At 42.4% G+C, this 69,992-nt stretch overlaps 5 protein-coding genes and 2 long non-coding RNA genes across 10 annotated transcripts; 3 read left to right on the top strand and 4 right to left on the bottom strand.

The window, feature by feature from the left end:
- Positions 1–25,977: 25,977 nt before the first annotated feature.
- Positions 25,978–27,073, bottom strand: LOC139070182 (5'-3' exonuclease PLD4-like). The gene is made up of 5 exons (XM_070551918.1): positions 27,052–27,073; positions 26,677–26,896; positions 26,436–26,601; positions 26,267–26,363; positions 25,978–26,180 (listed from the first exon to the last, which is right to left on the bottom strand). The coding sequence occupies exons 1-5, from the start codon at positions 27,071–27,073 to the stop codon at positions 25,978–25,980; spliced, it is 708 nt and encodes a 235-aa protein (XP_070408019.1).
- A 10,743-nt stretch (positions 27,074–37,816) lies between these two features.
- Positions 37,817–43,372, top strand: LOC139070181 (uncharacterized). Its single transcript, XM_070551917.1, has 5 exons — positions 37,817–37,889; positions 38,058–38,083; positions 41,389–41,448; positions 41,569–41,643; positions 42,305–43,372. The coding sequence occupies exons 1-5, from the start codon at positions 37,817–37,819 to the stop codon at positions 43,370–43,372; spliced, it is 1,302 nt and encodes a 433-aa protein (XP_070408018.1).
- A 214-nt stretch (positions 43,373–43,586) lies between these two features.
- Positions 43,587–45,525, bottom strand: LOC139061466 (uncharacterized). Its single transcript, XM_070551651.1, has 3 exons — positions 44,983–45,525; positions 44,085–44,282; positions 43,587–43,963 (listed from the first exon to the last, which is right to left on the bottom strand). Exons 1-3 carry the CDS (start codon positions 45,410–45,412, stop codon positions 43,698–43,700), a joined length of 894 nt encoding a protein of 297 aa, XP_070407752.1. The 5' UTR covers positions 45,413–45,525; the 3' UTR covers positions 43,587–43,697.
- Positions 45,526–45,784: 259 nt separating this feature from the next.
- Positions 45,785–46,815, top strand: LOC139070056 (uncharacterized). The gene is made up of 2 exons (XR_011520708.1): positions 45,785–45,923; positions 46,632–46,815. It is a non-coding gene; the product is annotated as an uncharacterized lncRNA (long non-coding RNA).
- Positions 46,816–47,077: 262 nt separating this feature from the next.
- Positions 47,078–49,460, bottom strand: LOC139070051 (spectrin alpha chain, non-erythrocytic 1-like). The gene is made up of 6 exons (XM_070551669.1): positions 48,777–49,460; positions 48,489–48,706; positions 47,973–48,065; positions 47,758–47,862; positions 47,533–47,682; positions 47,078–47,324 (listed from the first exon to the last, which is right to left on the bottom strand). The coding sequence occupies exons 3-6, from the start codon at positions 48,036–48,038 to the stop codon at positions 47,247–47,249; spliced, it is 399 nt and encodes a 132-aa protein (XP_070407770.1). The 5' UTR covers positions 48,039–48,065; positions 48,489–48,706; positions 48,777–49,460; the 3' UTR covers positions 47,078–47,246.
- Positions 49,461–56,127: 6,667 nt separating this feature from the next.
- On the top strand, positions 56,128–57,668 carry LOC139070058 (uncharacterized). The gene is made up of 2 exons (XR_011520710.1): positions 56,128–56,451; positions 57,152–57,668. It is a non-coding gene; the product is annotated as an uncharacterized lncRNA (long non-coding RNA).
- Positions 57,669–57,747: 79 nt separating this feature from the next.
- On the bottom strand, positions 57,748–62,104 carry LOC139070050 (spectrin alpha chain, non-erythrocytic 1-like). 4 transcript variants are annotated; one of them, XM_070551668.1, is made up of 8 exons: positions 61,908–62,097; positions 59,447–59,569; positions 59,159–59,376; positions 58,644–58,736; positions 58,429–58,533; positions 58,324–58,356; positions 58,204–58,239; positions 57,748–57,995 (listed from the first exon to the last, which is right to left on the bottom strand). In XM_070551668.1, exons 4-8 carry the CDS (start codon positions 58,707–58,709, stop codon positions 57,918–57,920), a joined length of 318 nt encoding a protein of 105 aa, XP_070407769.1. In that variant the 5' UTR covers positions 58,710–58,736; positions 59,159–59,376; positions 59,447–59,569; positions 61,908–62,097; the 3' UTR covers positions 57,748–57,917. The 4 variants fall into 4 exon arrangements, with proteins under 4 accessions (XP_070407769.1, XP_070407766.1, XP_070407768.1 ...); XM_070551665.1 differs by having other exon boundaries at positions 58,204–58,356; positions 61,908–62,104; XM_070551667.1 differs by having other exon boundaries at positions 58,204–58,356; positions 59,447–59,564; positions 61,908–62,104.
- Positions 62,105–69,992: the final 7,888 nt, after the last annotated feature.

Below are 69,992 nucleotides of genomic sequence, written 5' to 3'. Positions count from 1 at the left end.
TTATCCGCGGGCGGCAGAGGACGTTGTCGCCCTCTGCTGCCCCCTCTCCCCTCTTTACGAAATCCCGTGCAAACGCTGCAATAAAACATACGTAGGAGAAACCGGACACCAACTCAACACACGAACAATAGAATATAGAAAGGAGTGTGAGAAAGAAACAAGTCGAAAACACACAAGAGCAGCAAAAGAAGAAGCAGAAAGCACAATAAAGAAGTCAGCCGTAACAGATCACTGCACAAGAGAAAACCATGTAATGGACTGGGACAACACAAGGATCATAAACACCGAACAACAGAAATACAAAAGATGAATAAAAGAAGCTAACGAGATAAGGAGACGTGGATGTGGGACCATGAACAGAGATGATGGGGTTTACTCGTTTGATCGCGCATGGGACTGCATCGTCGGAGAGGGGAGAGCGGGCAGCAGGGGGCAACAACGTCCTCTGCTGCCCGCGGATAAACGGAGTAGGAAGTGACACCACCATCAGCGTCAGCTCTGAAGATGTTAGCAGCCGCAAACGAAACCGTCAGCAAGGTAAAGAAAAACCTTATCTGTGTTTAAAAAAAAAAAAAAAATGGAATCAGTCTAGCTCATGGGTGTCAAACTCATTTTAGCTCAGGGGCCACGTTGAGGAAAATCTAGTCCGAAGTGGGCCGGACCGGTAAATTAAAAACAACTTCACATTGTTTTCTTTGTTTTAATACTATCAATATAAAACAAAGCTGGAGCCTGAGGACAGTGTATCCAAAATAGTACAAGTACAACACCTGAAGTGTACTTGAAAAATTGAAAAATAAATAAATAAATAAACCATTCCTTAGCGATTCAAAGAGCTTACACATCACATGGCTAGATCAGTTTCATGCAGCACTTAAAGTATATTTGACTCATTTTACTTAACATCTTTTAGCTTTCACCAGCACATCAATATCAGAATTCACATCCTGAGTGGCAGCCAACTTCAGGATGTGACTCAAGTTCTTGTGTGAGCCTTGAGCGCAGCTTTGTTTTATTTATACTCATTACAGAGAAAACTTGCTCACAAAGATAAGTTCATTTTCACTCTACATTGTAAAGTATGAAAATAAAGTTTACACAACCATCTCGCGGGCTGAATTCAACCCGTTTGCGGGCCGGATTCGGCCCGCGGGCCGTATATTTGACACCCCTGGTCAAACCAGTTCTGCCCACTTTTGTAGGTTCCATCACATGTAGTTAGTCCCATTCTGTTTATTGTTTACCTTCCCTGTTGTGTCCCATTGCATTTTCCTCTTAGCTGTTTCATTTAGATTCTGCTGCCTTTGGTTTGTATCTCTAGTTCAATATCTCAGCTGTCATTACTGTAGTTCAGGTAATTATTTTCCCCCAGCCATCCAGTTCCTTGAGCTCTGTGGTTTTTGTTCTTCAGTTGTTCTTGTTTACTTTCATTCAGCCTTCTAGTTTTATCTTCCAGTTTCATCTTAGTTTACTGAATTCCAGTTTTGTCCCGTTTATATCAAGTGTAGTTAGTGGCCTCACCTGCCTCCCATTCGGTAACCACACTGCCACTTACCTGCTCCCGGTTCCCTGATTGCTCCCTTCTGTGTATTTAAACCGGTCTTGTCTCTCTGTCAGTTTGTTCTGTGTAACTTCCTGTCAGTGGTATTTGTTATCCCCTGTGCCTCTTGCTGAGGAACCCTGAAATTAGTTTGCTGTGAGTTTTTGATTCTGAGGTGGCTCTCTTAGGTATCCCGAGCCTTTTTGGTATTTTCCTAATCGTTTCCTAATAAAGGACCATTTCTTTTTCAACTGCTCAATCCCTGTGCTGTTACTGGATTGCTGCACTTGGATCCTTACCTCCTCCCAAACCGTGACGCCCTCCTGATGGATGAGCTGCTACTGGTTAAGGGGACCCATGAGCTGACTGGAAAGAAAGGCTTCCTATCAGCTATCACTAACTAGCTAAAATATAACTTACTTTAATTAAACTCAGAAAAAAACTGAATGCCTGATTGTTCACCCAAAATGTGCACCTAAAAATTGTTTTTGTTTCTTTAATCAAAAGAATAATCAGTTAAATATTACATTCATTTGGTTTAACTATTAATTGTATGATGTTATTTATATAAAAGCAAAGTAAATTTAAATTACCATAAACTATTGTTTGAGTTTAATTTTAATTCAAATATACAATTTTCTATTAAATACTAAATCATGTCAGTCATTACATCAGTCTGAGGGGGAAAAAAGACAAAGTACTTTGCACTTTCAGAATTGAGTAACAGCACATTTGAGGTATTCTTTAAACCCTTAAGCTCCAACTGTTTGGTGTGAAATTCAGGTTTAGCAATCAAAACCACTCATCCAATCCCAAATTTACCTTGGTAACTTGCAGGACTGTAAATATTCAGCAACACATTCAGGATTTATGTGGCTTATAGAGAAGTCTAATTTAGTTCAGTGCAAGTTAAGAGGAAAAAAACATGTTTTAAGAGGAACTGCAATTGTTCCCTTTATGCATGTGCATCAACAATGGAACAATTTTTTTTAGATATCACAACCGTTATTTCATTCATGTATACGCACACAAAAGAAACATAAATTAAAAGTAACACACACAAACATGCAAATTGATCAGAACAACAATGACATTTCCATCATGGCTCTTTTCTGACGGATACTCATTGGAGGAACTAATGCTGTTTTTCAGTTACTTTCTGCCCACAAACATGAAAGAACTTTTATGCTTATGTTTAAACCTTTGTTCAACAGGGACCATTTTAAAGAACGAAGTTCCATACCAGTCATTTGTAAAGCTTGTTTACAGCGTGAAAAAAGTACACACAAACCGGTTTCATACACTGACATTCCCTAGTCAGACAGAAAATCTTGCAAGATCATACATTACTTTTTGGTGGATGAGCATCCGATGTCATAATCCCGTTGGTCACAGGTGTCTGTTATAGATTCTAACACCAGTTTTAAGACAAAGATAATTTTCCACAGACATAATTATTTATTAGGTTAAAATAATTTTTGGGTGAGGAACATGCATGTCAGAATGAGACTTTCAGTATTGCAGTTCCCCTATTATCCCACTAGATGTTATGCATACGCATGGTCAGAGCTGTTCTTATATTTAGGAACTTTTTTATGCTAGGGTTCTTGCAGGTTTCACTAAGTTAAATTTAAGACCTTTTAAAGACCGTTTAAGACATTTATGTATGGAATTTATGACCACCACGTCGTATAAATAGCAACAGTCAAATAGCCCCAAAAATTCAAGACCTTTTATTTTTATTAACTTTGTAATCAAAGATTACATTTTTTTAAAATAAAACCAATTAAAGATTAAAGTCCCATCAATTGTCACACACACTAGAAGAGTGACCTTCTCAACTCAACATTACAGTATGTACTGTCAAAATCAGTGTTGGGAAAATTTGTTGTAAAAATTAACTAGTTCAAAGTTCAGTTTGTACAATTTAAAACGAACTAGTTCATTTCTTAGTTCATAATATTAAACTTTTGGAACTAAGGTCACTGTTTCAAAAAGGAGCTAGTTCATATATGTATGTTTGTTTGTTTGTTTGTTTATATACATAGACCTAAATATTTAGTTTGCAAAATAAATATTTAACTATAAATAAAATATTTAGCTTACTTACTAAATATTTATTTGGAAACTTTAACATTTATAAATGCATGAATAACATGGTGAAAATATGACTTCAAAAAAGTGAACTTCCAATTTTTTCTCTTATGATATGCTAAATAACCAAAAATATTGCTGTTAGATTATGACTGTTTGACTTTACAAATGGCACCCCATACATACATACATACATATATATATATACATACATACATATATATATATATATATATATATATATATATATATATATATATATATATGTAGCGTAGTTAATCTACATAACTAGAATTTAACGCTGTGCTATTCAGCTTTGTTAGATTCTGAGAAAGGTCAAACGAACTGGCAAATGAAACTTATATTATATATAAACATATCCACATATATTTATAAAATCAATAGGAGTTCATACACCAACTGGCTTGGTCTATATTTAATCAAAAGAGTAATATTTAATTTAAGAGATTTAAATTAATAGCAAAAGTTTATTTATTAAATCAGAAGATTTAAAGAAATCTTTGTTCCTTCAATGACCAAATATACACCATTCTGTGTTTCATTTAAAAGAGTCAGGTTTAAAAAGTTAAGAAAATGTATTACTAACTATTTAAAGATGACAATTTAAAAGACAATTCATAAATGACAATTTATAAAAGCTTTGATATTAAAACTTGGTATTAAAGCAACCTGTGTCTGGGTGAAAACTAAAAATGAAACGTGTGTGTGTGTGTTGGATGTGTGAATGTAGTCTCAGAAGGTTTCTATCAGAGAGTGTCAGGTTCGGTGGCAGAGCTGAAGCGTGGCTGAGAAAGTCTGTTGCCCAGACGCGGAGTGATGGAGATAACCAGCGTGGTTATATCCTTTAGGTCAGGTTTGAAGGTTTGAGGGCTGGTAAGCCTGGGAACTCGATACAAAGTCTGGTGAGAACGATGACAGAGTAATGAATGAAAGCCGGCACTTCCTTTTATAGCGTCGGCGTGATGACGTCGGCGGCCACGTTGGTGGTGGGAATGTTGGGAAGTGGTGGCAAGAATGCTGGGAAATGGAGTCAGCTGGAGGAGTTCGTGACAGGACCCCCCCCCCCTCGAGGGACGGCTCCCGAAGTCCCAGGACGCCAGGCCCAGAAGTCAGAAAGCAGGGTAGGGTCGTCAAACGAGCTCATGGGCTCCCAAGAGCTTTCCTCCGGGCCGTACCCCTCCCAGTCCACCAGGTACTGCCAACCACGTCCCCGGCGGCGAGCGTCCAGAACCCTGCGGACCGTGTAGATGCGATCCTCCTCCACACAGCGAGGCGGAGGCACCCGGGTCGTCGGAGGGTGGAGAGGAGAGGAGACCACCGGCTTCAGCTGGGAGACGTGAAAGACCGGGTGGATCCGAAGAGCAGCCAGGAGGCGCAGACGGTAAGTGACTGGGTTGATGACCCTGAGGACAGGGAACGGACCCAGGAAGCGAGGAGTGAGCTTCCTGGAGCCAGCTGGCATCCTCAGATTAGCGGAGGAGAGCCACACCTGGTCGCCAGACCGGAAGACGGGGCCAGGCCGGTGGCGGCGGCGATGTTGACGGGCATACTCTGTGTTGGTCCGGGTGATGGCCGCACGGGCCCAGATCCAGGCGAGCCGACAGTGGCGGACCAGCGTCTGGGCAGCAGGGACCTCCACCTCAGGCACCTGATGGTCGAACAGAGGGGGCTGGTACCCATAACAGGTCTCGAAGGGAGACATACTCATGGCAGAGGAGGTCTGGAGGTTGTGGGACAGTTCCGCCCACAGGAGGAAGCGGGGCCAGGTGGTCGGCTGGGACGAAGCGAAGCAGAGCAAGCAGCGTCCAAGCTGCTGGTTAGCTCTCTCCGTCTGGCCGTTTGTCTGCGGATGGTACCCAGAGGACAGGCTGGTGGAAGCACCGACCAGGCGACAGAACTCTTTCCAGAAGCGTGAGACGAACTGGGGTCCTCGGTCGGAAACCACGTCCTGAGGGAAACCATGGAGCCGCACCACCTGTTCTAGGAGCAGTTCGGCCGTTCTCTTGGCATTGGGGAGGCCGGCCAGGGCCACTAAGTGCACAGCCTTGGAGAACGGTCCGTGATAGTCAATATGGTGTCCAGGTGGTCGACAGCAGTCCCGTGACAAAATCCAGCCCGATGTGTGACCACGGCCACTTGGGCACAGGGAGAGGCTGTAACTCTCCAGCGCCGGGTCGGTTAGAGGACTTGGAGCGAGCACACACATCACATGCAGCAGTGAACTCGCGGACGTCCTTCCTCATGGACGGCCACCAGAGAGCCAGACGGAGGAACTGGAAGGTACGGGCTTGTCCTTGATGTCCCGCGAGCCGTGAACAATGCCCCCACGTGAGTGCCTCTTGTCGGCAGGAGACTAGAACGTAGAGACGGTTCGGTGGAGTCTCCGGAGGCGCTGGATCGCCAGGAAGTGTGGCCCGTATGGACTGCTCCAACGGCCATTGGAGGGAGGCCAGGAAGCGTTGAGTTGGCAGAATGGTCAGAGGCTCCGGGGGGCTTGACTCTGGTGCGAAACGCCGAGAGAGAGCATCCGCCTTGAGGTTCTTGGAGCTGGGCCGCAGGGGCGTCGGACTGGGGGGGGGAAAGGGTACCGTATACCCAGGGCCCACTGCAGGGAGGGGCCCTGAGACAGCTTTGAATAAAAATGTTTTGTTGTTGTTGTTTTTTCCCCCCAACTTACTTAATGTCTTAATAAACTTCCCTTTACCTGGATAAAGAGGTTAAGAAACATAATTTCGCCTTAAAAATAATAACTGAATAATCTCTGAGGCATCTATCACCCCTTAAAAATGTGCAAAGTGGTTTAGTCCACACCAGCGGCCAGGGGCTGCACGGCCGCATGTACAGCTAATGAGACATCGCAGATGCCGACAGCCAGAGCTGGAGGCAGGAGAGTCAGTCATGTCTTTTCCCAAGAAAGGGAAATCTGGCTTCCAGAAAAGAAAAGAAAAGAAGGAGAAAAAGTTAATTGAACAGAAGCAAGTAGAAGGACGGTGAGCAGCAGCAGCAGAACACAGTTTTAGCTGATATTAGCTAGCTCTCAGAAGCTGCATTCATGTTAGGTGTTCAGTGTTAAACGCCTTTCGTTTCACTATCAAGATCAAATATAAATTAATTAGTGTTATCAGTGAAAACACTAATTAATATATATATATATTAATCAGAATTATTATCGCGGGCGGCCGCCACCAATTAATTCGCGGACCTCGCAGTAAAAATAGGTTCACTCTGTGTGGATATTTCAGCTCCTTCCCAGTCATGGACCAGGACAAACTTGGTATCGATGGATTCGTGGTAATCTCAGGAATGAGGAGCTGCCACTGTTTTTCGTATAGCATGATGACACTGGTGTTAGAGGATTGTTATTGACTTGGTTAGATATTTTAAGCCTATTTTAAATTTCTTTATATTTGATCTTGAAAACGGACAATCTTATAATTTGACTGATAATGCAGGGATTATAAAATTTAGAGTATATTACATTCACAGAGAGAACCTGGTTTATTTCATGTCATATGTATTTAATATATCAATACATATCAGCAAAGCTTAACATCATGAACCATGACAGACATGACTGAAGAGCAGATGAAGATATCATGCCAGGCACTGATGAGAAAATATTACAAGGATCTCACAGCTGAATTTGAGAATGAGATGCTACACCTGAGAACAATATATGGTGCCACATTTCCACACATTCGGTCTCCTCTTGAGCTGCTTAATGCCATACAGGATGCAATTACAGAGCATTTTTGGAGAAGTTTGTATTGGACTGAGGATTTTTTGCACACTACCTGTGACTGTTGCTGGGGGTGAACGGGCTTTTAGCAAACTGAAACTAGTGAAAAATTATTTGAGATCAACAATGTCCCAGGATAGACTGAACAGCCTAGCTCTTCTTTCTTTTGAAAGCCAATTAGCCAAAGGATTGGACTTTAAAGATCTCATAAGTGATTTTGCTAACATGAAGACCCGTCAGTGGGCATTTACTGGAAAATAAATTCCAGAATTTTTGTTTGAACACATTGTTGGCAAATAAAAATAATTATATGTGAAGTCTGGGCATTTCACTTTTATTATGCTGGCATTTGTATTTGCTCAATATAGAGGTTAAACTAAGATATTATTTATTATCTTGTCTTATAGCATGACAAAAAATGTGTAAGAGAGATATTAAACAATTGAGCATGGGGACCCACCTAGAAGACTTGTACCTAGGGCCCAGAATTTGGTGCTACGCCCCTGCTGGGCCGGTAGGCGATATGAAAGTTATACGGCTCGAAAAAGAGGGCCCACCGAGCTTGACGAGGGTTGAGTTGGCAGGCAGTCTGAAGATGAATGAGATTCTGGTGGTTGGTCCAGATCAGAAAGGGATCGGTGGTCCCCAAGAGCCACTGCCGCCATTCCTCCAGAGCCCATTTTACAGCCAGCAGCTCTGTCGCCAACCCCATAATTCTGCTGTGTGGGGGAAAACTTCCGGGAGAAGTAGGCGCATGGGTGGAGCTTAGAGTCTGGACCCCGTTGCGAGAGGACGGCCCCTGCTCCCACATCAGAGGCGTCCACCTCTACGACGAAGGGCCGGGTGGAGGAGGATGGGTTCTTTAGGAAAACGTCCGACCAGCTCATGAAAAGCACGGACAGCCTCTGGAGTAAGGCGGAAAGGGCGAGGCTGGGTGGTGGTTTTGGTGAGGGGGGTCAGAGGCGCTGTGAGGGAACTGAAGTTGCGTATGAACCTCCGATAAAAGTTTGAAAAACCCAGGAAGCTTTGCAGCTGCTTCAGGGTTGTGGGTAGAGGCCACTGAGCCACTGCCTGGACCTTCTGAGGGTCCATCTTCAGACCCCGAGAGGAGATGGTAAAATCCAGGAAGGAGGTGGACTCCTGGTGAAACGCACACTTCTCTAGTTTGCAGTAAAGTCCATGATCCAGGAGGCGGGACATAACAGCCCAAACATGCCGGATGTGCTCCTCGGCCGTGCGTGAGTAGATGAGGATATCATCTAGGTACACAAAGACCCAGCGGCCCAACATGTCTCTTAGCACATCCGTGATGAAGCGCTGGAAGACGGCGGGCCTGTTGCAGAGGCCAAAAGGCATCACCAAATATTCATAGTGGCCGGTGGGCGTGATGAAGGCGGTCTTCCACTCCTCACCCTCCTTAATATGGATCAGGTTGTACGCGCTGCACAGGTCCAGTTTAGTGAATACAGCGACTTGTGTGATGGCGTCCAGGGCATTGCCCATGAGAGGGAGAGGGTGACGGTCCCGGATCGTTATTTTATTTAACCCTCGGTAGTCTATACAGGGCCGGAGATCTCCCTCCTTCTTCTTTACAAAGAAAAACCCCGCAGCCCCGGGGGATGTTGAGGGACGGATGAATCCCTTCTGGAGGGCATCAGTTATATAATTGTCCATTGTCTGGGTCTCCGCCGGAGAGAGGGAGAACAGGCGGCCCCGAGGGGGGGGTAGTGCCGGGCTGGAGCCTGATCTCCAGGTCATAGGGTCGATGAGGAGGTACCCTGGTAGTGGGTACTTTAGCGAAGACCTGAGCGAGATCGTGGTATTGAGGAGGGACGAGCGTCAGGTCTACGTCTTTGGGAGGGGCTGCTCCAGTCCGAGGTGTAGGGGAGTCCCAGTGGTTCTGGCAACCCTTGCCCCAGGCCAGGACCTTACTGGTGGACCAGGAGATGTGAGGCTCATGACGGCAGAACCAGGAATCACCCAGGATGAGTGGTGTAGCCGGAGCCTTGATGACCAGGAAGTGGAGGGTCTCCAGGTGTTGGTCAATAGTCATGTGGAGACCCTGGGTTCGGTGGGTGAGAGAGTACGGCATGATGGGCTGGCCATCCACAGAGGTCACGGGAATGGGTCGGTCGAGAGCGGTGAGGGGTATCTTGAGCTGAGTAACCAGTCCGTGATCGATAAAACACTCCGCAGCCCCAGTGTCTAAAAGAGCCTCCAGTCTGATCGGGCCTTGGTCCAGGTGGACGGAGACCGGGAGAGTGGTTCGGTGTGGAGCCGGAAAAGTGGAGACTCCGGGCGGGACAGCCCCTACTCCGACCCGGAGGGGCCGTTTCCCGGTCGTTTTGGGCACGTGCCACGGTGGTGACCCAAATCCCCGCAGTACGCGCATCTTCACTCCTGATAGCGCCGTGCCCGTTCCTCAGGGAGGAGATGTCCGAGTTGCATCGGCTCCTTTGTCGGTTGGTGAGCCGGACGGCGGGGTGACGTTCTGGTGTGTACGGGAGCTGACATGGTGCTCGGCCGGTTCAGGATACAGCGGTCCAGTCGGAGAGCCAGATCCAATGCCAGGTCCAGGGAGGTTGGAGCCTCGTGCCCAATCATGCCCTCCCGGATTCTAGGTGACAATCCCTCCGAATAAACGGCCTTTAGGGCGGCGTCAGCCCACCTCAACCGAGCAGCTGTCATCCAGAAGCGAGAGGTGTACTGAGCCGCCGTCTGGGAGCCCTGGCGAAGCTGAAGCAGCCGAGTTTCGTCCAAGACCTCGCTGCTGGGGTGCACAAATGTCTTTTTCATCTCCTTCACAAAAGTCTCATAGTCATTGCAGGCAGGAGATTTTTGATTATAAAGAGCCGCCGCCCATTCACCGGCTTGACCCGTCAGCAGTGAGGTCAGCAGGGCGACACGAGAGCAGGATGTGGGGTAACGGGCCGGCTGGCACTCAAAAGTCATTGCCAGGGTTGCCAGCAAGCCCTCCGGGGAGCCCCTGGTTCCGTCCCACTTCTCTGGAAGGCTGAGGCGTGGTTCCATCCTGTCGGTGACAGCTGTGGTCTGTCGTTGCAGAGCGGTGGAAAGCTGGAGAACTAGCTCAGTGAGTGACTCGATCTTTGTGGCTTGGCGATCAGCTACGGCACGGAGCTGGTTCATCTCTGCCGTATGCTGATCCATGGTTGCGCGCTGTTGAGCCACTTCAACACGTAGACGAGCGAACTCCGCTGGGTCAACTTGAGACTCTGTCATCCTGTCAGGTTCGGTGGCAGAGCTGAAGCGTGGCTGAGAAAGTCTGTTGCCCAGACGCGGAGTGATGGAGATAACCAGCGTGGTTATATCCTTTAGGTCAGGTTTGAAGGTTTGAGGGCTGGTAAGCCTGGGAACTCGATACAAAGTCTGGTGAGAACAATGACAGAGTAATGAATGAAAGCCGGCACTTCCTTTTATAGTGTCGGCGTGATGACATCGGCCGCCACGTTGGTGGTGGGAATGTTGGGAAGTGGTGGCGAGAATGCTGGGAAATGGAGTCAGCTGGAGGAGTTTGTGACAGTTAGATGAGTGATGCAGGTGTGGCTGTTCTGATGTTCCCAGTGTTAAACAGCCTCAATTACATCTTTATGACCTTGGAGTTCTGGACGAGTTCAATGATCCCTTTCTGTGTTTGGTTACATCATGGCCTGGGGATTTCCTGCACTCCTCTTTTATAACTGAACACCTGGAATAAACATTATTTGAATATTTAGCTAAAACGGTGAAAGGAGCTTTTTTCTCTGAGGATCACAGCTGAGGAGCATCAGTACGGAAATGTGCTGGCTGCAGCAATCATACAGAAAAACTGAGTTTTTCTGTTTCAAAGGGGATCTAAACCAGCCAGTATCAAGTCAACAGCACAACAGATGAAGGGAAAATCCTTCCACAGGTTGTGTTGGGTGTGTTTGATTCATTCACCTGTGCATTTGTGTGTTATTTATTTATTTATTTATTTATTTATTTGCAAAATCTTCATGGACCACTTCTGGATTCTAATGAAACTCTTCAAAACTAATGATTGGATGTTCATCCACGCGTAGCTAACTTTTGGAATTGAATACAAAAATGTCTGAGTCAGTTTTACAGACAGTGAGCAGAAGTTTCCTTCACAACCCGAACTCCAAGTAAAGATATTTAAATGATTTAATATGGAGTCTTTAAGATTTGACTAAAACAACTTTAACATCATCATTTGTCAATCCGTGGCTAATCCGATGTGTGTCAATCTTTTGATTTATTTAAGGCTCAAACTTGAAGAACTGATCTTTAGTGTAAAACACATGAAATGACTAATATGTAATAAACATGAAAGCAGTCAGGTTTCCATCGTCTCTCCTGTGTGTCCTCGTGTCTCCAGGTGTGTCAGTATGTTGTGTCCGTGAATGGACTGAACGTCCTCTGCCACGACTACCGGACCCTCAGTAACCTGATCCTGACTGGACCCAGGACAATAGTGATGGAGGTGATGGAGGAGCTGCAGGTTTGACTTAGAGAGCGTGGGTTTATGGTTCTTGAACTGGACGGATGGACATGGACGACACGACTCCCTCTTTCCTGTTGAGATGAGGCGGATGTTGGAGGACCAGGCTGTCAGTGCCTCCACCTGTGAAGATGAGCGTTTTACTTTTAAATGAAACAAGACGACATCTGTAATCCACCTTTTCTTTAAGTCATTCTTGAGGAGAAAACTCCAGTTTTATGGAGAAAACATCCGTGAATTCCTGGTTTGTGTTCTGGATCACGAGGTCGTGATAAAACAGGTCACAGAATCAGAAAGCTGAGTCAGCGGTAAAACTGAACAAATGAATGTTTCATGGAAACAAGCAGTGACCTCTACCCCCAGTAAGGCTGCAGAACATCACCTGGGTTTATTTACTGCCCCACACTGCCCTCTACTGGACTTTACTGGAAGATGCACATTAGTATGTTTGCATCTATCTGAGGAAAAAAGATCATTCTGCTCCTGCTGTGTACCAAGTTAGCCCAGAACAGCTAGATGTGTGTTCAGCAGGCTCAAGTAAAAAAGCTAAGTGATTAGCATCATTTTTATGGCTTCGTGTATATTTTTAGACTATAAAAAAAACTTGAACACAAATCTAGGCTTTTAGCAGAAAATCTGATGATCAGACTGAAACATTCTGCTGCACCACTAACGAACTGGATTTAAACATTTTAGATGAAGTAAAGAATCACACATTTATTCATCTATTGATGCAAAAATGGGATTTTTGACAATTCACATGAAAACTTAAGAAATGCAAAAATCATAATAATAAAGTCCAAACACTTAATTTAATTGTGTTAATTGAATTCTATTAGAAAACACGTGTTTTGCATGTGTGTGTTAATAAGGACTAAATCAGCTTGAATAGATCAAATGTTGCATCATTTCCTGTTCAGTGGATCAGACTGGTGCCAACCACACACGTTTATTCTTATTTCTATTAATAAATAATATTTTATTTAGCTTGGCCTTTGATGGACTCAAATATAATTTAAATTCCAGCAGAAAAGTTTTGATGAGTAATCTCCAAACTTTTGCATATTTCTTTGCAATTTCATTCAAAGATCCTTAAATAAAGTCAAAGTGTGATGCCTTCATTTTAACATTATTTGTGCTGGGGTGGACCAATGTATCGGGCCGATATTTGCCCGGTTTTTCCAGTGTGGGAATATTTTAAATATATTCCCACACAAGAGACTTCAACCGCTTCCTAGGTGGAAAGCGGGGGTTTAACCTGAGGTAGTGGTCAAACCGGTTATCCCCGCAACCCTGCCGATGTTATTAGTGACATTTAAGCGTGGAAATAAGGTGGAAAATGTCCTTAAAATTCAGCAGTACATATCGGCCATCAGCTGACCGGGTGTACTGCAAATCGGTATCGGCAATATAAAAACCGACATCAGTTTACCTTTAATAAGTGCTTAAACATGCTAACATGGAAGAACGTGTGAAGCATTTCTTACTGCTGGTCTAATTCCTAGACGTGCTTGTTTGGGGTAAAACATCCTGTGTGTTCATGTTTTAGTTCAGCCTGATAAGATCTGAAATAATGTAGTGGAACAAATGCTGGACAGAAGAAAATACCAGATTTTCTACTCAGTAGCTTTAGGAATAAACTGTTAACGGAAAACTGTCTCCAGATTAGTCCAGTTTAGTTTTCTTCCTGTTGGCTGTCTTATTCAGAACAGCATGACTGCTGTAAACATGTTAGGTTTTATTTTTACCCCACAGACAGCTTTTCCTGGTTCTGTTGACTCGCTGGAGGGGAATATCAGACATTATTAATCAATTCAGGCTTTGTATCTGATAAATGACACATTTTCACAAATCTGTGAAGGCAAAGAAGAAATATCAGCAGATAAAGTGACACTAATTATGTCTGCTGTGATTCTGTTAGTCTAGCTGATGGTTCCACTCAGTATGGGTTTGATGTTTCTGTGTTCGTTTATTAAACTCCATCTGTTCTGTGAGAAACTGACTCTGACAGCAGCTCTGGGACAGAAAGTGATGATTAGCAGAAAACAGAAACATGCAGAGTGTTGACCTGTATGATGGGAGGGGTGGTGGTGCTGTGATGGCAGAAAACGGGCTTTTGACAGTTGAAATCATTTAGCCTTAAGTTCTTTAGCTGCTAATCATAGTTGTCGACCATTTGAACTTTGCATCAAAACCTCTGACAATCATTATCTTTATTTCAAGCAGAGATCACAGCGTAACCCATGCAGATGTGTTACTGGAGCTTACTGGTCGGAACAATCCAGTACGATCAGCCAGCTCTGAGCCAAACCCACCAGTTACATCAGGAGCACGTCAGCTTTTAGTTCCTGAAGACAACAAATCCACCCTGCCTTAAACCTGCTGTGTGGAACGGGCTTGTTTGAACCTGTAAATAGCACAGGGACGGTAAAGAATGTGACCACCACCATCGTCCACGTTGTACTGCTGTAGATTTTACAGTTTAGACGTTCATAACCAAAGGGACAAATGGCTCTCTGCTCGATGTGAGGCGAGACTTTTCAGGAGCTTTTCTCTGCTTTCAGGGACTGAATGTTGGGTTTCAGGTCATTATAAACTCAAAGGTTCAGCGTTCAAATGTATTAAAGTGTTCAGTGATTCTGAGTCTGTGGCTTCTTTTGTTAGGTCTCAGGTTTGTTTCCTCTGAGCAAAACCTCACCTTTGACCCCAGGTTGGGTTCTCACATTATTCCCGTGTGATTCACAGGAAATATAAAAGTCATTTTTTTTTGTTTTACTATTTTTTCTCATTAATACATTGCTGTGTGTGTGTGTGCGTGCGTGCGTGCGTGCGTGCGTGCGCGCGCGCGTGTGTGTGTGTGTGTGTGTGTGTGTGTGTGTGCACTTATTTCATTTCAGCCTAAACTCACAGTTTCATCAGTTCAAATATTCGGTTCAATATATTGTATAACACCAGTTTATAGGCAAAAAACTAATCTTGTTTGTAATCCTCTGCAGCTCAGAGAAACGTTTATCTGTCTCCAGCGGCCACACAGATTTCAGATCTAGTAAAACTTCCACCTTCTACCTTTATCTTTCTCCTCTTTTTTTCTTTTTTTATTCCTGAATCGGGCACCTGGTGGTTTTAGCCTTTTTATGTTCATCTCTTCTGTTTGGCTCTTGACTCAATAAGTTTCCTTTAGTCAGGACTAAACAATTTGACCTTGATGGGGGGGTGACCACAAAATCGTTTTGTTTTTCCTTTTTTTATTCGGCCATTTCACACAATTCAGAAAAAGCTGAAAGAACGACAGGCCTGTGTTTATGATATTATGAATGAATTGTGCGTTAAATGGAAGAACATCAAGATGTGATTGACTTTAGCCATGTTAATACAGATGATTCAGCCCCTACCCGCTCATTTCATTTGGGAAAGACCCAGGGGTGAATTCCCCCGCCGCACCCCTCCCCTTGATTTTCTTCATACACACACGGTGCACCTGAACCCTCTCAGTCAGCAGGAGCGCCTGCAGCTGCAGGGGGCGCCAACTTGCCGTTTCCAATCCAGACACTGTCATATGACAGATAATAGAAAACCTCGGTGCGGCGCAGATTTCTTTCTTTTTTACTTTTTACTCAGCGCTTGTGCGCCCCTTTTGTGTCATGAAAAAATGCCGCCCCGGGCAACTGCCCTGCCTGCCCGTGCCTAAAACCGCTACTGAGCAGGAATTATTAGACTTCTTTACATTTAAATTGCTGAACTTAAACTCATGAAGAGTCAGATTTTTTGAAATTGGTAACATTACTTCTACTACCTCAAGTGGAGGAGTTTAAGTCTCTCGGGGTCTTGTTCAAGAGTGAGGGTAGGAGGGATCGGGAGATCGACAGGTGGATTGGTTCGGCGTCTGCAGTGATGCGGTCGCTGAGCCGATCTGTCGTGGTGAAGAGGGAGCTGAGCCAGAAAGCCAGGCTCTCGATTTACCGGTCGATCTACGTCCCAATCCTCACCTATGGTCATGAGCTTTAGGTAATGACCGAAAGAACAAGATCGCGGATACAAGCGGCCGAAATGAGTTTCCTCCGTAGGGTGGCCGGGCTCAGCTCTGACATTCGGGAGGGACTCGGAGTAGAACCGCTGCTCCTTCAGATTGAAAGGAGCCAGTTGAGGTGGTTTGGGCATCTGGTCAGGATGCCTCCTGGACGCCTCCCTGGGGAGGTGTTTCGGGCATGTCCTGCCGGCAGGAGGCCCCCGGGTCGACCCAGGACACGTTGGAGAGGTTACATCTCCAATCTGGTCCAGGAACGCCTTGGGGTCCTGCCGGAGGAGCTGGTGGAGAAGGCCGGGGAGACGATGGTCTGGAGCTCCCTAGTTGGGATGCTGCCCCCACGATCCTCTTTTTCCTTCACATTATTCATATTCCAAAAGGTTTAAAAGAAAGATAAAGATTTTTTAAAGCTTCATTAAGATTAGGAGGTTAAAATATTTTCTTCTAAATGGCAAAAACAAACAAAAGTGCAGTATCAGGACACAGCAATAGAAGAAGAGCAATTTCCCATCTTACTTTTATGAACTGCTTTTGGAAATCTAGTGCTGTTCTGTTTATCGCCAGCAGAGGGTGGAAATTTCCCAATATTTTGAGACAAAAAACTGTGTTCAGAAGAATTTAGATAAGTGTTTCTTCCCAGAATATATTTTACCTTCCTTAATCCAGTTTAATCTTCTCCTCCTTCTCCTTCATGATATTATAATTCCTAAAATGTTTACCAAATAGATTAAGATTTTTTAAAAGCTTCATTAAGACAAGGAGGCTAAAATATTCTATTCTAAAAGGCTAAAATGAAAACAAAGTGCAGTTACAAATTACGGCCACTGGAGGGCAGCAACTTCACATGTTCCCTGTACTACTTAACAGGGAGGACGTGTGAACGTCGCTGCTGCTGCTGCGTTAAAATTCACTTGTCCATAGCGGGTCAAAACACGCCATTAACTCTAAGTTATCGCGTATTTTGTGCCCAAATTCTTTTTCCTTCCCTTGATGAAAAATCCACTTTGCATTCATTGAAAGTTACCCTGCTGTCATGCTTTATTGTAAAGTATAACCAAACTTTGGAGCGTGTGTGCCGATTAGACGCCATGTTTCCTGCTTATTTTTTATTTTTCAATAAACTTCATTAGAATAATACATAATAGGTACAGAAAAAACTTGTGCAACCTGCAGAAGGAGCATTACAAACAGGCCAGAGGGTCTTAAAGCATATTGCGATGTGTTAAAAGAGGGCAAGAATAAAATGAAACTCATAACATGCTCACATCCTTCAGAAGTTGAAATGTTCTTATAGCCTTTGTGTTCTTCACATGTCGAATTGTTTTGTAAAACAGTTTTCAGCCCACAAGAAATATTTTAAAGCACGGATGTGAATTAGAACATTTGCATTTGTGGATATGGAATTTTCCAAAGATTACAAACAGTTGAATAACATACATTACATTTTTGGACAAACTATGAAAATCACAATATGACATTACATCAAAAATTCTTACAGTGATGTTGACTTTCAATTTTGTGACACTAAATTCTTCCAGTCCAGACCAAAATTTTTTGGTGTGTAAACAGTAATAAAATAAATGAAATATTGTTTCTCTACTTGATTGGCAGAATGTACACGACTCTTCCATATTTATTTTGAATCTTTTAAGTATATATTTAACAGGGTACATTTGGTGCAAGATTTTAAATGAAACTTCTTTAATTTTATTATCAATATAATATTTATGTATTGTAGTATTAGCCTTCTTCCAATTTAGGTAACCCATGGTTGAATACCAAAAAAACTTTGCAGCAGGTGGGACCGAACAAGATTTTTGGTTTCTAACATATTTATTAGTACATCTTTCCCTTGTAATCTCTACAGCTCTAACAAAAATTCTATTAGTTTCAGCATTATGTTCAAATGTCACGCAGTTTAGGATATGTAGTGACCCTGCGGGGATTGCATCAAATACCACTGCGTATTCCTTCGGCGTCACTGCAAAATAGAAGAACTGCAGAAATTCTGAATATGACATTAGAAAACCATTTTTATTCAGTAACTGACCTACTAACAGGATTCGTCTGTCAAACCATGTCTGATAAAACAAGGATTTCTTTTTATAGAGGATATCTCTGTTGTTCCAGATAAAATAACTATGTGGGCTAAGATTATGTTTAAACATCAAGATCCAGGATAACAGGGCTTGTTTACGGAACTCAGCTAAACTCGTACTCTTTTCTAATAGCCATTTTCCAAATTTCAAACTTTGTTAGTTCCCAATTTTGTCCTTAGTTACCGGAATTACAAGCTTGTTTCCAATATTTATCAATGACCATACCAATTTCTAGCTTAAATTCCAAGTCATGAAGTAATGAATTGTTAAATTTCCAGTAACTGGGAAAATATTTCTGAGATAAACGCTCATTCAACTAAATTTTAATAGGTATAAGTTTATGGTCTGTTAAGATGGCTGGTTCTATCCTCACATACTCCACCTTGTCTACAAGGTCATTGGAGACAAGCCAAAAATCTATGTTTTTATTGCTAGGTTTCCTGCTTAGCTACGCAAATGTGCGAGATGATGTAATTCGCTCCAACTGGAATTGATAAGGGGAATCGTGCGCAAAAGTGCCGAACAATTCCTAGGAATTGAAACAATGGGAACTGGTTCTCAACAAGAACTGGCTATTGATTCCCAATCCTAATGAAATATATTCCAATCTGTCACGTAAAAACAGAAAAGAGATGAGGCAAATGCTCTGGAGCACTGAAAAGGAATAAAAAACAAAAACATTCATAAGCGCCACTCTTCTAAACGAAATGGTGCCTGAAACAACCAAGAAGTTGTCTCCTATTTTCCAGAACAAATGACTTTCTGACTTTCTATGACATCATCTTTGTTTCTGGCTCCAAGTGATTGTTGACATGAGTGAAGGGAAGGTGTGGCGAACTGAACAGGTTATCAAGTGTGGTTTTCCTTTAGAGGCCATCTTTGAGTGACTCAAGTCAGGTTCTGGAGGATCATCTAATAAAAAAGGATAAATAAAACATTAAGCAAATAAGTATTAAGCAGAAATGTTGGTACCGATTCATAAAGTTATGGAAAGATGGCCACATACTGAGCTTGTTCATGTGAACACAACTTTCAACAGAGGAGAACTTCTGCTCAGTTGGTTTGTTGTCGTCCTTTTTTACCATTTCAATGCGGAAACAGAACGGACCGTTGTCGTGATCCCTTACAGCCATTATTTCTAATGATGGATGTAAAGCGAGTCGTGGGTTGTTTTGGCCCAGGTCTCCCAAAATCTTTCAATCCTTAAAGCTGTCCAAGACCCTTGACTTTTCCTCGTGGTAGACGGTTTCTTCCTTTTGTTGATTTCGATACCAGATGCCTGAGTCTGGAGTTTGGTTCCATAAGGATGGGTGAACGTACAGGGTACCACGACACAGGAGGACACCAGCGCTTCAAGACTCGGAACAACAGAGGCTTTCCAGTCCTCACAAAACACAGGGCTGGAAATCCCTGAAAGGAGAAGATGCTGATTGACTTCCCAAAAATCAAAGAGTCAAAAATAGTAAGAAACATGAAATCATTAACTTTACCAGCAAAAAGCAGACAGAATAAGATCCTTTTTGTAGTTTTTCCATTATGGGATGTTGCTGTGACACACAGTGAGATGACTATTACGTAACAAAAAAAGAAGAGAAAAACTTATATTCATAACACAATAATGGTGTAAAGATGTTACTGATTATAAAACTCAGTAGTTTCATTATTACAAAGAACTTAAACTCAGACTGATATCCTCTTTCACTCTGAATGAATGAATGAGTGAATGAATGAATGAAACCCAAGTTTTTACAGGCCTTTCTATTCTTAAGTCTGTTACTGAAACATGTTACATATTCTTATTTTCTTTATCAATTTTTTTTGTCAAACAGAAACCAGTATGAAACTAAAGATATATTATTTAAAATGTTATGTTTAAATAAAAGAAAAAGAAATCACGTGAAATTATTATACATTATAAAAATAACAGAGTCGTTTACTATTGATAATGATACCCTGCAAAAAGAATAGTCAGTGTGGTTTCAAAAGCACGAATCAGGAAGCGACTGCATGCGAACCACACTACTGCGGGATGTTTTAAAATATGTGACGTACAGCGGCAAAGAAGCACCCCCCTGTGTTGTCAACACTGCTTTTAGAAAGAGTGAATGTTTGCCTTTGCAGAAAGTAGCATCTGCCAAATGAAACCATCTAGTTCCAACCAATGCACTTTGTCATTTATTGCATCTCTTATAAATGTACCAATCATTGATGAGATCTGCTGTGAATAGCATGTCAAATAATGAGACCAGAATGTGATTGGTTAAATCCAATGACCTCAGCAGATTAAAGTCGTTCAAGTTTCTGAAAAGGCCTCAGTGTCCTTCAGCAAAGCATTGAATGACTACTTGGTGTGTCAAAGTACAAAAAGGGGTTTTTGTCCAAACACAGGCAGACCACTAGCCTGGCAAGCCAGACTAAATTATGTATTTATTTAGCAACGCTCCATTGATGGCTCTCGTCGTAAATCGGCTTCTACCTTTGACTTTTCAAACGATCTCCGCATGCTACTGGGCAACAAACAACGTGACATGCTCGCCGCAACGGATGTCAATGAGGCAGTCCGCAGAAGGTGAAAATACATCATTTTTATAAATAAAGGACTAAAATACATCTTTCTGCTCCTGGTTCTAATAAAGCCCAAGTCATATTAATCCAAAATGTATGCAAAAACTGTTTAAAATGAGTTGTCGCCATCTTGTTCCACTCCGTCACATCATCCTGCCCCCCAAACCAATAGAGAGCCTTGACTGGCCCACAAAGCCGATAGAGCACTGTGATTGGTCCACAATGGCGGCTCTTGTCTTGAACTGAACTAGAGGACCCGTGATGACACCAAACACAGCAAGATGTTTTAACAGTCGTTATTAGCCTGAGCTTATGAGGAGGTGCTACCTGAGGAATATTCAGGTAAGGGCAGAGTCGAAAGCAGGCATGGGTCGAAGCCAGATCAGGACGAAGCAGGTACAGGGAGCAGGCTGGAGACGTGGTCGTAGACAGGCTAGGGTCGTGGTGGCAGGCAGAGTTCTTGGCAATGGTCAGGTGTGGAAACGAGGTCAAGGGAATGTGATCAGGCAGGAAGGAAGGCTGGAAGATTTTCTGGCAAAAGTGTTCAATAATCTGGCACTGGATGGTTGGATGGCTGGTTCTTAAGTAGCAGGGGAAGCAGGTGTGTGTGATGAGCTGAGGAGTCAGGAGCAGGTGAAGTGGATGAAGCTGATGAGATGCAGGCTGGGATTGCGGTGGAAACAGGGTTTGGCTGGGGCTTGATGAGGGGACCAGGCATGAAGCATGAAGGCTGATGAGGTGAATGATGGTGCATGGAGGTCAAGGCATGGCAGGATCATGGCAGCTCTATTGGTTTGAAATACCAACAGAGAGGTGTGACTGGCCAGCCAGAATGCGACTGCAGAGGTTCTAATGGAGCGTTACCAGACCAAACTCTTGCTTTGCACAGTTTGGTCTCATTAGGCTAGCAGACCACTGCAAAGAGCCATTTTCTACATAGTCTCATTCTCATACCCCGCCCTGCGATGGACTGGCTCTCTGTCCAGGGTGGGCCCCGTCTACTTGCCCGTTGACTGCTGGAGATGGGCACCAGCCCCCCCGCACGACCTGCGTGGACGAAGCGGGTTCAGAAGATGGATGAATGGACGGATGGACTTCCCATACCCCCCACCCCCACCCCCCATGAAAAAATCTAACAAAAATCTAAGTCTTTTTGTACGGTGAGTGAATACACATAGTGAAATACAACCACCTGAAAACCTTTCACAAAATGTTTATTATATGAGCTTTTGAATTTGTGGTTTTCATAAGCTGTAAGCCATAGTCACAAATAAAGGCTTGGAATATCTGGCTTTGCATGGAATGAGTCTATGTCATATATTAGTTTCACCTTTTTTGAAAGGAATTACTGAAATAAATTAACTTTTGCAGAATATTTAATTTTTTTGAATTTCACTTGTCCACCGACAGAAGCAGAACTAGTGCAAAGAAACATGTAACTGACCCCACCGATATGCAGACCAACATCTGCTTACCCTCCTTCTCTTAGAACAGCGTTTCTCAACGGCGACAGTAGCGCCACCCAGGGGCGTTCAGACCCCACTAGAGGACAGTTAAAGTTTTTGACTGTTGAAGATGTGTTTTCGTGGTAACGGTGGGCGCTAATGAAGGACGATTTCAACCACACCCCAGATCTATTGGAGTAATACACCTGCAGTTGTTTGTCAACTGCCATGTAGCCACAAAGAAGAAGAAGAAGAAGATTTCAAACAGGATAATGTCTCAAACAAAGAAAAAGAGCCCTCAGTACAACATGGACTACTCCGGTATAGATGTATTCCTTCACCCCAGAATACAAATTACACAGAGGCCTCCTGGAGAGCCCAGTGAGATTGGGGGTCTATTTTGCCTCGGCCCCCAAAAAGCTTTGAAACGGCCCTGAGTGTGGAACTGAGTTTTGAAAGTAATCCTCCAACAAAGACTTCTGCCTGGCTTTCTATTTTTTTTTTTTCATGAGTTACTTTCGAACTATGCCAGTCAACGGGATCTACCATTCAGAAGAATAGCAGACTGCAGAGCCGCGCTAGTGAGGTGAAGTCACCGTAGCACGACTGATGAGCTCCACAGCAGCAGAGCACTCGAGCACGAATAAAAGACAGGAAGCACCAGAGAATTTGAGCAGACATGAACAATTGTGTGTATTATATTTTTTGGTATTGCCACTTTGAAAATATTGCTGTGGCCATGCACAGGATGGAACGCACAAACAATCAGCGCTCTGCCCCTCTCTGTCCTCTCTGCTCAAAAGAACCCCCGGTATGCTCAGAGTTCATATAAATAGTGTAATATAGGTAGAAACTGATCTTTGTGTGGGCTCCCCCCGGGTGTGTAAGTATAGGGCTTCTTTAAGGTCATAGGATGATAAGAATCTACACCAACGTGCAGCACAAAGCAGCAACGATTCAAAAGGAAAGGTGAAACACTTAAATGTTGCTGCTATCACTAATAATCTGACAGATTTTTACCATGAAACTCTAAATAGTGCACAATTACAATAAAGTCTCACAACTTTGTGTGTGGTGAGATGTATTTGATTTATTATGTAACAGTTTGAAGAGGTTATGATACAAGAGTAATGTCACGCATTAGTTTTATTTTGAAGAGGAATTCAGCGAGTGGAAAAGATTGTTTCTGGTTTCTGGTCAGAGGCTGTTGTGTTGTCCTAAGGAAAGTTTCTCTGTTACAAACTAATCCAAAAGGGTTCAGATGAAGGCAACTGGACTTCTTTGGTTTCTTGAAGACATTTTGATTCATATCTGAGGAGCTTTGTCAATTCTAGCAGAAACTACTGTGAGTACCCCCCTCTCTACCGCCTGATGAGTCGTTAGCCTCTATCGAGAGGGAGTCGTTGTGTTGATTAGATGCAGGGAGGTGTGACCCTGACTGAAACTGCTAAAACTGTAGCCCACTTTTAGCAATCAACAAGGAGATATTGTAGGCTGTTTCTTTTTTAAACATGTCTAGGGAGGCTGCGAGCAAGTAAACGACTGGATGCAGTCAAACTTCCTTCAACTAAACAAAGACAAGACTGAAGTTATTGTCTTTGGCAATAAGAAGGGTAGAATGGATGTTATTGCTCAGCAAGCCTCCAGGGGAATAAAGACAAAAACCCAGATGTTGGTGTTATTGTTGACTCAGACCAGAGCTTCTCTGGACATATTAAGACTATAACTAAATCAGCGTTTTATCACCTTCATCAAACATCAAGGGTCAGAGGTCTCATGTCCAGACCAGACTTAGAGAAACTCCTACATGCTTTTATTTCTATTCGGCTGGACTACTGCAATAGTCTCCTAACTGGTCTTCCCAGAAAAGCTGTGGAGCAACTGCAGCTTGTTCAGAATGCTGCTGCTAGAGTCTTCACAAGACTAAGGGAATGGAGCACATCACTCCTGTTCTTAGATCCCTACGCTGGTTACCAGTAAACCACAGAATAGACTTCAAAGTGCTCATTTATAAATCACTCAATGGCATAGGACCAAAATGTCCAATCTCATTCCTGCATTTACACCTAATAGGGCTCTGAGATCCCTTGGGAACAATCAGCTGGTAGAACCTTGGGTCAGAACCAAACACGGTGGAGATGCATTTAGCTACTATGCTGCTCACATATGGAATCAGCTTCCCCTTGACCTCAGATCAAACTTCTTTATGTTCCACACAATCTGTTGTCTCCCTATTAATCATCCCTGTTTATCGCTCAAATGATTAATTAATATATAAAAGTTGGTGATCATCTTTTAAACCTTCATGGGATAAATCACTACTACTACTACTACTACTAAACTTTATTTATGTAGTGCCTTCACATGGCCCAAGGACCAAACAAAGCGCTGCACAGCAGAAATAAACATTAAAAAAATAAAAACATATAAAACCATTTAAAAACCAACAAAAACATGCAGATAAAATCTAGGTGGGGCAGCAAAAAGTGCAAAGCCATCCGTTAATGAGACTCTTCTTGAATAAAAGCTAAAGAATAAAAGTGTGTTTTCAGCTGGCTCTTAAACTTGCCGAGCGTGGTGGCCTGTTTAACCCATGCAGGTAGCTCATTCTAGAGCCTCGGCCCCAGCACCGAGAAAGCACGACCCCCTCGGGATTGTAGTCTGTGTGTAGGAACGACCAAAATTCCTTGTTGTGCTGACCGAAGGTTCCTTGCAGGCACACGAGGATGGATCAAATCCACCAGATAACGTGGAGCCAACTCATGTAAACATTTAAAAACAAACAGTAGTGGGACTAGATTTCCCTCAATGTGGCCCCTGAGCTAAAATGAGTTTGACACCCCTGGCATATAGGGTGTCCCGATTCTCAAGTGCGGAAGTTGACCATGCCTCCTCTGCACCCTTAATTTGCACCACTTCACCCAAGTCCGCAGCGATGCGGACCTCGGGCAAGGGTATTACCCACAAGTCATTGCTGCGGGAGAAAAGGCTCACGTTCCTTTTCTGAAAATATGTATTTTCAAATGAAATCAATTAATTTTAGGATGATTAGTTGATACTCTAAATGTTTCTGACAAAGCAGCAATGAAGTGAAATTTATTTCACTTCATTGCTGCTTTGTCAGAAACATTCATTGCTTTGTTTGTTTGAAAGTTGTTACTAAAGGTTTTTGAAAAAAGTTTCACAGCGACCAGCATCATGGCATGCGTTGCAATCGATGATGCAATGCTTCCTGTCTCAATTCTGCAATTATTTGCACACTTGTGTACTACGCATTCGAACCCTACTGCGCACTTTCTCCAAGTGCACGTTGCTGAAAACCGCAGGGTGCAGTGCAAGTGTTGAGACTGGGCCTCTGCTGTGACTCTCCTATATTTAAAGGTGCGATCCATTTCTTGTCATCATCCTTGAGATGCCCCTATTAGAGTTCAGCTGTGTTTGATTATACCGATTGGACTTGATTAGAAAAGTACTAAACTTTTAAATTTTTTGTCATTTACAACAGAAAATGCATCCTCCTCATAGTTGTGTGTTAGCCTGGCCTGCCAGACTCATCCTGTTTAATTCTACACAGAGAACTCTTCCCATAAGGCAGCATGGGGCTTTTAGCCACCATTACAATACTGAAGTTTTACAAATGTGATGAATTACTTGCTCATTCTCTTTCTCTCTCTCACAAGTACACACACACACATTTGTTTGTGTGGCCCTCCACTGACTTCCATTCATTTTAGTGACTCCACTAACCCTAACCAACTGGATTCACACAAACATTTTTTCTACTAAATTCCCAAGATGTTCATCTTAAAAACTGTTGGAACTAGAAATGAAAATCAGGAATGGATTAACCAGACCGAAGAGCATTTTTCTAAAACATTTGTTAAAATCATATTTAAGACATGCAGCCTTAGCAAAGATGCAAAAGTAAAAACTTTCACTAATGATTTATTTATTGTGATAATGCACAATGCGGATTGTGTCCGAGATCATCAAGGTGGACGGCGAATTGTGAGTGCCGGTCTCTGTTGAATACTTCCTTTAGCTGGCTCTGCAGGGCGTCGGTTCTCCATGCAGGGTGAGCGTTGGACTGGGAAACCACCAGACTAACTCCAGCTGTGGTTACAAAGTAGTCCCCCGCCCAGTTAGAGGTACCTGAGTAGCAAAACAGCATCATCTGGTCAATAATTTACTACAATAAAATACACCTGCTGCTTTCTAAAAGAAAACAACAAACCCACCAATGTATGCAGTTTTATAAGTCACCATGTACTTATTATGGTTTATTCTGGTAAATGGAATGTCAGACTGGTTTCCCACTGGGACAATGAAGAGTTTCTGAAAAAAAAAAAATGAAAAGATGATTTCTAAGTAAGCAGCTGGACTAAATCTGACAATGTGCCATCTTACTATATGGATGTGGATATGATGATAAGGGTAGTCCAATGAGGCCAGAGACTGAAGGAAAGGCAACATGGCTGGATTAGAGTCCCGCCCACAGCTGATGAGCACCCTGACCTTAACCTTCCTTTCAAACACAGCTGTCCTGATTGCATCGTCCATAAACGGCCAGTATCTGAATCAAAACCAAAGCTGGGATATCAAAGAAAACGGTTCACAATAAAAGGAAAACTGATTTTAGGAGGCTCACTTTTGGGGCTTTTCGAAGAATATGGTGGGAAAATACTCCATGACGGCAACATCAACAAATTTCTGAGCCTCTGAGATTGAGGAGAGAATCGCCTCCAGGTCCTGGGTCCTCGACTTAGGACAGAAGGATGTTGGAGAACCCTGAAAGGAAAGAACATTTAATTCACAGTTATCAGGGGCGGTTCTAGTAAGGGTCCAGGGTGGGCCCGTGCTTAGCTTAGCTTAGATGAGCGAGAAGAAAGATGGCAGCGTGTCTCCAAAGGGGTCAGTGGTTTATTTTCTGTTCTGTTTACCAACAGAAGTTTCATAGGTGATAACTTGTTCTAAAGGTTAAACAACTGGAAATGTGCACCTCATTTCCACTAATGACTCTAACCCAAGGTGTGTTCTGAAATCATAGCGCATAAAAATAGAATCAAAGCATACATTTTGCGGCATGTAGTGAGGAAGCGTGCCCATCAACTACAACGGTGGCTAAATGATACGCTTTGCGGACGTTACGCGTCCGGTGGAAAGGCCTGGGGTCTCATTTGTCAAACATTGCGTAGAATCCTTACTAAAACGTACTTAAGCTCAGCAAAAAAAATGTACTTACGCCAAGCAGGTTTGTGATCTATCAAACATGGAGTACGCACAGCTGCACGCAATCTCCGCTTCATAAGTCAGAGACTAACGAGAAAGTTTCTCAGCTGCATTTTAGTCACATCCCGCCCTCACCGCTCCCACTTACTGCCATAAATAGTCAATGCAAAGTGCCTTGTGGATCTCATGCATATACATAAGCCGGCTGTTGTAGCGTTCCGCCAATGACATGGCGACCGTAGATCAAGGCAGATCAAGCAAGCTCTATTTCACAGAAGCAGAAATTGAGGTACTTGTGGGTGAGGTGGAGAAATGAAAGGAAGTGCTTTTGCAAAACAAATAAGAGAAAATCCACGGAGTGGCACAGCGTTGCTGAAGCCGTCAATGTTGTAAATTTTTCAGAGAGATCTGTGTCCAATTGGGATTAGATCCCCAGACTGCCGAGCGAAAGTCACACTTGCTAACCAGTCAGCCAAACAGAGATCTCCCCTATTCAACTAGCCATGGTGCATGATCAATCGGGTCACAGTGACAGGACACACCCTGTCACAGACACATGATATTCTGCATTCTGTATTCTGTGCTTCAGGCTGTGTGTGTGTGTGTGTGTGTGTGTGTGTGTGTGTGTGTGTGTGTGTGTGTGTGTTCTGACCATACGTGTGTGTGTGTGTGTGTGTGTGTGTGTGTTCTGACCATACGTGTGTGTGTGTGTGTTCTGACCATACTTGTGTGTGTGTATTCTGACCATATATGTGTGTTCTGACCATACGTGCATGTGTGTGTGTTCTGACCATATGTGTGTGTGTATTCTGACCATGTATGTGTGTGTTCTGATCATATGTGTGTGTGTATTCTGACCATGTGTATGTGTTCTGACCGTGTGTGTGTGTGTGTGTGTGTGTGTGTGTGTGTGTGTGTGTGTGTGTGTGTGTGTGTTCACTAAGGCTGGACACTGAACAAAGGGGCTAGCCTCTCCAGAGAAGACTACAGCAACCTCCCCGAGCAGAACCCAGAGTACATCACTGTGGCAGACACCCAACAAAGAGCCTCAGGTCTGAAGAACTGGACAGCTCCAGGACCTGACATGATCCACCTAAGAAGCTCACTGCACTCCATGAGTGTCTGGCAGCACAGATGAAGCAGCTGCTAAAGGATGGGACTCACCCTGAATGGCTAACTGACTTGGCTAATACCAAGGAGACGCCCTGTCAACTAGCCATGCTGTTCTGCAGAGGTCAGATCCCCGTCTACCAGATAATCCACAAGACTGGCCATGGACAGCACCTCCTCTACATGGAAGACCTCGATCTCGTCATCCATATAGAGGCGGTCTAATCTTTAGGTGTTTGAATCGCACTTAGTCCGACCGCCTACCTGAGAGACCATGTTGTCATGGAGACCCTAACAGGGGCTAATCAACCAGACTACACAGCTTCCAGGAATATGGAGGTCCTCAAACCCTCCCACCACAATAAGGTGGTGATTCTGCGGGAGGGAAGGGTTTTTTTTTGGCTTTTTTTGTGTCATTTTATTGTTTTTTTTGTTGTTTTTTTTGTGTATTTTATATATATTTTATTCTATTTCATTTTATTTGATAGAAAAACATTTTTACAAAAATTTTAGTTGTTGTTCTTGCGTCTATTTCTTCTACTTGCTTGTGAAATCTAAACAGCTTCTCGGTTCTAAACAGCAAGTGGGCCTAAACTATATGTGTACATCCACTTTCTACTAGAGATTTTATCGTTTTTACTTCCTAAGTGAAAAAAGTTAATTTTCTTCTTAAACACCCCCCTCTTGTTCATCCCTTCAGGTGGTTTCCAGATGTGACTGACGCTTTAGAATTGCTTACTTGTGAGGATTCTGCATCTCTGCCAGAAACCAGAGAACTCCGAGTTTTGGCTCCTGTGACCGAGCCTCCACTTTTATTTACTCCTCAGTTATTTTCTGCAGTCACTGATAATTTATCTTTAATCTCTAATCCCTTATTTTTCCTTTGATGATGCGAGTGTGGGTCGTACGAGACCCTAGAGGACATGCTTGGAAGCGCTTCATCCACACTTGACTTCTATGAAGATTTTCCATCTTCGTCCTCACCTGAACTTATCTTTGAAACCAGAGATGATTCAATGTTACTTTCTTCTCTTCTCTTAGGTGTTTTACTTCTCTTAGCTAAATCCCACACCGTTTGAACTGTATTTTTTATCTCATTTTAACCCACCGGCTAATTCTTCATCCGTGTCTGACGGATCTTTGTTTGCATCATCAGGCTTGACAAACGCATTTTAATCACTTTCCTCTGAGGCTGAAGGTCTTTCATCCTCGTCCTCACTCAGTTCCTCTTCTGAGCTGAAGGACAAGCTAGAAGGAGCCACGTCCTCTCAGAAAATATTTTGTAAACCAAACTCCAACAATAGTCTGGCTTCCATTTCATCTAGCTTCTTTAGTGCAGCCCTCAAATCTATAGGGTCCAGGACATCGTCTTCTGAGTACTGTTGATATAAAGTGGAGTTACCCTGTGGAAACAGCAACTTTCCATTTTAGAACATTTTGAAATCGTTAAAGTTTGGTCGTATATGGACAAATTTAAAAGGCCTTTATTTTGAAACGCAACATCAGAATGACTTGATATTGATACAGTATCACTGTGGGGTTGTGTACTGTTGATATAAAGTGGAGTTATCCTGTGGAAACAGCAACTTTCCATTTTAGAACATTTTGAAATCGTTAAAGTTTGGTCGTATATCGACAATTTTAGAGTCAAGAGTCAAGAGTCATTTATTGTCATATTCTCCACATGTGCAGGACATACAGAGAAATGAAATTCAGTTTCAGCACACACAATTCAAAGATCAGACATACGTGGGTAAGACACATAACAAGAATTGGTGACTGCGGTCATTCGCAACATGAGTCGCGCTACCTTAATAGTTAGATGAAAAGGGTGTTACATGAGGAAAGTTCAGGGAGGGGAAAAAAAGGCATTAACAGGGTTACACCAGCAGGGTGTAGCACTCCAATGCAAAAAAACACCCGACATGGAAGCACAGACAGCACGTGTACAACATCAGAGTCCAATGGGGAGGTGGGGGTGGGCGGGATCCTGAAGCCTCCAATGGGAGCTGCCACTGCGGCGCATCGACCAGCTGCAGAACAACAGGTGGGAGGGAGAGATAAGGAACAGAGAGCACATTGAGGTCCCTGCAGATATAGCCTGAAGGGAGAGGGTGAAGGTCGGGACACAGCATCTGTCGGCATTCCTCCTTTTTGTGGGGGTGTGTTGAGGCAGCCTTGAGAGGCTGCTATGGCGTCAGATAAGGATAAACATAACTTTGTTTAGGGTAGACAGAGATAATCTTCCCCTCCGTCTTGTAGTCTCTAAGTGGTCATTCATGTCCACCAGTGAAGCCAATTTTACATTCCACATCCCTGCATCGTCCGGCGACCCTCTCCGAGATCAAATCCATCTTGCGCACTAACACAGGCAACGCCGCAAGGACATTGTCCAGCTTACGGTTCACCTCGAGTAACGTCCCAGTCTGTGAGGTCACCGCACGAGCGGCACATTCCGTGGGTACGGGTCGCACTCCAATCGCTCCCGTCTTCCCAAATTTCCAGAAAACCAGATATCCTCCCACTCCAATCAGAAGAAATCCAGTGATCATCAGGCCGAATATCCACAAATCTTCCACGTCCTCGATGGACAGCTGAGAGAGGCACACGATTCGCCAGACCTCCCAAGAATCGAGTGCATATCCCGATGCGAATGTCCCCTCGGGACAGGTGGGAGCCCCCTTCTCCGTTCTCAACGTAGAGAAAATTTTGTCAATCACGTTGAATGACCAATTAATTAAGTCCATATTTCCAAAAAGAGAGTAGTGGTTTCAGGAGAATTGCAGAGAAGTGCTCTGTAGGCAGACAGGACAAGAGCCTTGGGGAAGCCGATAAGGGAGCTGAGAAAAAAAGCGTCTGTACTCTCTGAAGGCTGGAGAAGAAGAAAAAAGGCCTTTATTTTGAAACGCAACATCAGAATGACTTGATATTGATACAGTATCACTGTGGGGTTGTATACTGTTGATATAAAGTGGAGTTACCCTATGGAAACAGCAACTTTCCATTTTAGAACATTTTTTAAATCGTTAAAGTTTGGTCGTATATCGACAATTTTAAAAGGCCTTTATTTTGAAACGCAACATCATAATGACTTGATATTGATACAGTATCACTGTGGGGTTGTGTACTGTTGATATAAAGTGGAGTTATCCTGTGGAAACAGCAACTTTCCATTTTAGAGCATTTTGAAATCGTTAAAGTTTGGTCGTATATGGACAAATTTAAAAGGCCTTTATTTTGAAACGCAACATCTTGACTCTCTTGACTCTTGATCGCTGCTTTCATATTCTGGTTTTCCCAAAGTGGATAAACTGTCTTCTGTTTCTCCGTAAGAATTTTCAACATTCATTTTCAGAGAGAGACGATTCGTCCCTTCATCGTCTGTAACCGATGGTTCGACGTCTCTGTATGTTGATTTTCCGGGTCCAAGACTATTAAAATCAGACTCTGGTTGTTCTAAAGAGGATAAATCCTCTTTTTCTGCGTCTCCATAAAAGTGTTTATAAGTGTTTAAAACCGCTTTAGTAATCAAAGCACCTGCAACCACCCCAGTAACGGCAAACATGGCCGTACGAGGTGAAAAGACATTCCCGAATCCACGCATCCTTCTAGCTAGGCTTAGCTCGACTGACTGACGGAGTGGGTTCTAGCGCGCTATTTATAGGCTGGCGATGACGTCACAAAGGGACGTGATCACGTGATCAAAGCGTAGAGAGGATCAAAGGATGGAGAGGAGCACGCAGACGTGATCAAAGGATGGAGAGGAGCACGCATGCGTGATCAAAGGAGAGGAGCATGCAGACGTAGCCAGCAAGCTAAAGAAGCTGCGTCACGTGCGTCTTCAGCAATTCGTGAGATCATCATACAGGTGACTTAATTTCCTTTACAAACTTCAAGGAATCACGTGTTCATCTGTTTCATGTTTTTTTTACCCTAATCAACGGAATGACTGTGGTTCACATTACATTATTACCTTGTAGATTATTAGAATAAACGAAATTAATTGAGCTTTTTTAATTAGATCTTATAACTTCCTTGTGAGCATAAAGTGGGTGTAAAAATGAAAGCAGGTTGTTTAGGTTAAAAAAATGTGCATTTGTTTATTCAACATAAGCAGGTATGAAAATGTCAGTTATTGTTATTTTAATTATTCGGATTTTCCCCGCAGGACCACGACCATTAACAAGTCCCTTTGTCAGACATTTAATTACTGAACTGTTACATGTAGAGTTTACTACTGATAACCTCAAACAGGCCCGGAGTGGCTAATCGGGGCCTGGACCGCAAGGCCCGGTGTTGTTTTTTGTTTGTTTGTTTGTTTGTTTTGGACCGGTGCTGAGTCATCACGCCACTGGGCTGATCCCTAAGACAACCTACCTGCTGAAAGGGCCTCTCATGTCAGGTACAAAAACAAACACGTAATGTTTACCAACTCGTCCGTTTTTGTCTTCTTCTCTTTTTGTGATGGGGTAGGGTTCAGTCATGGCTTTGATCAGACGCCGCTACCGCGCTGTCCCCAGGCCGCCTCTGCCTTTTTTCTGCAGATGCTTCCAGACGGAACACCTCAGGAGACTCCGGGTGGGAGAAGCTGGACTCAGGTCGAACACTCTAGAAACAGACGCCACTAAATGTGCAAAAACGGGAATTTTTCACTGAAACGTGCTGTTTCCGGAGTCAGCAGCAAGACCCAGCAGCATCAGCAGGTAGGATGACTCACTGAGGGAATATCATGAGAATGACCGCTCTATTAAAGCGGTCCGGATGCTGGCTCTGTCCGGTTCTGTCCGGACGGTAAAGCCAGGGGTGCAGACTCTCCCAGATCCACGGTGCAATTCAACCTGACATCAGTTATCTTTATTTTCATATGCATGAATGATCATGAGGAATCATCTGGACAAATGGGAAAGAAAAAGATCTAGAAAAGGAAAATGGAAAATGTAGGAGAAAATGAGGATGAACTTCTTTAGTAAATGTTCACTGATGAGTTTTCATGTTTGTGAAATTACAAGTGAGGTCACACACAAGTTGTGTTTTCATAAAACAGTGTTTTCATCTGAAAATAAGTCAGGGTTTTATTTTAACTTCTCAGAGGTGCAGCTGGATGATCTTCTTCTGTGGCTCTAGCAGGCTGCCAGACATTTATTATTTTCTAGTTATTGAATTAAATAATAATTATATGATGAATGTTTTCTAAATCAAAGTTTTATTAAGTTATTAAATCAGACACATCAACAGGTGGTCATAATAATCAGATTGTTGCCAGTCAGTCATTGTTACCCAAAGCTCTTCTGTTTCATTTATAAACAAATCCTAATTCTTCTGATTTAATTTGTATTTTCTTTGTTTTTGGAGTCAAATATTCATTTCATTTCTCAAAAATAAACATTTACAGGTAAAAACTTTTCTTATCTATAAAATGGTTAAAGATTACCACACATGGCTTCCAGTATCACATTTAATGCAATGGGGTTAAAGGTCCACAAGATGGCGATAAATCACTTTAAAATGAACCATGATCAAACCCTAAAGAATATTTTTTTACTTGGCCTCCATAAATAACATTTGCAGACCTTCTGACTGAACACATTTGCTCTAATGACATTTGACATAACTTACTGGCTAACAGATGAAGCAAAATTTGCAATTTGTGACATTTGCAGACAATGAAAGAGTGGATCTGAACAGGCTTGAGTTTCATTAGGGGAGTTCCTCCTGGCAGCCATAGCTAAGAGACGATTCAGATCATCTGAGCCTGCAGCAAGCAGGCTCTTAAAGCTGACTCTTATTGATGAAAATGACGTGTCAGCTCAAGTCCACATGTTGGATTTAGTTCAGGGTTAACGTTTTAAAATGATATTACCTGCAAACATGATGCCTCAACTTCAGTTTTAATCCACAGAGTTTCAGCCTTGCAAACACAAAAGTAGTGAGTCATGTGTTTTATAATAGAAGATTATATTCGTGGGACGTTGTTGAGAACCAGAGAAGTCATTGAAAGGCCTCTGACAGTTTTGAAAAGACTCTGATTCAAGGCCACAGTTTGATTCTGCCTCCAGCTGGGTATTGTGTGGCTTTTAGGCATAATTGCTCCTCAATTTGAGGTCGTTTTTGGTCCTTTAACGATTGTTTCTGTGTGATTTAGAAAAAATTTCAGCTTATTTTGAACTAAGTTGGGTTTATTTAGTGACAACGTTTTTGATTTATGCATGTCTGCGTGCATCTGTTTTAAAAAAGATGATCACTATTTATTGTTTCCCTACGAGTCTGCATGCATCATTTGCTAATTTAGGCCATGCATCATAATTGTATTCTATTTTCAAATGTTTAAATTTATTTTATGTCTCATCATGAATAATTGTTGCACCTCTTTGGAGGCAGACATCTTTTTATGTTGAGGCCTTTGTCGCACATTTATGGTTTGTATTTCTTCAGAATTGTCTCATTTTAGTCGTCTACACACTCCAGATAAGTCACACTGGTTGTTTTATTACTGTTGATGATTTCTGGAATTGTGGGTTTTTTGCAAGGATAATTTTGTTTTAGGAGTCAGATATAAGGTTCATTTCTAAGGAAAAAAACAAAAACAAAAAAAAGCATTTAGACTTATAAAGTAGGTGAACTGTGAATAAAAAAATTCTTACCTCTTGTTTAGATTTTGCAAACAAACTGCAAAATAAAACAAAAATTTATAGAAAAAACAAACTGCAATGTCATTAACTGTCATTGCAGCCATTTGCTAAAATTAATTATTTATTTTCTTATTAATGTCAGCAGCACATACTGACAAAAAAACACAGCATTTTAGAAATGTATGCAGATTTGTTAAAAATACTGAAATATCAAATGGCCCAAAGCATTCAGACCCTTTGGCTCAATCCCAATATTCACACTTACAGCCTCGCGCCCTTCATTTGCGCGCTCCCGGCAAGGGCCTGGCCTGCCGGACAGAGTGCAGAATTAAACAGGAGTCTGACAGGCCAGGCCAGCCGAGGTGTGCAAGTGCGTAGGGCAGGGGTGTCAAATATGCGGCCAGCGGGCCGGATCCGGCCCGCAAGCGGGTTAAGTCCGGCCCGCGAGATGGTTGTGTAAACTTTATTTTCATACTTTACAATGTAGAGTGAAAATAAACATATCTTTGTGAGCAAGTTTTCTCTGTAATGAGTATAAATAAAACAAAGCTGCACTCAAGGCTCACACAAGAACTTGAATCACATCCTGAAGTTGGCCGCCACTCAGGATGTGACTTCTGATGTTGATGTGCCGGTGAAAGCTAAAAGATGTAAAGTAAAATTAGTCAAATATACTTTAGTGCTGCATGAAACTGATCTAGCCATGTGATCTGTAAGCTCTTTGAATCACTAAGGAATGTTTATTTATTGATTGATTTTTTGTTATTTTTTTCAAATTTTCAAGTACACTTCAGGTGTTGTACTTGTACTATTTTGGATACACTGTCCTCAGGCTCCAGCTTTGTTTTATATTGATTGTATTAATACAAAGGAAACAATCTGAAGTTGTTTTTAATTTACCGGTCTGGCCCACTTGGGTCTAGATTTCCCTCAATGTGGCCCCTGAGCTAAAATGAGTTTGACACCCCTGGTCCAAGGAGTCTCCACTTCATTTTTTTCGGTAAGTTAAAATCTATATTTGTATTTTATGTCACTGCCGCCTTTAAACCAGCTGTTTACCGAAGTAGCTAGCTAACTATCAGTTTAACATGTAGCATGTACTGTTTAACCATGAAATTTAAATGTAAAATACGATAAAATAATTAATAGGGCATATTTCGATGGGTAAAAGGGCAAAACCCAGTGCATTTAAGATAAAAATGGGTTGAAATATGACCGCTTGGAGGGACACTTGTGTGTTCCATTGTTCCATCCGGAACTCCGCAGCGGTCAGGCCGGGCAGCCTGACCGATGCAGCGGCTAGCTTCTGCGCGGGCTGACCGCTCGTGTAGCTCTCGGACTCTGAGACAGATCTGACCGTGGGGAAACCGGAGTACCCGGAGGAAACCCACGCATGCAAGGGGAGAACACGCAACTGCACGCAGAAAGGCCGCAGCCGAGTTTCAAACCTGCACCTTTCATGCTGCGAGGCAACAGTGCTAACAACTGTGCCACCATGCAGCCATTGATGCCCGAATGTTGTTCCTAACATCAGACACTGGTCCTCCATGTAGGTATCCACCATATAGATCAGGAGAGGGGCAGTTTCAGGAGTTCTGGTCTGCTTCTGGTCCAGCTGCTTCTTTAGGTGTTGCTATGATCGTCCATTAAGAGGTCTGTTTATAGGTTCATCATCCATTTTTGTCTGACGGTCCCTAATCCCAGCCTCTAATCCCATTCCAGCAGCTGTTTTCCTGGTTGAGACTGCAGGTGTTCTGTGGCAGTGAGTGAATCCTCACATTAAGGAGGTTAAATCATCCAGACTGGAGGCTCAGAGCATGTAAACACAAGGTGTTTCCACAGGGATGCTATAGATTTGTTAAGGGTTAATGTTCCTTAATCCCTTCAGGCTTTGTCACAATCTAGACAGCCTCTCCAAAGTGTTGGGAAGGGAACGCCGTGATGTTTCCTTCACTCGGAGTCATATAGACAGCATGATGGTTTGTGTGATCCGCACGGTTTCACTTACACCCCTTTAATGATCAGGCTGTTGTTATTATTTTTATCAGCTGATAGCAGTTAAAATTATGGTAAAAAAAACTTTTATCTGTTTTTGATAACTTAATGCCCAGGAAGAGCATCTTCTCTATACATTAAATATAACCCAAATGTTTTATTATGAGCAGATCTGATGAAGGTGTAGACAAGCAGTCTGCAAAGTAAAACTTGTTTAGAGTCCAAACTCTTACTAAAGCTTTTGAAAGGAAAAAATGGTTGAATTGTGAGAAATATCCACAGCAGGGGAGCAAGACCTCTGAAAAATGTATATTTTCTCTGAATTCATAGAATAATGTGAGGATTTTGGGAAAAGTTGGGATTCTGAGATTAAAACGTAAATCTATCTAATCATAATTCTGGCAGTTTTTGTGTCCTTCTGCTGTGGAAAGTCGTGCAACATGACGATACTGAGAAGATGCTTAAAACCTGTATTTTTATTCCATCCATAAATAAAATCATGAGCTATTTTTTAATCCAAATTTGATCCAAAGGGCCATCGTTGGTTCCAGACCCGTTCTAGAACATTCCTTTAATCTTAAAGTCATCATCAGTTTCTTCCTTTTAACAAATATTTATTTGTTAAAATATTTAATATTTATAACTGGAATATTTGTTCCTCCCTCTCCCACTGCAGTTAGTCCTGTCCTGCAACCCTGTTTTTGCAGCTTAGTGAAGCCAACCATCACCAACCTGGGGGTGGTTTTGGACCCAGAGATGCGGATGGACTCCCACATTAGCCAGGTGGTTAGATCCTGCTTTTTCCAGCTTCGCCAGCTACCAAAGATGAAGTCCATCCTGAAAGACGTGTCATATTTTCTCCCCAAGCCTGACCTGACCACAGATATACTGCAGCTCGGTGAGTTGGTAGATAGTGCTTGATGTTAGAAGTCTGTATGCCATCAAATAAACTCGCTCTTTTTTGGGGGGGTGAGGCTTATATTGCAGTACGCTCGAGTCAGTAATTTCCGGTAAGTATTTTAAAGCCATATACTTAATTAGTTCTTTGTATGAAGTTTTCCTCTAGGTGATCCAGAGAGGCTTGACCTTTGGGTGAGCAACCAAAGAAGAGAGTGCTGGACTCCAATTCATTCTCCCGCTTGTGCAGTGAACACTTTGAGAGTCATCACTTCACCACGGACTCCAGGGTACAAACACATTACTTCATATTTTGGTTGAGATTTAAAAAATTGAAGCATTAGCTGTATAACATACCGACGTTACATTGCTGTGTAACTAGAAGAAAATCTTCCCCACCCTTGAATTGTCTGTGACTAGGGCTGTTTAGATGGGAAACAATCATGTTATTAATTTCCATCTAATTCTATGGTTAATTACTCAGAGAAACAAATTAATTTTTGGACAGTCTTTAATGTGTAACTTTATGTATTGGGATGAATGACAAATATTCATGTTAAACTAAAACGTTAGGCATTTGGGGGGAAAACAAAATAATAAACATTATACAGATGTCAAATAAATCAAACTGTAATTAAACTATATATTTTCAAAGTCTCAATTCTGGATAAAATCCAGCATGAAGCTGGATGAGAAGCATGAATCAGGCTTAAGATCAACCCTCCTATATTCATGAAACCAAAGAAGTCCAATTCCCTTCTTTAAAAATCCATTTGATGTCATACTGAACAACTGTTGTATTTGATTCTAATTTGAATGATTCTGTTTCAGGTGGAAATGCTGTGTGAATCCTGTGTCCTGTGGCCCATGACCTGTGTCAGCCTTGCTGAGTTCTCTGTAGCAAGGTTTTCTGGTGCTTGTGGCCGTTCCAGAGTGCACTTGGTCCTTGGCGGTCTAACACTTCACATCCCAGCACACGCACGAACACATGCTTGTTGATGTTTGTTGTTCATGATGTTTGTGGTTCATGGTTTACATGTTTATAGTTGTTCATCCCACGTTTTCTTGATGACTCTTAGAAATGTTTCTTCACAGGTGCAGCTGCTGGTTGCTGTTTTTATTTTGGTTTCCTAGTTGTATTAATTTTTCCTCCTATTTACTTGTTTATCCTCTATCAGCAGTCTTTATTCCAGATTGGTTCAGCATTTACATGCTGATGTGGCGATACATAACCCAAACCAATATTACTCAAGGGGAACCTTGTACACATTAAGGCTCCTCTTGATAGAGCAAATCTGTTCAGCACATTCTGACAGACAGACCATTCTTCTGTCATGTTGCTGTACAGCAGTGGTTCCCAAACTTATTTAGCCGCGCACCCTCTTCTATGTCCCGACCATGTGCCCCCCCCCCCCCCCCCAGCCCCCACATCAGGGCATGGCTCTATATATATATATATATATATATATATATATATATATATATATATATATATATATATATATATATATATACAAACAGACAGGGTTAAAAAAATTCCCCACCACTTTCATTTTTTAAGTAGTAAACATTCGATACCATTACAATTTCCTTTGATTTCATTTTAAATAAATGAAATATTAAATAAATATTTAGAGTGCCCAGGTAGCACATAAACAATGCAATTTAACGGTTTTCTTAAAGTAGGAACGTTTAACCTGTGCGGTCAGAGCGCTCTCCTTCCTTCTGCTCTGCGTAAACCTGAGCTGATCACCTACTTGTGCGTAATCAAATGTCAATAGGGGACAAGATATAGCCATGAGGTTCACTTTCACCTCAGACCGACTTATTGCTGTTTTATGGTGTGGCTGAATCTGCGATCCGCTGCCACGCGGACTGGAATAACAAATGGTGCAGTAACAGGACTTGTGGTCAGGTTCATGAGGAGTCACTGGCTGTAGCGGACCCGACTCATCCCAGAAGCTAATATCTTAATTTGACCTTGAATGAAAAATAACCTCTTAAAAGTTTTTATCACGGTGGAGGCAGCGTTCATTTCTGCCTTCAGTCTGATGGCGCGCCGGAGTTAAAGCAGCGTGCGCGCTTATTGAATCTCTGTGTGTGTGTGTGTGTGTATATGTGTGTGTGTGTGTGTGTGTGTGTGTGTGTGTGTGCGGCACAGCTCCATGAGCCGCTCAAGTCACCGCTTCTCGTTATTGGCGCTATTAAAACCAATGTTGTAAAATGACTTCTGCCCAGCCCAGATGTGCTCACTTGTGCACCCGTGAGCCGTGGTTCCGCTGGAACGCGTCTGACCTCTGACAGACACACTCTGAACTTCAGATCTTCAGCGCGCAGTTAATAGCCTGAATGGGAATCATTTCTTGTTATTTTGTTACATCCACAATGTTCTGTGTGTGAGGTTTACAATGTCAGAACACCTGCATGAGACAGGTGTTAATTACAATCTGCCAGAATGACTCACCACCTTCAGATTTATCCAACACCGTTAAAAATGATCAAATACGGAACATATCGGTGTGCGCAGGCCAGTGTACTGGAGCTAGGCGCATTGTTATTATGAAGCCAGGGTACATGTGGAGGACACGCGCGCACGCAAAAATATACTTGTTTTCAATTGCATTTATTGGGCCCACTTACTTTTTCTTTGGCCCACCCACAAATGAGTGTCTACGCTAATGGTGACATATGACAGACTTCTCTGAGCTCCGCAGCCATTACACTTTTCACCTTGCGCACCCCCTAGCGGCAGCTCGCGCACCCCCTAGCGGCAGCTCGTGCGCACCACACTTTGGGAATCCCTGCTGTACAGGACATTTTTTGAATTTTTCTTTTTAAAGATAAGTAGGATTACATTTAAAATGCAATACTTTCACATTATCATTTTCCCACACTTTCTGTTTACCTGTATTTTGTTGTTTTTCAATAAAGAATGACTAATTATTTAAGTTTGTTTTTTGTTGCACACAAATATCTACAAAGCTAATGTTTACCAAACAAGTATGATTGGGTTTTGCAATACGGCACTCTGTTTATTTTAGTAAGATTTTTAAACCAAGTAAAGTTAGTAAAGAACACATTTCTATTGGCTGCTAAGAAACTGTTGGGATTTAAAATGGGCCTGTTGTACAAATAACTTGTAAATGATTATTCCTCACTTTGTAGTCTTAACCAAAGAAATTCCAGTAATTGAGCAAAAACATTTATTTTTTACACTACATTTTATAAAACAACAGGGCACAAAGTGTCGACACATTAAAAAAAACGTAAAATATTAAAAGGTTGTCTCCGAGGGTCTCTGCAGCTCTCTGGGCACCACGCCTCACGTAGCTGTCTCCAATGATCCAAATGGCTATGGAGAAAAAATAACAGGTTTGTCATAATTGTTTAAAGAACAAAACCATACATGAAGTGGTCAAGGCAGGTATTTGGAACTTACACTTGCTGCGTTGTGTAGCTGATGTTGGAGACACACTGGCTGCCATGTGACCTTTAAACAGATCAAAAAGCTCTTTTCCATCGCCTGGTCTGGGACGGTCAGGTCTGGGTATTATGGACCGGTATGTACCGGTATGGGTCTAGAAGTTTTCTGGCAAGCGTTTCTATCACATTCCAGGCTCCAGTAACTAGGCGGGGTAGCGTAATGCGTCACGCGCGATGTGTGCCTTAACGTCACACAGCGCGACGAGATCGCGCCAAAACACAACAACAATGGAGTCCAGTCACCAGCGCGTTCTTTCTGTTCTTGGTGTTTGGTATATTCTTTACACCCACATCACGATAGCGTTTAGAGCTATGCTGTGCGCATCGAGGAGGAGGGCAGCTGAAAGGCGACGACGCTTTCTGAAATTAATATCGGACACAAGGCATAACTTTCTACTGTTGAGACAAAGACGGAGGCGCCAGGTGGTAAGTAACTTCTAATGCTGTATTACATGTCGTTATAATCTCTGAAGGGGTGTCTAGGGCAACTATCAAAAAACAAAAACAAAAAAAAAAAAAGCACCAAAATCAAATGGTTTGGTTGTATATTGGTCATTTAAGACATGCTAAACATGAAAGGCCAACACCTAACTAAGTTTCAAACAGCTTCTGCACTCATGGTGATGCTAGTCAACAGGAGGGCCTGAATCCTTCACTCTTTACGTCCTGGGCATGTCATAGATAAGTTGTGCAGCTGTACTGAAATTATTATAATTAATTATATAGGTAATTACAAGCAATACCACATTTGTGCATTTTATAAAGTGAACAAAACATAACCAGTCACTGGTAGTGCCATAAAGAACAGCTGTTATTTTAACCTTAAACAAATTCTATTGATGTGAACTTTATGTCTATAACCATACTGTTTCAATCTTTTTCACAGCACTATTCTTTTTACTTTTACTGTGTTATGACTGTTTTTTTTTTTAGTTGGCTCTTTTGAATCAGCGACGGCAACCAACTGTGTGGGCCTTCAGCCGTGCCAGTGCCTTCTGGGATGTGACCATGCCAAACTTCCCTCCGTCAGATTGGATAGCTCATTTCAGAATGTCAGAAGAGACCTTTTCATATCTTTGTTCCAAGCTCCGTCCAGCCATGCAGAAGAGGAACACCAACTTCAGAGCCTGCGTGCCACTCAGGAAAAGAGTTGCAATTGCACTGTGGAAGCTTGCACCTAACAGTGAATACAGGAGCATCGGGCTTCTTTTTGGTGTCAGCACGACCTCTGTGTGCCGCTGTGTGCAGGACTTCTGTAAGGCTGTCTGTAAACTTTTGCTTGCCGAGGTTATTGCTTTTCCAACTCTGCAAAAGCTACAGGAAATGGCTGACTATTTTGAGACCAGGTGGGGGGTTCCTCAGTGTGTGGGTGCCATCGATGGTTCCCATGTCCCAATAATCACACCACAGGGATTCCACACAGACTACTTCAATAGGAAAGGTTGGCATTCCATAATCCTCCAGGGCATTGTGGATGGCAGAGGCATGTTCTGGAATGTTAATGCAGGTCAGCCAGGTAGCTTGCATGATGCCCGTGTGCTGCGATTGTCCACATTTTGGGACTTGGTTGCTCATGGACAACTGCACCCGACTAGTACCAAGAACATTGAGGGAGTAAATGTAGGCTTTTATGTGCTCGGGGACTCTGCCTATCCTCTGCAGAACTGGCTCCTAAAACCATTTTCTGACAACGGTCGTCTCACTGCTGAACAACAGACGTACAACAGGAAAACGTCCAGAGCCAGAGTTGTGGTCGAAAATGCATTTGGGAGGCTAAAGGGTAGGTGGCGATGTCTTCTGAAGAGAAACGACAGTGATGTAGAGCTTCTTAAATACATGGTGCTGACCTGTTGTGTGCTTCACAATATCTGTGAGAGCCATGGGGAGGAATATGTAGAATGTGACGCACCTGCTGATGAACCAGTGGTTGCAAATATGCAGGAAGTTGCAGAGGAGGGCAGTGATGTGCGTGAAGCTCTGATGCGACACTTCACCCGCTGACCTCAGTTTGTGTTTTTTCTTTCCATTTACTTTGTTTATTGTTTTGACACTTTTAACTGTTCGAAGCCTGTAGTTTGAACTGAAATGTTTGTTTTATTTTCAGAACTTAATAAAGTACACTATTTTACTGTTAACGAACTGTTGCACCTTTTCATTTTAACATATATTTAAGGTGGGCTGTAATGTAATCTACATTTATTATGTAAACGTAAATTTGCGAGCAAAATTGTTTAAGACAATTCATGCACACCTTGTTTTTCTTTGAAAATTTATTGATAAAAAGGACAGACGGATAAAAAAAATTACGGGACAAATACATAGCACCTTACTGCCTGGGTGGTGGCAGGAAGTCAGAGGAGCTGCCCATTCTTTGTGCGACCAGTCCAAGAACAGCATTTAGGGCACCCAAATGTTCAAAATATCGCTCTGCGATCTGTAATTCATGTTGTCTTGATGCTGCTGCGTCTTGTTGCATCCAGTTAACCTGCTCCCGGCTTATGCCTTCCATTCTGTCCATCTGCCTGCCATCTGCGATCTGCAACTCATCAAATATCACCTGTGTCCGTGCTTCCAATCGCCGTCTTCGGTCACCTGGAAACAACAACATTGACAATTACATTTGTGTTTATATGGATATCAAAATGTCAGTTGTCCAGTGAACTTGTCAGTTTTGTTTATGCACAAAGCAATTTTTAGAATGGTCAGACACTACCTGTGCGTCGACGACATGGTAGATGTTCCTCTCGAGTGGTAGTGGACAGAGGTGATGGTGGTGGCGATGGAACTGGCCGAGGCGATGGTGGCACAGAAGGTACGGACAGAGGTGATGGTGGCACAGAAGGTCCTGGAGTGCTACTTGAGGAAGTGGATGGTTCCTCTGAAGAGGGAGTGTTTTCCGCTTCAGATGTGTCTGAAAAACACAGATCAAAAAATTAGTCAGTAAGAAAAGGTCACGAAATAAATCGGTAAGAAAAGCACAATATTTTTACAGCAAAAGAGCATATAGGCATATAGTAAACTTAATAAAACTGCTATGATTTAAGGCCATTTTGTCATTTGGAACGTGTCCACTAGATGGCAGTAATTCGCCAGTGACGTACAGATTAATTGCAATTTAATGTTATATTCTTATTCATCCGAAAAATATATACTTGTTAAAAGTCCACTCTAGGCGAAAAACACTGCTGGCACGACTTTTGGGATATTTATAATATTAGATCAGCTCGCTTCTTCTCACTGTGCGTGCTCAGCTGTATAAATCAATGAGATGCTAACAACACTGAGATGCTAACGTGAAAGGCTAACCGAATTTCCCATGTTTTAAACAATGAGACGCTAACAAGAAAGGCAAACTCCGCTCCAGCCTCATGTACTCAACAAGGACATGCTAAACATGAAAGGCTTATATCGCGAACAGCGTGTTAAGAAACACGGGGGAATGCTAAATGAAGGTTAGCATAAACACGAGGGGATGCTAAGGCTAGTTAACATGAGGGGCTAAATCCTTTACTTGCTGAGCATTTCTTAAATAGCTGCTGCTATTATTCAGTGTTTTTGGTGCTGCAATGAATGGCCTGCAGAGCTAAAAAGACAACAAAAGAAATGCTTACCAACAGGGTTTATGAGTGACTCCAGGATACTGGTCGCTGAGTCCAGGCCTCCTTCGCTGCCTCGGTTTGATGGTCTGTGTCCATAAATAGCGTCCACCACATCGTACCACTTCCATGTACTTCGCCCATTCCCACTACGGCCGTTGCTGTCCTTAACTTTTCTGTAGTGGGCTTTTATTGTTTTCAGCTTAGCACGACACTGCTCGGAGGTGCGCTGGAATCCTTCAGCTGCCATGCGCTGAGAAACTTCTTTGAAGACTTTCTCATTTCTTATCATCCCATCCAGCTCGGCCTGAATGTTGCTATCTCCGATGATGGTGAGGAACGTTTGAAGATCCGCATTGGACCAAAAGCTATTACTTGCAGGCATTTTCACACACAAGAAGTACAGCCAAACAAACACTGGAACTCGACTCACTTCTTTTTCCATCCCCTGGGATTGTCGCGGGTAGTTACGTAATTTCTCCCCCAATCAGAGGACTCTGGACCTTTTACGCTTTGGCTCCGCCCAGACCAAAAATCTCTGGACCCACAACCATAGACTGTACATATACTGGACAATTCGATTCCATAGGCTTCAATAACACGTTATCTGTCCATAATGGGAGGTGTCCACCACCGCCATTTTGACCGTGTCACAGGTTCCGTCCAGCCCAGACAATTCCATAAAAGGGAAGAGAGGAGGCGCTGAGGGTGTGGCTGTAAGGCTGGGCTCGAGTGACGACACCCAGGCGAACTAGCTACGAGCTAACCTGAAGCTAACCCTGGCTAACCCAAAGCTAAAGCGGAGGTGGGAGCCGAGCTAACGGATGTAGCCACCTAGCTTCAACCCAACCGGAGCTAACTGGAACACCCATCGACCTGAACCTCACACGGAGTTTAGGTGGAGGTTTTCTGCGCCTGTTCGTGAGAAGTACCTGTATTAAAAAAGTTTTAAATCGGTAAGTTTATAACTTATTTCCGTAATGAATACATTTTGCTTTGAGCAAGTTTTCAGTACAGTTTTTTTCGGCGCTATCACTCCTGAGTCGCACCAGCCATTAAATGTATCATGAAGAAGAGAAAATATATTTAAGTCGTATTTTGGGGGGACATTTTATTATCTTTCTTACAAAATCCGAGACCAAGCGTTTCACATTGCAACACAAGCACCGGTAACCATAACAGAATGAACAGCCAGCAGAGGAGAGGATGGCGGTGTTTCAAACCCTCCCGGCCGGCGTGTAGAGCTCATTCCTGGGCTGGAGCCGGCCCTCAGCACCCCGCCACAGGCTCTAACAGATGCTGGCGGTGTTTCATATATTTCCAAAACGTAATACTTGTTTGTATCTTGTACAGCCAGCTAGCCTTTATTCTGGACTCAGTACAATTTACCAAAAGTAAAGAGACATTATACAGATGAAGTAAGCACAAGATAACTTACTGGAAGACACAGAGTTATCATCAGAACCAGAACAAGAGCCTGATAACAGTCATGTGAAAATAACAGTTAAAAAGTATGTATGTATAATAGAAATAAAAATATATTAGAATTAGTGTAACTCACTGTGATCCAAACAATAAATCAGCCATAGCTGATTAGTAAATATGACATGAGGTTTGGGAGTTTTTAAGTTTCATTCTTTTATTAAATTTTTTTTCCTCCATAGCCATTTGGATCATTGGGGACAGCTGAGTGAGGCGTGGTGCCCAGAGAGCTGCAGAGACAACCTTGGCCTCCCTGACGTCTGTGTCTCCTGGTTCGGTTGGGGCGGACCATCGACATACATACATGTGCCGACACTGTGCCCTGTTTTATAAAATGTAGTGTTAAAAATAAATGTTTTTGCTCAATTACTGGAATTTCTTTGGTTAAGACAAAAGTGAGGAATAATCATTTACAAGTTATTTGTACAACAGGCCCATTTTAAATCCCAACAGTTTCTTAGCAGACAATAGAAATGTGTTCTTTACTAACTTTACTTGGTTTGAAAATCTTACTAAAATAAACTTGAGTGCCGTATTGCAAAACCCAATCATACTTGTTATGTAAACATTAGCTTTGAAGATATTTTTTACAGATATATATTTGTGTGCAACAAAAACCAAACTTAAATAATTTGTCATTCTTTATTGAAAAACAACAAAATACAGGTATACAGAAGTGTGGGAAAATGATAATGTGAAAGTATTGCACTATAAATGAAGTGAGATGAGATGAAGGTGAGATGAAGGTGGACGCCAGCGGGCTGGACGCCGGACGAGGAAACCTGGAGACGGATCGCTCAGACAGGAAGGGAAGAGCTTCCTCTTACCTTGATGGAATTAAAGTTAGCCGTCGTCTGAACGCCCAACCGTACGGTCTGAGGTCAAAGGTCACAGGAAACACACACCAGTCAGCAGTCATACAGATGCATAAAGATAACTGTAGCCATGGCAACCAGCTGACATGTCCCCACTTTCACCAGCACCTGGTGCCTGCCGGGTCACCTGAATTCCTGTGTGATGTCAGCACGGTCGGCCGTGACTGCTGCCATCAGAGGTGACCTCTGATCAGCTGAATGAACTCACCTTCCAGGGTGACGCCGTGTTAAGAGTCGGCTTCATCCTGTAAACAAACAAACAAACAAATGAGTGGTAACAAAAACACCACGTCTGGTTCTGGTTGAGGCGGAGGACAACATGCACCTTTCCAGGAGCAGAACCCAGATGTTCTTGTTGCTACAAACAGAGACGAGCAGAGTTAACAAACCAGGAAGTGAGAGGGACCAGCTGCTGCAGACAGGTGACGCTCACCTGAGCCTGAACCATAGGAGCCTCCTCAGCCATCAGACCTTCTGACTCCAGTTCAGATGCCACCTTGTTGATGTCCCTCAGGCGGGACTCGTTGGCCTTCAGGTCCTGCAGGACAAAAGCACCTGCTGATTATCTTGTTGCTGTCGGGTTAACAGGTCTGGTGTTAGAACGTGGTGGATAAGAATGTTCTGACGGGCCGAGGGCTCTGAACTCACCCTGCAGGACTGGGCCTGCTCCTTCAGGGCCTGGATGCTGCTGCCATAAGCCGACAGGTCCGACATCAGGGCCTCGTGCTTCTTCAGGAGAGCCTGTGGAGCAGAACATCAGAACCTTCAGCTCGTCTGACACAAGTGGAGCTTTCTCGCAGCGATGGTCCAATCGGATCCGCCACTGTAAAACAAACCCTGCTCAGTTCACCGCAGACGCAGCTCTGCGGGTGTTTAGTGGAAAAGCGTGAGCCTTCTGCCGGCTGCCACGTGTCATGGCTGCTCTGCAGCGGGAACACACATCACAGCTTGTAAACCGTTTGAAATAAGAGCGCCGGGAACACGTTTGTCATCACTTCCTGTGCGAGGCCAGCACTTCTACCCCTAACCCATGAGACGCTCAAACGAGCAACGATGTCTGGTAGACAACCGAAGGAAATGACAAATACAGAAACACTAATTATGAAGGACTGGAAAGAGAGCAAAGAAAAGCGATTGGAGTTTCTCAGGAAGGGACTTCCATACCTCGGCCAAGTCCTCGTCTTTCCCTTAGTCTGGACTTCCAACGATGGGCTCCTTCTCCCTCATCCAGGACTCGGCCTCATTAGCATCCGCAAAGTACTGCTGGGCCTGCAGAGAGTCCTCCAGGTCCTGCCTCCTCTGGGACGCCTTGGCCTTTAGCGTGTCCCAACGTCCATGAAGCTCTGACAGCTTAGTCTTCACCTCCTCACCAGCGAAGTGACCTGGACCCAAAAAAAGTGAGCCAGAACCTGCAGACACCTCAGAAACATGTCAGGACCAGACCTGCTCTACCTTCCTCCACCATGGTCTCTCCTTTCTGGGTGACAGCCTTGATGCGAGGTTCATGACCTGTGATCTCAGCCTGCAGAGCCTGGTGCTTCTTCAACAGGTTCTGGACACCAATCAGGTCCTTCCCTGAGGACACATGTTAGAGTTCAGCATTATGCAGTAGACAGACCAGTTTAACCCAGGGGTTTCTTTCTTCTACAATCTGCTCTTTAACTGTATTATTTCCTGCTATTTCAGCTGTTAACTTTATTTTTTCTCCAAGTGTTTTTCTCCCCAGAAGAAGCTACAACGATGTTCTGCTGAGCTGTGGTGGCCTCATGGAGGGGGCCATCGGCTAGCACACTGCTGCTAACCACTTAAACATTCTCCCTCTCCTGATAGTAACATTTTACTTTCTTTGATGTTGGATGTGCTAATACTAGTTTACCCGTTTAATTATAGATTCACTAGGATAAATACAATAAAGTTTATCTCTTGCCAAATAGAATATTTACTGTGGCGAGCCCGTGAAGAGGTGTAGGAGAATGCGACAAATTTGTCTGTTAAAAAGTCTGTTATGTACAAAAAACACAATATCATCACACTATTTTGGACCGATACATGACGGTCAGGTCCAGCTTGGGGAGAAAATATGACACGTCTTTCAGGATGGACTTCATCTTTGGTAGCTGGCGAAGCCGGGAAAAGCAGGATCTAACCACCTGGCTAATGTGGGAGTCCATCCGCATCTCTGGGTCCAAAACCACCCCCAGGTTAGTGATGGTTGGCTTCAATAAGCTGCAAAAACAGGGTTGCAGGACAGGACTAACTGCAGTGGGAAAGGGAGGAACAAATATTCCAGTTATAAATATTAAATATTTGAACAAATAAATATTTGTTAAAAGGAAGAAACTGATGATGACTTTAAGATTAGAGGAATGTTCTAGAACGGGTCTGGAACCAACGATGGCCCTTTGTATCAAATTTGAATTAAAAAAATAGCTCATGATTTTATTTATGGATGGAATAAAAATACAGGTTGTAAGCATCTTCTCAGTATCTTCATGTTGCACGACTTTCCACAGCAGAAGGACACAAAAACTGCCAGAATTATGATTAGAAAGATTTACGTTTTAATCTCAGAATCCCAACTTTTCCCAGAATCTTCACATTATTCTATGAATTCAGAGAAAATATACATTTTTCAGAGGTCTCGCTCCCCTGTTGTGGATATTTCTCAAAATTCAACCATTTTTTCTTTTTAAAAGCTTTAGTAAGAGTTTGGACTCTAAACAAGTTTTACTTTGCAGACTGCTTGTCTAAACCTTCATCAGATCTGCTCATAATAAAACATTTGGGTTATATTTAATGCCCAGGAAGATGCTCTTCCTGGGCATTAAGTTATCAAAAACAGATAAAAGTATTTTTTACCATAATTTTAACTGCTATCAGCTGATAAAAATAATAAAAAACAGCCTGATCATTAAAGGGGTGTAAGTGAAACTGCGCGGATCACACAAACCATCATGCTGTCTATATGACTTTGAAAATATATAGTTTAATTACAGTTTGAGTTATTTGACATCTGTATAATGTTTATTATTTTGTTTTTTTCCCCTAAATGCCTAACGTTTTAGTTTTACATGAATATTAGTCATTCATCACAATACATAAAGTTACACATTTTAAATTTTAATAGGGGAAGACTGCAGGAGGGAGCGGTAAAATACAGAAATCCCCAGCAAAAACAAGAAACTTTACGAGTCTGATGAAACCCGCTGGAGTTCCTTCAGCAGGCCTGGTGGCAGCTACAACGGCCCAGTGGCTGTGCTTGGTCAATGTTATCGAGCTCAGTACGGCTCGGCCGTGAACGAGCCGAGGCGACATCCTGCTCTGCTTAAGAAGAGGTGTTATTTTCCGCTTCAGAAGAAGTGTCCATGTTTTACGCTTTCTCAGAGACATGTCACGTTGCTAAGTTGTTAGCGCCGCGCGCTAACACGTCAATAGTGCAGCATAGCCTGCTGGAGGTTTTAAGGGTTCAGATGAAAACACCCTACCACTCAGGCTGCTTACACATCGATATTAAGTTGTCGCTGTTGCGCTCACGCCGTAATACAGTATTAGATGCGGTTAAAGTCAGACATGAAAAACTCCACGAGCGGTCAGACCGCGCAGCAGCTAGGCGCAGCAAGTAGGCGCCGGATCGGTCAGGCTGCCCGGCCTGACCGCTGGGGATTACCGGATGGAAGAATGGACACAGAAGTCTCCCTCTTAGCGCTCCGTCATATTTCAACCCATTTTTATCTTAAATGCACTGGGTTTTACCCTATTACCCATCTAAATATGCCCTATTAATTATTTTACCGTATTTTACATTTAAATTTCATGGTTAAACAGTACATGCTACATGTTAAACTGATAGTTAGCTAGCTACTTCGGTAAACTCAGCTAGTTTAAAGGCAGCAGTGACATAAAATACGAATATAGATTTTAACTTACCGAAAAAAATGAAGTGGAGACTCCTTGGACGCTCTATTAGTGCAATTAATACCACTGCAAGTCATTTTGTCCAACAATTGCACCAATAATATCCAAAGAAGAATACACAAACACAGAGACTCAAAATGCCGGAGCAGTTTCCAAGCCAGACCGAGGCTGTACTGAGGCCTTTCCACGGAGCTAGCTCTGTGGTCACGTGGGTCTGAGGCGGCGGTCACGTGTGTCGGATGCTCATTAATTATACAGAATTTTAGGCTTTCAATACACTTAAACAGAAGAGTTAGAAAAAAATTCACCCCCCTCAGAGTTGTCATGAGTATAAACTAGATAATTTAGACAAAAAACATGTTTTGGCACCAGGCTTTAAACATGTTTATTTCTGCTGTGAAATCGGCATTTTTAACATGGGAGTCAATGAGGATTTGCTCGCTTCTGGCACCAGCCCCCAGCGGATGAGGGTGGAACTGCAATTTTTCTTACTTCCGGGATGGGACCATTTTCTGAGCGGCATTGTGGGGGCTTGCCCACAACAGAAGGGGTCCCGCTCTGGCCCGCTACTGGACCGGTTCGGGTAGTTTCCTGGACTGGTTTAAACAATCGAAACAGAATATTTAGTGACCCGATCCTTCCCATTCCATGCCAGTTTGGTCGGTGGAAAAGGCCTATAAGAAAAAAATGTAATAAAAGAATGAAACTTAAAAACTCCCAGATCTCATGTCATACTTACTAATCAGCTATGGCTGATTTATTGTTTGGATCACAGTGAGTTACACTAATTCTAATATATTTTTATTTCTATTACACATACATACTTTTTAACTGTTATTTTCACATGACTGTTATTAGGCTCTCTTGTTCTGGTTCTCATGATAATTCCGTGTCTTCCAGTAAGTTATCTTGTGCTTACTTCATCTGTATAATGCCTCTTTACTTTTGGTGAATTGTACTGAGTCCAGAATAAAGGCTAGTTGGCTGTACAAGATACAAACAGGTATTACATTTTGGAAATATATGAAATGTATTTAGGCTGCTAATTTAGCTCGAATACTAATAACTGCCGTATTTTCCAGACTATAACTCGCACTTTTTCACATAGTCTGGCCGGTCCTGCTACTTATACTCCGGAGCGACTTATATAACAAAATATGTAGGCTACACCGCGCTGCTGCGGGCCGACTCCGACCCGTGGCGTGTTGTTGTTCATTCTGTTATGCTTACCGGTGCTTGTCTTGCAATGTGAAACGCTTGGTCTCAGATTTTGTAAAAAAATAATAAAATGTCCCCCCAAAATACGACTTAAATATATTTTCTCTTCTTCATTATACATTTAATGGCTGGTGCGACTCAGGGGCGATAGCCCGGAAAACACGGTACTGAAAACTTGCACAAAGCAAAATGTTTTCATTACGGAAACAAATTATAAACTTACCGATTTAATACTTTTTTAATCCAGGTACTTTTCACGAACAGGCGCCGAAAACCTCCACCTAAACTCCGTGTGAGGTTCAGGTCGATGGGTGTTCCAGTTAGCTCCGGTTGGGTTGAAGCTAGGTGGCTACATCCGTTAGCTTGGCTCCCACCTCCGCGTTAGCTTTGGGTTAGCCAGGGTTAGCTTCAGGTTAGCTCATAGCTAATTTGGCTACATCCGTTAGCTTGGCTCCCACCTCCGCGTTAGCTTTGGGTTAGCCAGGGTTAGCTTCAGGTTAGCTCGTAGCTAGTTCACCCGGGTGTCGTCACTCGATCCCAGCCTTACAGCCCCACCCTCAGCTCCTCCTCTCTTCCCTTTTATGGAATTGTCTGGGCTGGACGGAACCTGTGACACGGTCAAAATGGCGGTGGTGGCCACCTCCCATTATAGACAAAAACCGTGTTATTGGAGCCTATGGAATCGTTTTGTCCAGTATGTACAATCTATGGTTCAGATCTCCTGGTACCAGTCAGTAACCTGTCTGCTGCATTTTCAATACTTTCAATATACTAATGGGCATGAAACGGTAAACTGGTCATACAATCTGGACTCATCAGATCAAGCTGCTACTTGAGTAAGTGTTAATCAGGGCATCGCAGCTTTAAACATCTGAGCACTGATTATTTCATCCACAGCAGCTTTTTCACGCTAATTGTGTGTTCTTTGAATGTTGTTGTTTAAAATGTGTACTACATTTTAAACACTCTGGTGAACACTGATATGCTTCTTGTAACTTCTTCAAAAATTAGTGTAAAGATCATTGCCTCTCAGTTCCTTATTCACTCGCCTTTCTGCAAAAGGAACATGCTTATTATTAGTGCAACTTTGACAAGACCTACACATTTATTTATAAGTAAGATGTCTGTATCTCACTTCTCCTTTTTCGTGGCTACTGAGAAGCAGAAGCAAAAGATAAAAATCACAGACATTGTGGGAGGGCACCCAGGAATTTCAGTAATTATCAAACCAAAATATGAGAATTATTTTAGATCTTACACAGAAATGGAACAAAAGTAGAAAGACCCTTCTCTTTAGATTCTGGAACACTGTTCTTGTTGCTTACTTACATTTATTAAAGAAAGCCTAAAAAGGATTTATTCCATTTGTCGTTTATGCAGCTTTTCCTATTATTGCCTTAGGCCAGTTCCTCATGCCACAAATCTTTTTACTGTTTGCAAAATAAAGTTTTGAACATTAATTCTTTGTTATTGTTGTGTTATAAGTGTAAAACAGCACAGTGATTATGAAACATATGTACTTGAATTATCTAAATAATAAAATTCTAATAAACAAAACTTATTTGCTGTTTTCTAAATCTGTAAAACATCAATGGAACAGCGTGCAGACATTGTTGACCCGCCAGTGCACCCCGAGTGGATTACTTTAGCAGAAATGCTTTTTCACATTCTTTTCCACATAAATCACTGATACTGGTCCTACTTCTCAGATTATTTCTCTGAATTCTTATCTTGATCACAAGACCATGATAAGAATTTTAATTTGTAATTTGCCATAGAAACTTGTTAAAACTTTGACTCAACAGCTCATTGCATCTTGACCCAATGAATTATAGACCAATATTTAACCTTCCATTTTTATCCAAAGTCCTGGAGAAAATGGTGGCCATCCAAGTATGTGAGCATTTAAACACTAATGCTCTGTTTGAGGAATTTCAGTCTGGTTTTAGAGAGTATCACATCACTGAAACTGCTTTAGTGAGAGTTACAAATGATATTCTCATGGCCTCAGATAAGAATCTTATGTCTGTTCTAGTCTTGTTACATCTCAGTGCTGCCTTTGACACAGTTGATCACAATGTTCTTTTAGAAAGACTTGAACATGTTGTAGGGATCAAAGGAACAGCGTTAGGCTGGTTTAAATCCTACCTGTCTGACAGATTTCATTTTGTAAATGTACATGACAAATCTTCTTCATACTCCAGGGTTACTTGTGGAGTACCACAGGGTTCAGTGCTTGGACCAATTCTTTTTACTATATATATGCTCCCAATTGGTAAAATCATTAGACAGCATGGGATAAACTTCCACTGTTATGCTGACGATATTCAGTTATATTTATCCATTAACCCTGATGAACCGAATCGGTTGGGTAGATTACAGGCTTGTCTTGAGGATATAAAAAATTGGATGACTCTAAACTTTTTGCTTTTAAATCAAGACAAGACGGAAGTTCTCATCTTTGGACCAGAAATCCAGAAAAGGAAATTGCTTAGTCAATCACCTGACCTGAATGGCATTACATTAATCTCCGAGAACAAAGCAAGGAACCTTGGTGTTATCTTTGACCAGGACATGTCATTCAAATCCCACGTTAAACAGGTTTGTAGGATTTCCTTTTTCCACCTTTGGAATATTGCTAAGATTAGAAGCATCCTTTCCAGGAGTGATGCTGAAAAACTAGTTCATGCATTTATTACATCAAGACTGGATACCTGTAATTCATTACTCTCAGGAAGTCCACAGAATGTAGTTAAAAGTCTTCAGCTTGTCCGAAATGCTGCAGCTAGAGTTCTGATGAGAATTAAAAAGACAGATCATATCTCTCCTGTCTTCGTTTCCCTACATTGGCTACCTGTTAAATTCAGAATAGATTTTAAGATCCTTCTTCTCACATATAAAGCTCTTAATAATCAAGCTCCATCATACATCAGTGATCTGATTGTTCCATATGTTCCTAACCGAGCATCTTGCTGTCAGACTTCAGGTCTACTGGTGGTTCCCAGAATATCTAAAATTAGGATGGGAGGCAGATCTTTTAGTTATCAGGCTCCTCTCCTGTGGAACCAGCTCCCAGCTTTAGTCCGAGAGGCAGACACCTTGTCTACTTTTAAGACTAGGCTTAAAGCATTTTTATTGAGAGGGTGCTCGCTGCAGACCTACAAAGGCGGAGCTGCACCATAAGGTGGAGCTGCACCAGAGTCAGCCCCGTCCATTCATGCAAACTCAGCCCAGCCCACTGACTTCCGTTTTTGTTTTTCAACTTTATGGCAAACTAACCTGACCCTCATGAATTACGGCTGTTACTAGTTTACAGTCGTTAATGCTATGTTCTGTGCTCCAATTAAACAAGATAAATATAACTTGGTACATGACAAAGCCTGAATATATCTCGAAATGAAAAGGTTCCTTTTAGCGAATAGCTGCCCACAGCCGCTCCAACCGGAGTCACATAAAACAGCACGTCAAACTATCAAATGGGCTCTGGTAGTCCAGTGGCAAAATCGTTCAAACTAAGTTTTGCTTTCCCCTCAGCTGATGCTGGTTCGATTCTCGGTGGGATCGGCAGCAAACTATTTAGCCAGCTGAAACCATAGACTGTAAATACTGGACAAACGGATTCCATTGGCTTCAATAACACCTTTGTTGTCTATAATGGGAGGTGGCCACCACCGCCATTTTGACCGTGTCACAGGTTCCGTCCAGCCCAGACAATTCCATAAAAGGGAAGAGAGGAGGCGCTGAGGGTGTGGCTGTAAGGCTGGGCTCGAGTGACGACACCCAGGCGAACTAGCTACGAGCTAACCCTAAGCTAACCCTGGCTAACCCAAAGCTAAAGCGGAGGTGGGAGCCGAGCTAACGGATGTAGCCACCTAGCTTCAACCCAACCGGAGCTAACTGGAACACCCATCGACCTGAACCTCACACGGAGTTTAGGTGGAGGTTTTCTGCGCCTGTTCGTGAGAAGTACCTGTATTAAAAAAGTTTTAAATCGGTAAGTTTATAATTTATTTCCGTAATGAATACATTTTGCTTTGAGCAAGTTTTCAGTACAGTTTTTTTCGGCGCTATCACTCCTGAGTCGCACCAGCCATTAAATGTATCATGAAGAAGAGAAAATATATTTAAGTCGTATTTTGGGGGGATATTTTATTATCTTTCTTACAAAATCTGAGACCAAGCGTTTCACATTGCAACACAAGCACCGGTAACCATAACAGAATGAACAGCCAGCAGAGGAGAGGATGGCGGTGTTTGAAACCCTCCCGGCCGGCGTGTAGAGCTCATTCCTGGGCTGGAGCCGGCCCTCAGCACCCCGCCACAGGCTCTAACAGATGCTGGCGGTGTTTCATATATTTCCAAAACGTAATACTTGTTTGTATCTTGTACAGCCAACTAGTCTTTATTCTGGACTCAGTACAATTTACCAAAAGTAAAGAGACATTATACAGATGAAGTAAGCACAAGATAACTTACTGGAAGACAGAGTTATCATCAGAACCAGAACAAGAGAGCCTGATAACAGTCATGTGAAAATAACAGTTAAAAAGTATGTATGTATAATAGAAATAAAAATATATTAGAATTAGTGTAACTCACTGTGATCCAAACAAATCAGCCATAGCTGATTAGTAAATATGACATGAGGTCTGGGAGTTTTTAAGTTTCATTCTTTTATTACATTTTTTTCTTAGATCTATTAAAAGGTCACCATGGCAGCCTGTGTGTCAACGTCAGCTACACAAAGCAGCAAGTGTAAGTACCAAGTACTTGTCTTGACCACTTCATGAATGGTTTTGTACTTTAAACAGCTAGGCCAAACCTGTTATTTTTTCCTCCATAGCCATTTGGATCATTGGAGACAGCTGAGTGAGGCGTGGTGCCCAGAGAGCTGCAGAGACAACCTTGGCCTCCCTGACGTCTGTGTCTCTTGGTTTGGTTGGGGCGGACCATCGACATACATACATGTGCCGACACTTTGCGCCCTGTTTTATAAACTGTAGTGTTAAAAATAAAAGTTTTTGCTCAATTACTGGAATTTCTTTGGTTAAGACAAAAGTGAGGAATAATCATTTACAAGTTATTTGTACAACAGGCCCATTTTAAATCCCAACAGTTTCTTAGCAGACAATAGAAATGTGTTCTTTACTAACTTTACTTGGTTTGAAAATCTTACTAAAATAAACTTGAGTGCCGTATTGCAAAACCCAATCATACTTGTTATGTAAACATTAGCTTTGTAGATATTTTTTACAGATATATATTTGTGTGCAACAAAAACCAAACTTAAATAATTTGTCATTCTTTATTGAAAAACAACAAAATACAGGTATACAGAAGTGTGGGAAAATGATAATGTGAAAGTATTGCACTATAAATGAAGTGAGATGAGATGAAGGTGAGATGAAGGTGGACGCCAGCGGGCTGGACGCCGGACGAAGAAACCTGGAGACGGATCGCTCAGACAGGAAGGGAAGAGCTTCCTCTTACCTTGATGGAATTAAAGTTAGCCGTCGTCTGAACGCCCAACCGTACGGTCTGAGGTCAAAGGTCACAGGAAACACACACCAGTCAGCAGTCATACAGATGCATAAAGATAACTGTAGCCATGGCAACCAGCTGACATGTCCCCACTTTCACCAGCACCTGGTGCCTGCCGGTTCACCTGAATTCCTGTGTGATGTCAGCACGGTCGGCCGTGACTGCTGCCATCAGAGGTGACCTCTGATCAGCTGAATGAACTCACCTTCCAGGGTGACGCCGTGTTAGAGTCGGCTTCATCCTGTAAACAAACAAACAAACAAACAAATGAGTGGTAACATAAACACCACGTCTGGTTCTGGTGGAGGCGGAGGACAACATGCACCTTTCCAGGAGCAGAACCCAGATGTTTTTGTTGCTACAAACAGAGACGAGCAGAGTTAAACCAGGAAGTGAGAGGGACCAGCTGCTGCAGACAGGTGACGCTCACCTGAGCCTGAACCATAGGAGCCTCCTCAGCCATCAGACCTTCTGACTCCAGTTCAGATGCCACCTTGTTGATGTCCCTCAGGCGGGACTCGTTGGCCTTCAGGTCCTGCAGGACAAAAGCACCTGCTGATTACCTTGTTGCGTTCGGGTTAACAGGTCTGGTGTTAGAACGTGGTGGATAAGAATGTTCTGACGGGCCGAGGGTTCTGAACTCACCCTGCAGGACTGGGCCTGCTCCTTCAGGGCCTGGATGCTGCTGCCGTAAGCCGACAGGTCCGACATCAGGGCCTCGTGCTTCTTCAGGAGAGCCTGTGGAGCAGAACATCAGAACCTTCAGCTCGTCTGACACAAGTGGAGCTTTCTCGCAGCGATGGTCCAATCGGATCCGCCACCGTAAAACAAACCCTGCTCAGTTCACCGCAGACGCAGCTCTGCGGGTGTTTAGTGGAAAAGCGTGAGCCTTCTGCCGGCTGCCACGTGTCATGGCTGCTCTGCAGCGAGAACACACATCACAGCTTGTAAACCGTTTGAAATAAGAGCGACGGGAACACGTTTGTCATCACTTCCTGTGCGAGGCCAGCACTTCTACCCCAACCCATGAGACGCTCAAACGAGCAACGACGTCTGGTTGACAACCGAAGGAAATGACAAATACAGAAACACTAATTATGAAGGACTGGAAAGAGAGCAAAGAAAAGCGATTGGAGTTTCTCAGGAAGGGACTTCCATACCTCGGCCAAGTCCTCGTCTTTCCCTTAGTCTGGACTTCCAACGATGGGCTCCTTCTCCCTCATCCAGGACTCGGCCTCATTAGCATCCGCAAAGTACTGCTGGGCCTGCAGAGAGTCCTCCAGGTCCTGCCTCCTCTGGGACGCCTTGGCCTTCAGCGTGTCCCAACGTCCATGAAGCTCCCACAGTTTAGTCTTCACTTCCTCACCAGCGAAGTGACCTGGACCCAAAAAAAGTGAGCCAGAACCTGCAGACACCTCAGAAACATGTCAGGACCAGACCTGCTCTACCTTCTTCCACCATGGTCTCTCCTTTCTGGGTGACAGCCTTGATGCGAGGTTCATGACCTGTGATCTCAGCCTGCAGAGCCTGGTGCTTCTTCAGCAGGTTCTGGACACCAATCAGGTCCTTCCCTGAGGACACATGTTAGAGTTCAGCATTATGCAGTAGACAGACCAGTTTAACCCAGGGGTTTCTTTCTTCTACAATCTGCTCTTTAACTGTATTCTTTCCTGCTATTTCAGCTGTTAACTTTATTTTTTCTCTAAGTGTTTTTCTCCCCAGAAGAAGCTACAACGACGTTCTGCTGAGCTGTGGTGGCCTCATGGAGGGGGCCATCGACTAGCACACTGCTGCTAACCACTTAAACATTCTCCCTCTCCTGATAGTAACATTTTACTTTCTTTGATGTTGGATGTGGTGCTACTAGTTTACCCGTTTAATTATAGATTCACTAGGATAAATACAATAAAGTTTATCTCTCGCCAAATAGAATATTTACTGTGGCAAGCCCGTGAAGAGGTGTAGGAGAATGCGACAAATTTGTCTGTTAAAAAGTCTGTTATGTACAAAAAACACAATATCATCACACTATTTTGGACCGATACATGACGGTCAGGTCCGGCTTGGGGAGAAAATATGACACGTCTTTCAGGATGGACTTCATCTTTGGTAGCTGGCGAAGCCGGGAAAAGCAGGATCTAACCACCTGGCTAATGTGGGAGTCCATCCGCATCTCTGGGTCCAAAACCACCCCCAGGTTAGTGATGGTTGGCTTCACTAAGCTGCAAAAACAGGGTTGCAGGACAGGACTAACTGCAGTGGGAGAGGGAGGAACAAATATTCCAGTTATAAATATTAAATATTTGAACAAATAAATATTTGTTAAAAGGAAGAAACTGATGATGACTTTAAGATTAGAGGAATGTTCTAGAACGGGTCTGGAACCAACGATGGCCCTTTGGATCAAATTTGGATTAAAAAAATAGCTCATGATTTTATTTATGGATGGAATAAAAATACAGGTTGTAAGCATCTTCTCAGTATCTTCATGTTGCACGACTTTCCACAGCAGAAGGACACAAAAACTGCCAGAATTATGATAAGAAAGATTTACGTTTTAATCTCAGAATCCCAACTTTTCCCAGAATCTTCACATTATTCTATGAATTCAGAGAAAATTTACATTTTTCAGAGGTCTCGCTCCCCTGTTGTGGATATTTCTCAAAATTCAACCATTTTTTCTTTTCAAAAGCTTTAGTAAGAGTTTGGACTCTAAACAAGTTTTACTTTGTAGACTGCTTGTCTACACCTTCATCAGATCTGCTCATAATAAAACATTTGGGTTATATTTAATGTCTAGAGAAGATGCTCTTCCTGGGCATTAAGTTATCAAAAACAGATAAAAGTATTTTTACCATAATTTTAACTGCTATCAGCTGATAAAAATAATAAAAAACAGCCTGATCATTAAAGGGGTGTAAGTGAAACCGCGCGGATCACACAAACCATCATGCTGTCTATATGACTTTGAAAATATATAGTTTAATTACAGTTTGATTTATTTGACATCTGTATAATGTTTATTATTTTGTTTTTTCCCCCTAAATGCCTAACGTTTTAGTTTTACATGAATATTAGTCATTCATCACAATACATAAAGTTACACATTTTAAATTTTAATAGGGGAAGACTGCAGGAGGGAGCGGTAAAATACAGAAATCCCCAGCAAAAACAAGAAACTTTACGAGTCTGATGAAACCCGCTGGAGTTCCTTCAGCAGGCCTGGTGGCAGCTACAACGACCCAGTGGCTGTGCTTGGTCAATGTTATCGAGCTCAGTCCGGCTCGGCCGTGAACGAGCCGAGGCGACATCCTGCTCTGCTTAAGAAGAAGTGTTATTTTCCTCTTCAGAAGAAGCGTCCGTGTTTTACGCTTTCTCAGAGACATGTCACGTTGCTAAGTTGTTAGCGCCGCGCGCTAACACGTCAATAGTGCAGCATAGCCTGCTGGAGGTTTTAAGGGTTCAGATGAAAACACCCTACCACTCAGGCTGCTTACACATCGATATTAAGTTGTCGCTGTTGCGCTCACGCCGTAATACAGTATTAGATGCGGTTAAAGTCAGACATGAAAAACTCCACGAGCGGTCAGACCGCGCAGCAAGTAGGCGCCGGATCGGTCAGGCTGCCCGGCCTGACCGCTGGGGATTACCGGATGGAAGATTGGACACAGAAGTCTCCCTCTTAGCGCTCCGTCATATTTCAACCCATTTTTATCTTAAATGCACTGGGTTTTACCCTATTACCCATCTAAATATGCCCTATTAATTATTTTACCGTATTTTACATTTAAATTTCATGGTTAAACAGTACATGCTACATGTTAAACTGATAGTTAGCTAGCTACTTCGGTAAACTCAGCTAGTTTAAAGGTGGCAGTGACATAAATACGAATATAGATTTTAACTTACCGAAAAAAATGAAGTGGAGACTCCTTGGACGCTCTATTAGTGCAATTAATACCACTGCAAGTCATTTTGTCCAACAATTGCACCAATAATATCCAAAGAAGAATACACAAACACAGAGACTCAAAATGCCGGAGCAGTTTCCAAGCCAGACCGAGGCTGTACTGAGGCCTTTCCACGGAGCCAGCTCTGTGGTCACGTGGGTCTGAGGCAGCTATGACGGCGGTCACGTGTGTCGGATGCTCATTAATTATACAGAATTTTAGGCTTTCAATACACTTAAACAGAAGAGTGAGAAAAAAATTCACCCCCCTCAGAGTTGTCATGAGTATAAACTAGATAATTTAGACAAAAAACATGTTTTGGTACCAGGCTGTAAACATGTTTATTTCTGCTGTGAAATCGGCATTTTTAACATGGGAGTCAATGAGGATTTGCTCGCTTCTGGCACCAGCCCCCAGCGGATGAGGGTGGAACTGCAATTTTTCTTACTTCCGGGATGGGACCATTTTTAGAGCGGCATTGTGGGGGCTTGGCTGAAACATTTAATTTGTTTATATTTTAGTTGTAATGTTTCTTTTCTGCAAAATATTTATGTCTCCAAAAGTTCTTTGAATTTGGTTGTTCCTAAACAGCATTTTAGTTGAAACTCTGCTCACAAATGGACTCACACTGGCTAAATAAATAAATAAATAAACACATTAGTCATTATATGTTAAACGGTATACCAGTAAATTAGTGCTGGCAAGTGTAGCTAGAAATGAAGAAAAGGGGTGTAAAACTACCTATCACCTCCACCACTGGCTGGCGACCCTGCACCCTTCTGCAAGTCAACCTGACTCCATAACCACTACACCACCACATCTGATAAAACGCAAGTGGCGTTACATGTAATTGTGCTACTCAGTGTGTCTTTGTAGATGGGGATGTATGGTTTATTGGCGGTGTCTCAGTAGAAGTCATTTCAGAAATAATTTGTCAGAAAATTCACAGAATATCCAGATTTGAGAACCAAGACCAGACCCGCTTCGGGGGAGGAGACCGAATTGAAGCTGAGATGGGAGGAAAATGCATGAATGAGGCCAAAAATGGCTTTGACGTGTTTCTTATGAGGAAATGACAATATAACACGGTAAAAAGTTTCAAAAGTTAGATTTTTAATTATATGGAACCTTTACAAAAACTGTTCAATTAACTTCTCAACTCCGTCCTCAATATTGCATTTTTTAGCTATAAAACCCTCTTTGGTTCCAGAATGCTATCAAGTCTGACAACTGGAAGGAATTGGACTGACTCTGATGGAATGGGCGGGGCTGACTCTGGTGCAGCTCCACCTTCTGGTGCAGCTCCGCCTTTGTGGTTCTGCAGCGAGCACCACTTGTTTTTATTTGATAGGGCCTATGGTTAAAATCTAATGTTAGCCTAAATCTGGACAAGTGGGGGAGTAGAGGGAGGTGGAGTGTACAGTCGGTAAAGACGGCTCTCCCTTGCTCTGCCTCCAACATGCCTACATCTAAATAGGATAGATTATCCAGAGTTATCTCTGTAGCTTTGCTGCTATAGGCTTAGACTGCTGGAGGATACACTGACCACTTTCCACACTCGACTACTTTCTTCTACAATCTGCTCTTTAACTGTATTATTTTCTGCAATTTCAGCTGTTAATTTCATTTTCTCTCTAAGTGTTTTTCTCCCCCAGAAGAAGCTACAATGATGTTCTGCTGAGCTGTAGTGGCCTCATGGAGCGGGCCATCGTCTAGCACACTGCTGCTAACCACTTAAACATTCTCCCTCTCCTGATAATAACTTTTTACTTTCTTTGATGTTGGATGTGCTACTACTAGTTTATCCATTTAATTGTAGCTTCACTAGGATCTGGGGCAGCAGTAGCTCAACAGGCAGTAATCGGAAGGTTGCAGGTTCGATCCCGGCTCTGGACAGAGAATTCTGCTGTTGTGTCCTTGGGCAAGACACTTAACCCACCTTGCCTGCTGGTGGTGGTCGGAGAGTCCGGTGGCGCCTGTGCTCAGCAGCCTCGCCTCTCATCTCCATCAGTGTGTGAATGGATGAAGGATACACTGTAGTGTAAAGCGCTTTGGAGTCCTTACTTTGAGAGGCGCTATACAAGTATACAATAAAGTTTATCTCTCACCAAAAAGAATATTTACTAAGAAATCACAATGTAAATATAGACACATTACTTTGTCGTGTGTGTGTGTGTGTGTGTGTGTGTGTGTGTGTGTGTCTGCTCTGTCTTCTCCATCCCCAGTGAGTCGAGGAGGATGGCTGCTTATACTGAGCCAGGATCCTCTGGAGGTTTCTTCCTGTTAAAAGGGAGTTTTCCTCTCCAATGTCGCTATATGCTTGCTTAGTATGAGGATTGCTGTAAAGTCAGTGACTTGATGCAATTTGCTGGGTTCCTTATATAGGAAACATTATTTCTGATTGGCCTAATGAACTGAACTGAATTGGAATGTTTATCATGTGAAGTGCCTTGAGACGACTCTTGTCGTTATTTGGCGCTTTATAAATAAAATTGAATTGAATTGAATCTTCCATCATGTGTAAAAGTCAGTTTTATGTTTGCTTTTCTTTTTTCTCAGGATTAAAATAAATTTGCAACAATCCTGCGTTAAAAGTATCTGCCTGGAGTTTCTGCATTATAATGAACCTAATAAGCATGTAATATATTACTTTACACTGCACCCCCACCCAAATAAAATTAAATAAAAAATGGCCAACTGGATTTTACTGAGCAAATAGGTACGACGCTCCTATTGGATAATAACCGCATGGGCAATAATCTTTCAACTGGTAACACATAATTTTACCTTAACTGGTGCAATGAGTTGCCTCTTATTTCTTAAAGAGGCCCGGTCATGGAAAATCCACGTTTAGGAGCTTTTCACCATGTGACAGTGTTATTTCCTCATGAAAAATATCCCTAAATCTAATTTTGGCTGTATTCATGCATTTTCCTGTCTCAACTACAGATATTCTAATTCTGAGGTAAGGACCAGCAGACATGAGCATGGAAATGAAGTGTGTCATCAGGCCTTTCTCCTCCCCATGAAGCTATAGACTTGGAGCTGAACCCTGCCTCTCCAGGAAGTATGTTTATGTTTATTCATTTAGCAGACACTTTTATCCAAAGTGACTTACAATTTATAACCTATAGGGCATGTTGTGATCTGTGGGGGGAAACCGGAGTAGCGGGAGGAAACCCACACATGCATGGGGAGAACACGCAACTCCACGCAGAAAGGCCGCAGCCGAGTTTCGAACCTGCGACCTTCGTGCTGCGAGGCAACAATGCTAACAACTGCGCCACCATGCAGCCCAAGTAGGCCACTAATGCCCTTTCTGTGAGTTGCAAGTATAGGTGGATCTTTAGGTGACATTTTGTTTTCCTCTTTGTGTGCATGCGTGAGTGGTTGTGTGGCAAGGAAACACACAATATATCCTGCTGTCAATACATGACGTAAACGTTTAAGAAAGTTTAAAGGCAAAATCCCCGATACACTTTACCTTCTAACGACAGGAGGAGGTTTAGAGAGAAGCTTAAATCTTTACTGAAGACAAAATTAAAATGAGTATGATCTCATACTCTCAGGCTTTCTTTGGGGAGCAATCATCTCTTGATTTTTCGCTGTCCTTCAGGGAGGAAATCCTAATAAAACATTTTATCAAGCCTCCCACTACAGCTGGAATGATCCATCTGCTTCGCTAAATCCTCCTCCAAATGTGCAAAACAATTGAATTATAGGAAAAAAGTGTTTTTTCTTGCCACCCAATCCCATGATGCAAGCGAGAAACATAAACATTGACGTCATTAAAGATCCTCCTATGGAGCCGTTGATTTTCATTGCTGCAGTTGAGAATGCTTTAGTCTGACTACATTTCACAGATGACTGCATTAGAAACCTCCTCCAGTACCAGAGTGGTTATTCTAACAAACTACTTCAGTGTTGGAGACAGGAAACTGCCGTGAAAACCATGCATCCTGCCCATAGGCCAGACATGATAGCCAGCACAGGACACGTGTCTTAAGCAACTAAACTTTTATTTATTTATTTATTTATTTATTTATTATTTTTATTTATTTATTATTTCTTTACTGTGTCCTGTCTGGCTGTGAAGCAAACGGAATTAATGTCTGAATGTTGGTGACAAGCCTTACAGATTTTACTCTCAGGTCGAACATCAAAGCGTCTGCTTTTAATGTCACTCCTGATACTTAAAACTTTATTGTTATTGTTTTTTGAATGCTTGCAATTCCGACCAGACACGGAGACAGAGGTGAAAGAGAAAGGAAGAGACAAAAGGAGGGTGGTGGGCGTATTGTGTGTGTGTGTGTGTAGCCCCCTTCAGACAGGCCATGAAAAACAGAAATGTTCCGGACTCTGTCCATAAGACCTTTGTGTCTGAATACAAACATCCGGATAACGTGTTCCGGAATTTATCCGGACGAAGCCCCTAGTAACAGGTCCGGACTTGTTACGGACAGGGGGAGGGGGAGGAGGAGGGAACCGGGGGACGCTGTGCGCACCCAGATAGCCAGCTGCTGTAGCATGCGGCGAACCACGGCAGCCCACCTCCTACGGTACCGCCTAGACGCGCGACGGAGCGCTTCACACCGCTTCACACCGCTTCAGTGATTCCTTTAACCATTGAGCTTCATCATCCTGGTCTCTTATGCGTCTTCGTGTGCGCAGAATTATGCTTAAGCGCCTCGTGATTTTTATCTTGAGAAGCGCTATAGAAATGATATTTTCTTCTTCTTCTTCTTCTTAAAGGCACAGTCTGCAAAATTTAAATGTAGAATAACTTTAAAAATGTTTGATTTTGACCATCTGACCCAATTTTATTTAAAAAAGTAAATAATCTTTAAATTTCAATTTTCTCCTAAGTCTCTCCCCTGCCCTGTAGAGCTCAGCCAATATTTCTGCAAGCCTAACCCCCAAATTCCGGAGGCGCACCAAGATGGCGGCTTGAACGGTCGTGTTTTCTCAGGAGCTCCGAAAGACCGCAGATTTTGTTAAGTAACTTTATTCTCATACCACTCGAAATATAACTATGGATACCCAAAAAATTATTAAGGATGCAAAGCTGCAATTTGTGCCATCAAATCCCAATGTTAAGACGTCTCCGCATGCTAAAGTCAGAGACCATGACTATGCTAACACTGAAGCTGCCAACGTGGGTTTAAACAAGCGAGAACGGGGAGCAGACTCTGCGCCACCAACTCCATCAAAACAACCGCCGGGTGAGAAAAGAACAAAATCTTTAGAGAAGGAAGATGATATCTCCAATAAAACTATTTTTGAAGCTATTCTGGGACTTGAGAAGAAATTTGAAGTGCAGCTGGAAGATATCAAGGAACAAAACAGACAAAGTGCAGCTATGGTTGCCAGCTTGGCTAAGGCTGTGGAGTTTAATGCCGCAGAGATAGTTGACTGCAAACTGAAAGTTGTTAATCTGTCAAATGCGAATGAACAGCTGCTTAAAGAAAACGAAGACTTAAAAAGAAGAGTGAGAGAACAAGAGCGCTACCGAATGAGGTGGTGCTTAAAGCTAAAAGGGGTGAAGGAAGACAAAGACGAAAACATTAGAGTGAAGGTTTTGCAAACGCTTGGGAAGATTGCCCCTGATTTGAACTTAGAAGAGGCCGTTGATGTGGTTCATCGCTTAGGGAAACGAGTTGATGGCAGAAACAGAAACATCATTATTTTATTCACACAAAGGCGAATTAAAGAAGAACTGTGGAGGCGCACCAAGGATTCTTCAATCTGCAAACAAGAACGCATCAGCTTCGCAGAGATGTTGCCGCAGGAGGACATACAAGATCGACAGCGCCTATGGCCTCTGGTGGAGAAGGCAAGACGTGCGGGTAAACGAGCCTACTTTCGTGGTCCACATGCCTTCATTGATGGACGCAAAGTTGAGGACACACAGGAGAACTAAAAATGACAACTGAAATAGTGGAAACTTGTTAGCGGTCTGAGGAGCTCAGCATTTAGTATTTTTTCTTCTTTCTCATCTTTTTCACGTGGTGAGCGATATTCTATCTATAGTTCATGTTGAATGTTAACATTTGTTTTGGTTCTTTAAATGTTAGGGGTTTAAGAGAATCTGTTAAAAGAAAAGCCTTATTTTTGTACTGCAAAGGTAAAAAATCAAACTGCATATTCCTACAAGAGACTCATTCATCTGATAGTGATGTATCTTTTTGGTCAAACCAATGGGGCAGCAAAATCTTGTTTAGCCATGGCTCAACAAGGTCAGGGGGTGTAGCAATTTTATTCAATAACTTTCCTGGGGATCTTGTAATACAACGAACTGACTTGAATGGTCATTGGTTGATCGCTGTAATGAGAGTTGAAAGTTTGTTTTTCATTTTAGTCAATGTTTACGGATATAACAATGAAAGTCAGAATAAAAATATGTTAGAAGATATAACTTTAAATATTTCCGAACTTAAAGATCGATACCTTACGGAATATATTTTAATGGGTGGTGATTGGAATATGACTCCTGATGAATGGACTGATAGATGGCCCTCAAGGACAGGTAGACCACAAAGAAATAACTTAATTATAGAATTTTTGATAAACAACAATTTGACAGATATTTGGAGAGTAAGAAATCCGGAAATGAAAAGTTTTTCCTGGTTTAAGCCAAATGGAACATGTAAATCTAGAATAGACTATTGGCTAGGAAGTGGCAAAATTCTTAACCACACTGTAAATGCTGTGATGTCAAATGCACCTCTTTCTGATCATTGCTTTATTGAACTATGCTTAAAATCGGAAATTAGACAATCAAATAAAAGAACTTATTGGAAGTTCAATGCCAAACTTTTACAAAATGAAGATTACTGCAACATAGTCAAAAAAATTATAAAAGATATTATGGCTGACCGTTTAATTGTAGGATATATCAGTAAATGGGAATTCATTAAATTCAAGATTAGAGAATTTACTATTCAATTCAGTAAAAATATAAGTCGAAAGCAAAGAGAATATGAATGTAAATTATTCCAAGAAATTACTTATTACTGTAGTAAGGATGATCTAGATAGCCAAGAAAAGAGTAAACTTATGGAGTTGCAAACTAAATTAGATCAGCTCTACTTAAATAAAGCAGAAGGAGCTTTTGTGCGTTCACGCGCTAAATGGATAGAGGAGGGGGAAAAAAATTCCTCATATTTTTTTAATTTAGAAAAGAGCAGACAGAAAAGAAATCTTATATCTTCCCTGTTAATTGATGGTATTGAATGTGACGACCCTAAAATCTTGGAAAACGAAACTTATACATTCTATTCTAATTTATACTCCTCACAGTTCTCTCAAGCAGACTGTGATGCCTTTTTTGAACAAATAGATAATCTGATCCCCAAAATTAATGAATCATTTAAGGAAATTTGTGAATCTGACCTTAAAATTGAAGAATTAGATGCATCGATTAAGAAAATGGCGCTTAATAAATCCCCTGGTCCAGATGGGCTTACAGTTAATTTCTTCCAATTTTTTTGGGAAGACTTAAGGGAAATCTTATTCAAAGCTATACTGGCCAGTATTGAAAAGGGAGAATTGATGCCTAGCATGAAACAAGGATTAATTACATTAATTCCTAAACCAACCAAAGATAAGCGACAATTGGATAACTTAAGGCCTATAACGTTACTAAATACAGATTATAAAATTTTCTCTAGCTCAATTGCAACAAGGCTTAAACAAGGGGTTTCAAGTATAATTAGTGAGACACAATCAGGGTTTTTGAAAGACAGGAACATTCATAATAATATCAGATTGGTTTTAGACTTACTGGACTACAATGATCTAATTAGAGATGACAGTTTTATTCTTTTCTTGGACTTTTATAAAGCTTTCGATTCAGTAGAACATCCTTTTATTTTAGAAACACTAACTCGATTTGGATTTGGGAATAAATTTAGGAAGATAATAGATATACTATATAATGATATAAATAGCTCTGTGTCGTTAGGCCATGGCACTGGTAAAAGATTTAGCATTAAAAGAGGAATTAGACAAGGATGTGGAAGCTCTCTGCTGTTATTCATAATGG

This window comes from Nothobranchius furzeri, chromosome 5 (assembly GCF_043380555.1).
Source record: "Nothobranchius furzeri strain GRZ-AD chromosome 5, NfurGRZ-RIMD1, whole genome shotgun sequence".
Taxonomy (NCBI): domain Eukaryota; kingdom Metazoa; phylum Chordata; class Actinopteri; order Cyprinodontiformes; family Nothobranchiidae; genus Nothobranchius; species Nothobranchius furzeri.
The sequence above is the reverse complement of the archived record's forward strand: the minus strand, read 5'-3'. Positions and strand labels throughout refer to the sequence as shown.

Excerpts from the sequence above, each read along its gene's own strand:
- LOC139070050 (XM_070551665.1), bottom strand. The coding sequence starts at position 58,709 with ATGTCGGACCTGTCGGCTTACGGCAGCAGCATCCAGGCCCTGAAGGAG. Across the intron at positions 58,534-58,643 it reads AGCAGGCCCAGTCCTGCAGG|GACCTGAAGGCCAACGAGTC; the intron begins GTGAGTTCAGAA and ends TTTGTCCTGCAG. Across the intron at positions 58,357-58,428 it reads CTCCTATGGTTCAGGCTCAG|CAACAAAAACATCTGGGTTC; the intron begins GTGAGCGTCACC and ends CTCTGTTTGTAG.
- LOC139070181 (XM_070551917.1), top strand. The coding sequence starts at position 37,817 with ATGAAGTCCATCCTGAAAGACGTGTCATATTTTCTCCCCAAGCCTGAC. Across the intron at positions 38,084-41,388 it reads CAGAGAGGCTTGACCTTTGG|ATCAAAAAGCTCTTTTCCAT; the intron begins GTGAGCAACCAA and ends ACCTTTAAACAG. Across the intron at positions 41,644-42,304 it reads CTTTCTGTTCTTGGTGTTTG|TTGGCTCTTTTGAATCAGCG; the intron begins GTATATTCTTTA and ends TTTTTTTTTTAG.
- LOC139061466 (XM_070551651.1), bottom strand. The coding sequence starts at position 45,412 with ATGGAAAAAGAAGTGAGTCGAGTTCCAGTGTTTGTTTGGCTGTACTTC. Across the intron at positions 44,283-44,982 it reads GTCACTCATAAACCCTGTTG|ACACATCTGAAGCGGAAAAC; the intron begins GTAAGCATTTCT and ends TGTGTTTTTCAG. Across the intron at positions 43,964-44,084 it reads ACCATGTCGTCGACGCACAG|GTGACCGAAGACGGCGATTG; the intron begins GTAGTGTCTGAC and ends TGTTGTTTCCAG.
- LOC139070182 (XM_070551918.1), bottom strand. The coding sequence starts at position 27,073 with ATGATTTCAGAACACACCTTGG. Across the intron at positions 26,897-27,051 it reads GATTTCAGAACACACCTTGG|CTAAGCTAAGCACGGGCCCA; the intron begins GTTAGAGTCATT and ends CGCTCATCTAAG. Across the intron at positions 26,181-26,266 it reads TTATAAAACTGCATACATTG|GTACCTCTAACTGGGCGGGG; the intron begins GTGGGTTTGTTG and ends TTTGCTACTCAG.
- LOC139070051 (XM_070551669.1), bottom strand. The coding sequence starts at position 48,038 with ATGTCGGACCTGTCGGCTTATGGCAGCAGCATCCAGGCCCTGAAGGAG. Across the intron at positions 47,863-47,972 it reads AGCAGGCCCAGTCCTGCAGG|GACCTGAAGGCCAACGAGTC; the intron begins GTGAGTTCAGAG and ends TTTGTCCTGCAG. Across the intron at positions 47,683-47,757 it reads CTCCTATGGTTCAGGCTCAG|CAACAAGAACATCTGGGTTC; the intron begins GTGAGCGTCACC and ends CTCTGTTTGTAG.